The sequence below is a fragment of the Acomys russatus genome, chromosome 29, assembly GCF_903995435.1.
Source record: "Acomys russatus chromosome 29, mAcoRus1.1, whole genome shotgun sequence".
NCBI lineage: Eukaryota > Metazoa > Chordata > Mammalia > Rodentia > Muridae > Acomys > Acomys russatus.
Window position 1 is genome coordinate 10,242,577 of NC_067165.1, and position 72,089 is coordinate 10,314,665.

At 38.1% G+C, this 72,089-nt stretch overlaps 1 protein-coding gene across 1 annotated transcript; it reads left to right on the top strand.

Moving 5' to 3' along the window:
• The first annotated feature begins 911 nt into the window (after positions 1-911).
• Positions 912-51,537, top strand: LOC127211314 (selection and upkeep of intraepithelial T-cells protein 2-like). Its single transcript, XM_051171134.1, has 8 exons — positions 912-1,197; positions 14,617-14,697; positions 31,257-31,604; positions 33,311-33,592; positions 37,319-37,426; positions 43,324-43,431; positions 47,161-47,282; positions 51,065-51,537. The coding sequence occupies exons 2-8, from the start codon at positions 14,622-14,624 to the stop codon at positions 51,191-51,193; spliced, it is 1,173 nt and encodes a 390-aa protein (XP_051027091.1). The 5' UTR covers positions 912-1,197; positions 14,617-14,621; the 3' UTR covers positions 51,194-51,537.
• The last annotated feature ends 20,552 nt before the right edge of the window (positions 51,538-72,089 follow it).

Sequence of the window (72,089 nt, forward strand, 5' to 3'; positions counted from 1 at the left end):
ATGACAGTTGAGTATGTCTTTAAGTGATTCTCTGTCATTCGTGATTCCTCTGTTGAGCATTCTGGTTAGCTCTGCTAGCATTTCTGTCTTCTGAGAGGCCCTATCCAGTAAGGGATTGAAACAGATGCTGAGAATCACGGCCAAACATCGGGCAGAGCACACTGAGCCTTATAGAGTAGTCAGAGGAAAGATAGAAGGATAGAAGACCAACAAAGCCAAGTAACCTGGGCCCAGGGGGGCTTTGTGGAGACTGAAACACCAACGAAGTACCATGCATGGACTGGACCTAGCCCTGCTACATATATGCACTCAATGGACAGCTTGGTCTTCATGTGGGTCTCCTAGTAAGGGGTGTGGGGGCTGTCTCTGACAAAGACTTTCTTTGCAAGCCCCTGGGGGCTGCCTTGCCAGGCTACTGTGGTAGAGGATGTGCTCAGTCCTGATGCAACTTGACATGTGCTGGAATGGATGGGTAGGGGGCTCCCTTTCTGAGGGGTAGATGATGGGGGAGGTGGGGAAGAGGGAGGGGTGGGACACAGGAGGAGAGGAGGAAGGTGGCTACAATTGGGATACAAAGTGAATAAATAAATAAGTACATTTTTGAAGTGCTTCTCCTATTCAGTGACCACCACCTGACTGAATATAGTGGAGCATTCATCAAGGAAACATAACAGATAGCTAGAAGTTTTAAAATGTAGAGGCTGACTGAGAAAAAAAGTAAATGTTACTTATAATGTTAATTTCCAGAGCACATTATTGTTAACAGAGCAAGAAATCCCCTTGGTATTTCCAGAATTAGCATGTTTTAAAGAAACAGTCTGGTGACACTATGAAGAAACTTGCCTTGTCTCAGGTATCACAATGAGCCAAGTGTATCATGTTAGAACAGGCCTCCTGAAAGCGGGAGAGAGCTCCTGAGCGCTAGCTACCGTGTGTGCTGCTAGTAAGCATGACCTCATGGGCTTTTCTACTTGAGCAAATAGTAGTCTTCCTGTTTTCTCTGAAGGATACTGATTTCATATTGACCAGAGAAAATAGCAAATTGGAGAAAATCAGATGAAGCTCTGAGAGAGTGGCAACTTTCTTCTACAGAAGGTATTGGTGACTAATGGTGAAGATGCTTTGCTGAACAACCTGAAGACACTGAGGATTGGTGAAGTGACATAAAAGAAATTCTCTTTGAATTCTGGAGCTCAAGTAAGTGATCTGGGTGTGGAGTATTTGGAGAGAAGTCTAGACTTAGAGTTTCCCAACTTGACAGTCTTTTCATTATAGAGTTAGGACTTAGAAATGTTGGGGCATAGGAATCTGACAGGCAGTGAAGTCCTTCAAGAGAGAGGATTTGTTTTCCTATTCTATTATAAGATTAGGGTCAAACAGTACCCTGAAATTCAGGAACATTATCATGTCCACATGTCCTCACCTCTCTTTTATTTACTAGTTCTTTGAGGATTTAACACAATGATCATATATGACCATATTTACTCCCCTCCCCAACTGCTCCAGGATACAGCTCCTTTCCTGTCTCTACCCAACTTTGTATCATTTTCTTTTAAAATAATATGTAGTACAGTTTGGGCTACCTTGAAACTGAGTGTCTTCCATTGACCACCTAGGGGCAACATACTGAAAGGATTCTCACCCGTTATAAATTGCCTGGGGAACCAAAAGAAAACACTGCGGTATCACTGTTATAGACCTGACAGTCACCAGTGTGGAGGTCTTCAGTGTCTTAAGATTCTACTCCTGAAATTTATGTTATACATATGGATAGCCACTAAAAGATCACAAACAGTACTTTATATTCATTTTATAGTCCTCTTTGTGAAGAGATTTATTGAGGTATGGCTGATGAGAAATAAACTCAGCCTGAAATTTAAGGGAAGTACTTTATAAAGTTTTAAATATTTATAGTCATGAAATTGTCACTGAATTCCATATAACAAATATCTATCCTTGATCTCAAATCTGTTTTTGTGGATTTTGAGAGTCATTCCTTCTTTTTCCTTTCTCCAACTCTAGAAAACGATGAATTTACATTTACAATTACTTGGTTTTTAAGAATCATTTATTTGTAATCATAAGGTGTGTAGCATCTTTGTTGGAACCTTTTAATTCAATCAGATAGTATAGATATCCATATCTGATCTTCATAAAAATGGCTCATTACTTTCTTACTGATGTGTATACTATTGAGTTAGCTATAACTGGTTTGCCCATTATACTGCCAATTATACTTTGAGTTATTTCTAGTCATCATGGTTTAAATCTTCTTGACTTTCATTTTCCTTGTAGTTTGTTTTTAAGACTATTATCTTTAATAACTTCAATTGTTGGCTTCATTGCTCTGAAAGAGTGGGTGGTTATGGAGGGAGATACAAGAACTATAGATTTCTTAATATGTCCTTTGTTAACTGTAAACTGCTTTTCTACATTGTAATCCAGTCAATCACCTGCATACATAATGTGTATAAATCATATTCTAGAATAGTATTATAGAAAAGCATTCATGTTGTTTGTCAATATTTAAGTATTTTCACATTGGCTGCATAGAGACTAAGTAGGCACCAAAAAGCTGGCTCATGTAGAAAAGTACCAAGAAAAAAATGTTTCAAATTGTTTACATTCTAATTGATTGTTTTACAAAAAATATATGCATTTTTTGTAATCTCAAAGAGTTTTTGTTAATCTTCATAAACACATTGCATGTAACTTCAGGAAATGTACAAAAATCTTGGCTAATGTCTTGGCCACTTTAAAATAAGGATAATAGAGTAGCACAAATGAACAGCAGAAATTTCTAGAAAATGGAAAGTCCAAGGTAAAAATGATATCATCTGTCAGTGATGGATAAAGGTCATTCTTATGGTGCTATCCATGACCAAAGATGAAAGGGTAAGAGACAGTCAAACAACATGAGAAGAATTGTATCCTATTAAAGGAATTCTTCCACAATCATAAACCCACTCTCATTATAATTACATTAGTTCATGTGTAAGAGCAGAGTCTCTGTTCTCTAATTACCTGCTTAGGCTCTTTGCATTCTTCCTTAATACTTGCATGAAAATTAAACAGCAACCTGAAAGTGTAGGGAGACATACAGGTCACAGCACCTGGGAACAAAACTTGACCATACCATTTCAAGCTTCTTTTTATTCAACATAAAAAATAGCCACATAATTTGATAGAATTGTACTCAATCATATAATTCTGGTATCATCACTGTTTTAAATTCAAGTTCAAAATCATAACTTATATACAGGGGCATAATTTAATTTTGAATATTGACATATAATTTACAAGTTTGCTAGACACATCCTTTCAGATTTTTCATGAGTATAACCTTTCATACTGGCAGCCACATAGTATGTCAACTCAGATGGCACATTTTATGCTATCAATTATTTACTGAAGAATAATTAATCAGAGTCTCAAATTACACCGAGTACTTTAGATTTGCCATGAGGGAAATCCATCTAGGCTTCCCATCTTAATTCTGTTTGGGATTTCTACTGGAATGTCTACAGAGATTGTCAAGTGATTGTCAGTTGATCCTGAAGGGGAAATTGGTTTTTTTTTTTTTAATTTAAATATGTTTTAAAAAATTTATTCACTTTACATCCCAATCATAGCCTCCTCCCTGGTCTCCTCCCAGTCCAACTCTCCCTCCCTCTTGCTTCCCTACTCCCCTCCCCTAGTCCTCATAGAGGGAAGAGCCCTCTCCTCTTCTAACTGACCCCAGCCCATCAAGTATCATCAGGACTGCCTGCAGCGTTCATTGCTGGCTATGACTGATGATTATTTTTCTCTTCAGTATTGTGGTTGTCACCTTCCCACATTGTGAAAGCTAGACAGTAAGAATGATGTTTTCAGGTCACAGTAGCTTAATATCTTCATGTTTATAGCTCAAGTATCTGATGTTTTCAGCAACAGAGGGTGTTTGTTCGCTTATTTCTTGAGAGGATTTTAACATCAAGGTATGGAGGTTCACTAATACACTGTAATGTCCGAGGATCTATGTGATCTCAATGACTAAGAATTCCAAAAGAAGTAATTCATTACTGGGCCTGGGTCTTTGGTAGCTTGTGATGTCTAGTGGGAGAATGTTGGCCTGTTATAGATTAACTCTATTTTTATTCTCCTGTGTTTATACATATGGATATAAGTCTAAACAGTAGTAAATTTCCATATGGCTTTTTGAAAGTTCTTTAATGTTGTTTATTCTTCCCATTATTGCACTTTGGCCTCCATCCCTAACCCCAATTATTTCTATTAATCATTTATATTAGGCATTCTAGGAGTGCTATTTCTCACAGCCCTCTAGTAATTTTCTGACCTTTATGAATATTTCAAACAAAACACAATATCTAAAAACCCAAAGCTAACATTCACAAATGACAAAAACAAACAAACAAACAAACAAACATGTGACTTTTATTTTCTAGGTTTGTAGTACCTCACTCAGAATATCTGTGTATCTTTCTAGGTCTGGGTTAACTCACTCAGGATGATCATTTCTAGTTCCATTCATTTGCCTGCAAATATCAAGGTTTCCTGGTTTTCAATAGCTGAGTAATATTCCATAGTGTAAATGTACCAGTTTCTTTATCCGTTCTTCAACCGAGGGACATCTAGGTTGTTTCCAGATTCTGGCTATTATGAATAAGGCTGCTTTGAACATAGTTGAGCAACTGTCCTGGTTGTATAGTAGAGCATTTTTGGGTATATGCCAAGGAGTGGAATAGCTGGGTCTTGAGGTAGCCTATTCCCAATTTTCTGAGAAAGCACCACACTGACTCCCAAAGTGGTTGTACAAGTTTGTACTCCCACCAGCAATAGAGTGTTCCACCTTTTCCACAGCCTCACCAATGTCTGCTATCATTTGAGTTTTTGATCTTAGCCATTCTGATGGGTGTACAATGGAATATCAGAGTTGTTTTGATTTGCATTTCTCTAATGATTAAGGATTTTCAGCATTTCTTTAGGTGTTTCTCAGTCATTTGACATACCTCTGTTGAGAATTCTCTGTTTATCTCTGAACTCCATTTCTTAATTGGGTTATTTGGTTTGGTGTTGTTTAATTTCTTGAGTTCTTTATATATTTTGGATGTTAGACCTTTGTCAGATGTAGAGTTGGTGAAGATCTTATCCCAATATGGAGGCTGTCACTTTGTTCTGTTGACAGTGGCTTCTGCCTTATGGATGCTTCTCAGCCTCATGAGGTTTCATTTATCAGTTGTTTAACTTAGTGCTTGGGCTGTTGGTGTTCTGTTCATGAAGTTGTCTCCGGTGCCAATGAGTACCAGGCTCTTCCTCACTTTTTCTTCTAACCGATTTAGTGTCTCTGGTTTCATGTGAAGGTCTTTAATCCACTTGGACTTGAGTTTTGTGCATGGTGATAAATATGGGTTTAATATCATTTTCTATATATAGACATCAGGTTAGACCAGCACCATTTGTTGAAGATGCTATCCTTTTTCCATGGAATAGATTTGGCTTCTTTGTCAAAAATCAAGTGCCCATTGGTCCATGTATTTATTTCTTGGTCTTCAATCTGATTCCAATGATGAACCAGCCTACAGCTATGCCAATACCATGCTCTTTTAATTACTGTTGCTCTCTCTATAGTACAACTTGAGATCAAGGATGGAAATTCTTCCAGAAGATCTTTTATTGTACAGGATTGTTTTACTGTTCTGGGTTTTTTTGTGTGTTTGTTTGTTTTTCCATATGAAGTTGAGAATTTATATTTCAAGGTCTTTAAAAAATTGTGTAAATATTGAATAATTGTGCAATGATTACATTGAATCTGTAAATTGCTTTTGGTAAGATGGCCATCTTTTCTATGTTAATTTTCTGGATCCACAAACAAGGAAATTCTTTCCACCTTCTGAAGTCATCTTCAATTTCACTTCAGAAACTTGAAGTTTTTTTTTCATACAAGTCTTTAACTTGCTTGGTTAGAGTAACTCCTAGATATTTTATATTGTTTGTGGCTAATGTGAAGGGTGTAGTTTTCCTACTTTCTTCCTCTGCATGATTGTCATTTGTGTGTAGGAAAGCTACTGACTTTTTTGAGATAGATTTTTATCCAGCCAGTTTGCTGAAGGTGTTTATCAGCTGTTGGCATTCCCTGGTGGAATTTTGGGCATCACTCACATACACTATCATATCATCTGGGAATAGGAATCCCTTGATATCCTTTTGTTGTTTTATTGCTCTAACTAGAACTTCAAAAATTATATTGAAGATATATGGGCAGCCTTGTCTAATCCCTGATTTTAATGGAATTTCCTTGAGTTTCTCTCCATTTAATTTGAGTTGGTTATTGAATTGCTGCATATAGCCTTTATTATATTTAGGTATGTGCCTGGTATCCTGATCCCTGCTTTCAATGTGTCCCATAAATTTGGGTATATTGTACCTTTATTTTCATTGAATTTTAAGAAGTCGCTAATTTCTGTCTTTATTTCTTCCCTGACCCAGGTGTCATTGAGTAGAGAGTTGTTCAGTTTCCATGTGTGTGTAAGCTTTTTGTTATTTCTGTTGTTGTTGTTCTGATGGGATACAAAGTATTATATCAATTTTTGTATATCTGTTGAGACTTGCTTTGTGACTTAGTATAGTGTCAATTTTGGAGAACATTCTATGAGGAACTGAGAAGAACATACAATATTTTGTGTTTGGGTGAAAATTTCTGTAGATATCTGTTAATCCATTTGATTCATGACATCAGTTAATGTCATTATTTCTCAGATTAGCTTCTATTTCATTGACCTGTCCTTTGGTGAAAGTGGGGTGTTGAAGTCTCCCACTATTAATGTGTGGGAATTGATGTGTTATTTAAGGTTTGTTAATATTTTTTTTTTTTACAAATATGTGTGCCCTTGTATTGAGGGATTCAATGTTCAGAATTGCGATGTCATCTTGGTTGAATTTTCCTTTAATGAGTATGAAGTGTCCTTCCTCATATCTTTTGATTAATTTTGGTTGAAAGTCTATTTTATTAGATATTAGAATGATTATATCAGCTTGCTTCTTGTGTCTGTTTGCTTGGAAGCCCCTTTTCCAGCCTTTTACCCTCAGGTAATGTCTATCATTGTGGCTGAGATGTGTTTCATGAATGCAACAGAATTTTGAGTCTTGTTTATCCATCCATTTTGTTAGTCTATGTCATTTTATTGGAGAGTTGAGACCATTGATGTCAAGAGAGTTTAATGACTAGTGACTGTTACATCCCTTGATTTTGATGTTGATTGCAGTAGAATGTGTGGTTATGTTTTGTAACAATGAAATTATTTCCTGTGTTTTTTTGGTTGTATTTTGTCATTTCGTGTTGGAATTTTCCTTCTAGTAACTTCTGAAGGTCTGGATTTGTGGATAGGTTCTGTTTTAATTTGCTTTTGTCATGGAATATCTTGTTTTCTCTATCAGTGGTTATTGAAAGTTTTCCTGGGTATAGTAGTCTAGACTGACATCTGCAGTCTCTTAGGATTTGCAGGACCTCTACCCAGGCCCTTCTAGCTTTTATGGTCTCTGCTGAGAAGTTGGGTGTAATTGCCGTTATATATTACTTGGCCTTTTTCCCTTGCTGCCTTTAATATTTTTCTTTGTTCTGTATATTTTGTGTTTTGATTATTATTTGGTAGAGGATTTCTTTGTCCAGCCTATTGTATTTGGTGTTCTGTAGGTCTCTTGTATGTTTATATGCATTTCTTTCTTTAACTTGGGGGAAGTATTCTTCTATGATTTTGTTGAAAATATTTTCTAGGACTTGGCGCTAGATGTCTTCTTTTTCCTCAATTCCCGTTATCCATCCCTTTCATCATTTCATGGTGTGCTTGATTTCTTGGATTTTTTGTGTCAGGAATTTTTCAGACTTACCATTTTCTTTGATGGCTGCGTCAAAATTTTCTATTGTATCTTCTACAATCAAGGTACTTTGCTCCATATTTTGATATCTATTATCTCTGCATTTTCTGTTTGCTTCTCTAAGTTCTCTTATTTCCAGCTTTCTTCTGTCTGTGCTTTTGCCCTTATTTCCATTTTTAGCTTCATATCTTGAATCATTTTATTGATTTCCTTCATCTGGTTGTTTGCATTTTCCTGATTTTCTTCCAGTGATTGCTTCATTTCCTCTCTATAGGCTTATGTCATGGCCTCTCTAAGGTTCTCAATGTTTGACTACATTTTCCTGTATTTTTTTTTTACAGATTTTATTCATTTCCACCCTTCATCTTCATTACTAAGGAGTTGATGTAATTTTCTTGTGCTTCTATTGTATTTGAGTTCCCAGGGTTGAGTTCTTTTTGGTATAACTGGGTTCTGGAGATGCCATATTATTCTGACTTTTGTTGTTTGTGGTTTTATGCTGGCCTTTATTCATCTTGCTGTTTCTGACAATGGGATGTAGTTTCTGGTGTCCTTCAGTGGTCATTGAGAATAGTTCATTGGTGAGTGTCCATAGGTCAAGACCTCTCACCTGTGGGGATGAGGGAACCCTTCCCTACATCAGGCAGGGGACCTGGTTTCAGCTATGGGGTACTTTGCTCCATACCCTGGGCTCCTCACTGGGCCCGAAGAGGCTAGTGCTGGTGCTCTGCAGCTGAAGGTTCAGTCCAAGATAGTAGGTACTATCTGCCTTTGGCTAGGCTACAGAGACCCTCCCCATGGCTACTGGGGCCCTGGGACCTCACTTCAGTCCCTCGGACCTTGCTTCAGTCCACCTGAGAGTGCAGGAGCTGCCTGCTGGCTTTGGCTTCTGCTCATTCTCTCTCAGGCAGTGATACCTCGGTTCATTCCACTAGAGAGAACCAGAACCACGTCATAGCCAAGAAAGTGTCTTCAGCCACCTGGGCCACCGTGTCAGCCCTAAGTCCCTCCATGGACTCGCAGGGTAATCTGAAGTCAGAAGTATCCCAGTTACACACTGTACTCCCCCCTGTGCCAGAAGACCCTGACTTTGTTGCTTTGAAACCCACAGTTCAGACGGAGAGAATGCAGGTACTGCCGGATAGGATGTGTTGAGTGTTGGAGACCCAGCTTGCAGCCACAGGACCTTGGGGCTTTGTGTGGACTGGCAGGGTGGTCTGAGGTCAGACCCACCCATTGTCTTAGGTTCTTCCCTGGGCCGGAAGATCCAGATGCTTGCACTTCACAGCCAAGAGTTCAGTCCCAGATACAGATTCTGAGATATAGAACACAGCTGCAGCTCACAGGCAAGTATGTAGCCAGTACCTGGGGACTGAGAACCCATCCTCCGTGGACCAGTTGGATGGCCAGAGGCCAAACCCACGTGTGTGCTGCACCATGTGAACCCCTTTCACCTAAGATTCTCCAGGTCTTGTGGTCTGTAGGTCCCACCTTGATCCCTAGGCTCAGTCCTGCAGTTCAGACACTGTGCTTAGTCAGCACTGCCATCTTAGATCCTCTATGGGAGTATTTTGAATTGTCTACTTTAATTTGTGTCTTGAAGATATTGCTGCTCTGTCAGCCTGGGAAACTACTGTGCTCTTTTGCTCAACTGGTCTCACTGGTCATTTTGTTTTGAGTTTATTGTTATTTATTATTAACTGTGTGAAGCTTCCTAGAATGCCTTATCTGAACTTAAGGTCATTTACTTCTGTTTCTAAAACCCCATTTCCTTTCTATGTACACAAAGGTCCAGCATTCAAAATACATTCATTATAGATTTTCATACAGCACACCATATATGACAGGTATGGTCAGATTTTGATTTGCTTTTTCTTTGGGTGAGCCTTGCTAATACTTGAGTAACACCAGATGCAGTCAGTGAGATAAACAAAGCTTTAGTTTGTGGGTTGCTAAGACCAGCCTTATAGAACCTTCCCTGGAAAACAGGCCTAAGTAACACGCTTGCAGAATCATGTGGGCAGAGTTTCAGTGTAGGAGATGGGTGTTGGTGGTTATTTTCCCTGATCTTCCTTTAACTCTGACATAGTATGGCTTCAGGAAATCTTTTGAAGGATTATCAGAAACTCAGACAACTCAGGTAATGCTTTCATAGGGACAACAGAGACATGGAATCATCAGGTGTAGGTATGCAAGGAGACTCAGTAAGCTTTTAGAGTATGCATCTATCTTCATGGATGATTTTTATTTCTTCTATTTTTTCTTCCTTGTGCCCCCCAGGGAGAAATACTTTCTCCCTAGAAACAAGTTCCAAGAACACAAACAGAAGTATATTTTAAGACTAGTAAATTTTGAGGTTCAGAAAGATAGAGAGTTAGTGCCTTCTGGGGGCAGGGACCTCTCAAGTGTTCTTTAGGGTTCAGTTGGAAATCAGAATGTTCTGTAGTATGGTTTGAATGGAGATAAAGAAAATATATTTCTATTGCTATTATTTCTCAGCCACACAATAGTGAGACTTCTGCCCATTCGTGATTTTCTCAAGAAGAGTAATTTCTCTATTGTGTCTAGTTGTGATAAGTAAAACAGAAGGAGGATATATGAGGTGTCCCTGTGGTGTTTTTAAGATGTGTTCTTACACCTGTGTCCTCACAACCTTAACTTCTAAAATAGGACTGCACAAATAGAAAAATATTTCATCATCTTTAGTCATACACCGAAGTTTAAAAAGCTGATTTTCTAGAAATAGCTTCACAAGCAGGACTGGAACATTGGAATTATTGGACATGTCAATGTAGAAGGGGTAATTTTTCAGGAATTCCACCCTAGACAATGAACTACAGGCAGATAATGACTCTTGGGACAAGGAAATTGCCCTCTCCCAGGAATGAGCCCCCTTTATTCATTGTTCAATGCAGAGTGCTCAACTTACAAAACATACAAACAAGAAAAAAAAGACTCAGTATGATGTGTTTATATATATATATATATTTGTGCATTATATATACATACATACATACATGCACACTCACACATACACACATGTATATATACTATATACATACTAATATATATGTATATACATAAATGCAAGTGTGTGTGTAGCAATAATAAAGAAAAGTGGGCTGTTGGCTTGAGAGGGGGTGATGTGAGAGAAACTGGAGGGAGGAAGGGGAGAAGGCAAGCAATGCAATTTTATTTCATTTTTAAAAACGTTAAAAGTTGATTTAATAGTAAAGAGCAGGATCATAATCACTAGAATCTAGAAGTGGAAAAAGATGGAGAGATGAGAGCTATTTAATATTTTAAAATGGACCAAAATAGCCAGGCACCATAGCACATACCTGTAATTCCAGCACTCGGGGAAGCAGAGGCAGAAGGATCTCCATGAGTTCAAAGACAGCCTAGTTTACAAGTGAGTCCAGGACAGCCAAGGCTACATAAACACTGTCTTGAAAAAACAAACAAACAAACAAAAATGTATGCAAATATAGTTATCCTGAAGAAATGACTCTAGCTGGCCATAGCTGTAGTTTAAAACAATGTAATGGTTTTTGTTGTTTTGTTTTGTTTTTGTTTTTTAAAAACTGGAAGAGATTGGCAGTAGGTACTGATTTGAAAAGTTTATGTATTGAAATATCTCGCATAAAATATATAGTTATATTTAAATTAACAGTATATTAAAATATCACATTTCAACTAAAAGAATATTAAAATAAAAGAAAATTAGACTTCTGAATAAAATATTAAATTCTCCTTCAAAATATTTTAACTCACAACAATTGTGAGGACCTACACAGTATTAGTTCTACCATTTACTATTGTAGAAGTAAGAGAAACTAACAAGACCTCATCACAATCTGAGTTTGTATATGAAAATAACTTCCAGTTGGGGGAAAAGATGCTTTTCAGAACCATAGACATTGGTGAGCCATGTTCTAAAAAACAAACCTTTACCATGGTTCTTTGAAATATCCAACTCAAGCTTAAAGCATTAAAAAAGTTAAAAAGATATGAAAATATAAGGAAAAGTATTTGAAAAGAAGAAGATTAATGGAAATGGGAGGATACAAGAGGGTAATGAAAGTGAACACAAATATATGCATGTATGAAAATGTCATAACAGCTTCCATCACATATAATTAATATATACTAATAAAATGAAAAAGAGAGAGGGATGACTTAGTAGCTAAGAGTACTTGTTGCTCTTGCAGAGGACACAAGTTCAGTTCTTGAATCCATATGGTGGTTCCAACCATCCTTAATTCCAGTTCCAGAAGATCTGACAAACATTTCTGAACAACAAGAGCACCAGGAATGCAAGTGGTTTGCATCCATCGATGTTCTCAACCTGTGGGTCATACACCTTTAGAAATATACCAGCCTTTTCACAGGGAGCACCAAAAACCATCGGAAAACACAGATGTTTACATTATAATTTATAACAGTAGTAAAATTACAATCATGAAGTTTGAACAAAAAAAATTTTGTGTTTGAGGGCCAACTTAACACAAGGAAGTTTATTAAATGATCGCAACATTAGGAAAGTTGAGAACCACTGCCATACATATATGCAAGTAAAACACATACACACACACACACACACATGAATTTTTTTAAAAATTGTAAACCTATTTGATATACATGAAAAATTTTACTTTATTCTTATTAAAGATGGATATATCATAAATATTTTTATTTTTTTCTTAAAATGAAAACAAATCAGTTGAAAGTATAGCTTATGTTTAACTTCTCATTCAATTTTTCCATTTCTTCATAAGCCTAGTATCTAGTGTGCTGTGCGTGTGACAGAAATAAAAAGGCTATCAGATTTAACTGCTGTGTCAAAAGGCCAAAATACTAAGTAATTGAAAAAGCTTTCACATTTGACTAGGCAACTTCTTTTTCATTTTAACTAACTGTATGTTCCCACAAATGTGCCTTTAGTTATGAGTTCTGCAGAAGAATAATCAGAATAATGAGTACAAGAAAGAAGGTCATGTGCCCCTTCTTAAACGCCAGCACGATTACTCTACTAACTGTAACAGTAAATGTGTTTCATAACTTATCATATAATTAAATATAGTTCAATGTGACAAGCACATTACTGGGCCTTTGAGATGTGCATATATTTGGTAATTCTATAAGCTACTCTGGAGAGACAGGATACCTGATAAAGCTTCCGAACCCAGAAGACAATATCAAACCTGTGAGGATGTGATCTTCTGATGAGGAAGAAACATCTGGGATGAGTCTAGTCATTAGATGGAACATTCCTAAAACTAGGACCACCAGATTTAGCAAATAAAAATTTCAGGATAATAAATATCATGAGGTGAAGAACGGTAGGAAAGTTATTCATTGACTGAAAGTGAGGCCTAATTGTAGTTAACTTTGCATGGAAACCAGTAGAAAAGTATGGAGGTGGCACGGCTCTATCTAATGAAAACAGTGAAACCAGAACGGCTGCTAGGTGTTTATCTAGCAAAGCTGAGACACATGATGCAATCATCATCATTCCATCTTTCACTTTCTGTCTTGATCTCCACATGCTTGGGGGTGGTGGTGTTGCTTTCAATATTTGTACAACTTGAAGATATTGTATTGATGGAAAATTTTCTTATGGATTATGGCTTCTCCAGGTGTTCTGCTTCTAAGCTTTCCCAAGAAAGCCCTGACTACACTACCCCACCTGCTTTAGGGAGATATCTTTATTTTGCTGATTTGAAGGTCTTCCTTACATCCTGAAGGTTGTAACACAAATAAAGTCACCAGAGATCTCTTTATGAGGCTCTGACTCCATGGTACTCTTATAATGTCTACCCTTGTACTTATTCAGGAACAAGATAATCAGAACAAAGTAAACTTTAAAAGATAAAGAAAATTTGCTGGGGTAGAGGAGTTGACAGCAAATCAACTTAAAAGCCTCTTCCTCCTATATGCTCAGACAATTAGGTACAATATAATACTGGGGGCTGCATATACTATCTTCTCAAGAAAAAGATATAGCAACAAAATTAGAATGGATAGAGTTATTTATGCCCTACACAGGGACTTATACTGATTGACAAAATTGGTGTGGGTAAATGATAAAGTAATGAAGTTTAAGATGCTCCTTTCCTAGAAAGTGAAGCTGTATAGGGCCACTGTCGTGTAATATGACCAAGCAGTAAAAGAAGACCAAAACAAGATATATAAGTAAGTTCAACAAATATATAAAATATAAATATGGTATTATGCCAGACACTGAATAACTCCAGAATCTCTGGCCTGAATATTTTTCTTGGGCCTAATGGCAATTGGCTGATAATACACTGTTTGGGACATGGCAGTACGCGGAGGCTGGCTGGCCGGGAGATGTTTTTTCTGTCTACTGTCCTTGAAACCATAGGATTCTTAAAAGTTGAGTTATACGGTTCATAAGGAAAATTTATTGAAAAAGACAATTATGTTCTGTCACAGTTTATAAATGATGACCAAACTTATGACATAGAGGAAGTTATAACACACGACAGGGACAGAAATGACATGATTTATGTTTTGGAGCAACATGACCCTGTGAGTGCCTGCTGAGTTCTGTATAAATAAAGAAGCACCCTTGCTGCCAATCAGTCACACTGCAAGATTCCCCCAATCCCCTTGCCTGATTCCTCCTTCTCAGACCCATACTAGACCCTGACATGGAGGTATTTGATTTCTGCAGCTTTTTTGTGTTTTCACTGGTCATTAACTTGTGTCTCATCACAGGTGTAATGGGAGCTACAGGAATATGTCTTGCTGCACACTGCATTGTCTTATGCCTCCTCCAGATGACAGCACTGAGTTCAGGTATGAATCTCTTACTTGCTCTCATGAGCTTTAAAATGTTAAGTACTCCAGAAAAATCAGGGTATGTTAAAAAGGACAGGGTATTTAAACCATCGTTCCTAACATTTGAATGTAGCAATAGAGTGAAGACAGTCACGAAAGTATCAAGCTTAGAAAAACAAGTAATTATGTCTAACCAGCTTATATTCTTTTCTTGGATTTGTGTCAACTTCCATAAAGAAAGTACAATGAAAAAAACCCAAATACTTCCCTTGAGGATTCAATATTCTAACTGAATGCACAAGGCTTATATATAACTTCTTTGGGGGAAGCATTCAAGACAAGGTTTCTCTGTGCAGCCTTGGCTGTCACGGACTCACTTTGGAGAGAATCCTTGCCTTGAACTTATGTCACTCTGCCTTCCTCTGTATCCTGAGTGCATGTTTACACTGAAGAATTGATACATGTCATGACCCCTCCAGTGAAGTCTGTGACAAATGCTGTTGCACAATCAGAGGCGATGACCCCTGCATAGGGAGAGCCTCCAGGAATGGGTCTGATGTTCCTGCTGGGGGTAATTTATTGCAGCCTTCTTTTTTCTCCTTGTGTTGGCATATTCTGTCTCTATTCTTCCTCCTAACCTTACTCCCATACCAGGACCCTTCAAACATGATGACATTTCTATGAAATGCCTTAACATGGGACTGCAGCCAGGGACCATTCAGGCCTGGAGTTCACCACCAAGTTCTGTTCCACTTATTAAAAGAAATATGGCTAAGAATTAATAATTAGTTACTAATTTATATTATGGCTTACAAAGAAATAAAGTGTTTCAGAGAGCTCCAAATAGTGGTACTCAGATATTAGAAAGGAGAATTAAGAAAAAAACTGTCTTGAGACACAGATGTTGGACAGAAAGTTGCATTAATGAGAGAACATTGGCCCTTGACAAAGAGAGAACATGCATGCTGACACCAAGCCAATAATTTAAGAATGATGACATCTTATTTTACATTCTGTACCCTGTATTGTTTCATTTAAAGCTGGTAAATAAAAAATGACACTATTACTTTACATTTTATACTTTGTACTGTGTATGCCTGATTGCCTCCCCGACTCCCTTGAATCTATTCCATGGGAAATGTAGGCTCAAAACATTCCCTGTTTCAAAAAATGTGTATAAAAATGTAGAGTGCTTGCCTACAAAATACACTCAGATTCAAACTATCTCTGGGTTTGTTTCCGTGTGTCACCACAGAACCCTTGTACACTGATGCTTTGAGAACTCCTCTTCCCAAGGTCCTATACCTGACTGAGATAGTCCATGACAGATACAGGCTGCCAACACATATTAAAATTTATCTGAGTTAAGAGTACAGTGAGGGAGAAAGATGAAGGAAGAGGAAAAAGGCTAAAAGAGTGAGAATAGAATTTGACTTTCTAGGGAAATCTAGCCCAAGCATAAATAAATACAGATTACTTGGACACATTCAAAAGAAAGGACTTAGGCAAAAAATGATATAAAAAAGATGTAGAATATTATAGCAAAAGCTGGTGTTCAAGAATAAAATCTCACCGATGCACATTTACTTGGGTTCCACCCATATTATACTCATTCCTGGTACTGGAAGTTTCATTTGTTAATGAGACATCCCCAGTTGTAGCCTTTATCTCCCCAAGTACTTGTTGATTTTATCTGGATTTACACACACACACACACACACACACACACACACACACGCACGCACGCACGCACGCCCGCACGCACGCACGCACACACACACACACACGAAACCAGTTCAGCAATTTTCTACTATATGATATTTTTATATGATCTTTGAAATGGGCCTTAGTTTTAGCCATCTCTGTACTTTCTCCCTTAGCTCCTCTGCACTCCCCCTCCACTTTTGATCTTCCCATTGCATCATGAGTCTAACCATAGCTACATATTTCATTTTCCCTTTCTAGAAAAGTTCATCCTTGCCCCATAATTCCTTACTCTTTACCTAGTATCTGTGGTTATATTAGCTTTTCTATTGAAGATTTAAAATCTAACGCCCACATAGAAGTCGATGCATACCTTAATCATATTTCTGTGTTTGCGATACATCACTCAGAATATTTTTCTAGCTCCATCCATTTAACTGTGAATTTCATGATTTCATGTTTTTACATGGATGACTAATAACATTCTGTCACATAGATATACAATAATTTCTTTATCTTTTGATCCATTGAAAACATCAATGCTGTTTTCAGTTTCTGGATATTATTAATAGAGGTGCAATTAACATGACTGAATAAGTGTCTCTGTATTAGGATAAAGCATTCTTTGGATATGTGCTCAAGAGTAGTGTAGCTAGATCTCGAGGTAGAGCTGTGCTCAGCTTCCTGAGAAACTATCACACTGATTTCTTTAGTGGCTGCGTGAGTGTAAACTTCCACCAGTAATGGATTTTTGTGCATCTTACTTTACATCCACCAAGCATGAGTTGTCTGTTACTTCTTTTATTGACAAGTGTAATCGATGGGTGTAAGATATGATATCAATGTAGTTTTGATTTACATTTCACTTACAACTAAGGATTTTGAACATTTCTTTAAGTGTTTCACAGCCATTTGAGAAGTCTCTGTTTAGATTTTATCCCACTTTAAATTGTGTTATTTGGGTTTTTTTTTGAAGCAGGGTTTCTCTGTGTAGCTTTGGTTGTCCTAGACTAGCTTTGCAGACCAGGTTGGCCTAAAACTCACAGTGATCTGCCTGCCTCTGCCTCCCAAGTCCTGGGATTAAAGGCATGTAAGACCATGTGCCTGTAATTGCATTATTTGTATTTGGCAATCTTGAAGTAAACATCTTTCTTATCTTGGTGAGTCTAAAATTCTGAATGTAAATCAATCTCTAGCATGTCACATCTCTATCAGCTTAAAATATCTATCTAGACCTAAAAACATCTCATCCCCTAAACAATTAAGCTTAATTGTAAAACTAAACTATCTTGGTTTCAACCCTATCAGAGACTTGAGATGGAATACAATTAATTACGCGAGTAAACCGGAAGTATAGGTTAGCGGTTTCCAAAGTGAAAAAAAAATGACAGAGACAATTTGTCAAACCCTTTATACCATTGGAGCGTCATCTTTAGCCTTCTATCCCAGTATATTGAGGAACTATTGAGGATTTATTTACTCTGCCTTGGCAGACTCTGCGTGCATCCAAGCTTGCTCAATTTTAGGCAGAATTCTGTCTGTACCAAAACGGGGACTTTTAGCATTATGCTTCAGTTGGCCTCCCTGTGATGTCATCGCTTACTTGCCATGCAGGCGTGGTCCTGCCCACGGCTATATAAAAGGACAAATCCTCCTCATGGTCCTTCTCTCCTCCCTCTACTCCCGCTCTCTGCCCTCAGTTTCTTACCCCTTTACCCCATTTCTCTCTTCCCCTATCTCTGTCTCTGTCTCTCCCTTGTGTACCCCTCCCCTTTACTTCTCTCCCCGTGATCACTTAATAAACCTCATATAACATAATATCTGCTATTTGATACCTTGTTATCCTATCATCTTATTGTATTATGTCTTTATATCATAAAAAGACATTTTCCCAGTGATTGGTTTGCCACATTTGAAGCAATGCCCAGATTTTTGAAAATTTCATGTATTTTAGGTACTAACCATCTATAAAAAGTATAGTTAATTAAAAAAATCTTTCTGCAAATTATCTTGGCCTTTGTTGTGCAGAACAGTTTCAGTTTCAAAAGGTCTCATTGATTGTTTTTGTTCATGCCCTGTGCTAATGGTGTTCTGCTCGGAAAGTCTTTTCCAGTGCTAATGAATTCAAAACTATTTTTCACTTTCTCCTGTGTCAAACCCTGTGTATCTGGAGTCATATTGGGGTCCTTGATCCATTTGGAGCTAATTTTTGTGATGAGTGATATGTATGGATCTATTTTCATTCTTCTACACATAACCATCCAGTTTGACCAGTACCATTTGTTAAAGATGCTATCTTCTTTCCAGTATGTATTTTTGGCATCTTTATAAAAATTAAAAGGAGTCTATGACTCCTTTGTATGATTACCTGTGTCTGGGTCTTCAGTTTGATTCCAGTGATGAATGTGTTTGTTTTGTTCCAATACCCTGATGCTTTTGTTATCATAGATACATAGAACAAATTGAGATGGTGGAGATGTCTCCAGAAGTTATTTTTTTTTATTCAAGAGTTTCATAGCTATACTGGATTTTTGTGTTTCCATATGTAACTAAAAATTATACTCCAAGATATGTGCAGAAGTGTTTTGGAACTTTGTTGGGTATTGAACTGAATCTGTAGATTTCTTTTGGCAGGTTGGTCATTTTTACTATGTTAATCCTACTATTCTTGAGAACAGAAGATATTTTCATATTCTGATATCATCTTCAGTGTCTTTCTCCAATGTCTTAGACTTTTTATCATACAAGTTTTTCACTTGCGTGGTTAGAGTAACCACAAGATATTTTTTATTTTTTGAGGCTACTAAGAAAGGTGTTGTTTCTGTGATTTCTTTCTCAGTCAGTTTTTAATTTAAATATATAGGGACTGCTAACCTTTGTGACTTAACTTTGTATCTAGCTACTTTACTAAATGTGTTTATCATCTATATGGTGTGTTTTTAGGGTCTATTGTCATATTATCTTCAAAAAGTACTTTGACTTCTTCCACATCTATTTCTATCTTTGCTCTATTCATTTTGTGCTTTAATTATTATGTGCTTTGGGGAATTTCTTTTCTGGTCCAGACTATTAGATGTTCTGATGGTACTTGTGCTGTGATAGACTTCTCTCTCTCCCTCCCTCCCTCTCTCTCTCTCTCTCTCTCTCTCTCTCTCTCTCTCTCTCTCTCTCTCTCTTTCCCTTATGAAAATTTTCTTCTCTGATTTTCTTGAGCATATTTTCTGTGCCTTTGACCTAGGTTTTGTCTCCTTCCTTTATTCCTATTATTCATAGATTTGGGTTTTTGTTTCATAATGTTCAAACTTTCTTGAATATTTTGTGCCTGAATGTTCTTAGAGTCAACCTTTTCTTTGACCAAAATATTCATTTCTTCTATCTTGCCTTCAATGACTGAGATTCTCTCTTCTACCTCTTGTATTCTCCAGGTGTGTCTTACCTATGAAATTTGTGTTCAAGTTCCTAAATTTTTTACTTGTAGTTTTCCCTCAGTTTAGCTATTAACTGTATTTCCACTTTAATGTTTTGAAGTGTTTTCTTTATTTCATTCCACTCTTTGTGTTTTCATAGATTTCAGTAATAGACTTCTTCATTTCTTCTCTAAAGAGCTTGAACATATTCATAATAGCTCTTTTGATGTCTTTGTGTGTTTCAGCTATATTGCTTTTCTCAGTGCCTATAGAGTAGGGTCACTGCCCTCTAGTGGGGACATATTACCTTGACTGTTAATGATTGTGTTTTTATGCTGGTGTGATTGTAATACTAGATGCTGATATATGCTTTTGCTTTTGTTAAGTGGGTGGATGTTCCTTTCTTGGTTTTTGTTGCCCTCTCTTGCCATTAGGGGACTGCAGTGGCTGTGAGTTGTGTGTTGTGAGATCCTTTCATACATGGTCACTGGGAGTCCTGGGTAGAAAGTGTTTCTTGGTATTGAGAAAGTGTTTCTTGGTATTAAGTGGAGGATGAATGGGTCCTAAGGAGGGAGAAAAGTTGGATGTGTTTCCAGAGTATGCATATAACCCATTTCTGTAACAGGTAGTCTGCTACAGAGCTTTGAATAAGACTGGAACTTTGGAATTATCAGGAGGGAAAGTTAATATTGCCTACTTGATTTTCTTGCCATTACCTCCAGTGTGTATTCAGGGAGTGCCTGTGAGAGATGGCAGTTAAGACAAAAAGATGGTATGGTGGAGGTAGGATATAAAAGAAGATATTCATGACCCACTAAGGATGGGGGCAGGGAAGAAGGGGAGGGAACAGCAGGTGGTCTACTACAAGGGTGAGGGTGGGTATGGGGGATTGGAATTAGAGGTAAGGTGTTTGTTGGCCTTCCTGATACTCAGATGGAAAGGTATCCTGGAACTCAGAAGCCCAGGAACCACACAGCTCTAAGATGGGACAGTTTCCCAACAGAAGGGCAACCTGAGGCATGGGATCCTAGAAACCACACAGTTCTGAGGTGGGACTGTGTCTCAAGGGATGAGAATTCTGGGAGGAAACTGCCCCATCAGAGATTTTGCAACTTTCAGAAGGGGGTTACCCCATCCCTGATGCCCCAAGGAGCTTAGGAGCTTGAGCCCTGCTCTTTCTTCAGCCATTGCAACTCCCAGGGGATGGTTACCCCAACCATAGGTGAGTTGAGAGGCTTAGGAACTTAAGCTGTACTCCTTCTTTTCTTCTTCTTATCTTCATTGCTTCATCTGATGATAGAGTCACATCAGGTAGTAAATCTCTTTATGGAGGGAAAGACAGTCTTCCACCTGATTTCCTTGCCAAAGGGAGTTGGTGACTAAAACAAAGGAATTTTTGTTTTTTTCTTAGCTTTCAGGTTTAATATTTAACATTTATTATATTTACTTTTATATTAATGGGTAAGGTTGAATATCTTGCAAAAAATGCCTCCTTACCACCACCCTGAAGTGTTAATGATACCCTAAATTCTTATTTTCTTTTCATTAATAGCCATTTATTACTTGCTTTTTTATTCATTAAGTTTGTTTTATGACAATTTTATACATGTTTATAATGCATTCCGGTTACCCACCTTACCCTATCTTGTCTTCCACCTCCTCTTGTCAATTTCCCCTCTTTACTACAGGTTGCTTTCTCACAATCATGGTTTCTTTTTTGTTTTGTTTTGCTTTGCTTGTTTTGTGGCCTACTGAGTTTAATCAGGGCCATCTGTGTGACCATTTGGAGCTATCCACAGGAATCTGGTGAAATCATCAATGGGAACACATCTGAAGATAATAACTCCTCCACCCCTGAAACCCTTCAATAGGCAACAGTTCAGCAGGGGGTGGGAGAAGGGCTACCTGAGCCCCTTCTGTACCCATAACCAGCTATTTACAGGTCCAGCCTTCTATAGGTCTAGATTAGGCAAACTCAGTTGCTGTGCATCCACAATTTCAGGGACTAGGTTGTACCCAGGTAACATAACATTTCACTACTCTTCTCTTTGTCTTCTAGTTTTTACATTCCTTGTATCTCTTTGTCCACAACATTCCCTGAACTTAGAGAATTATTTTTAGAAAAACTGACTTATGTATTTCTCTAGAGTTATAAACACATCATCAATTTAGGTAGACAGCAGTAGTAAGTTACTTCTTAGAACACATGACCTCCCCAACCAAATACTTTAGAATTTATTATTTGACAATTTTATATATACAAACACTGTATCTTGATCATATCCAACCCAAATCTTCACTTTCATTTCTTTTAGATTACACCACTACATCACCTTCCATCATTATATCCTTTATTTTTTTCTGAATCCAATTAGTGCTGTCTGCATGCACATGAGTGTGATACCATCTACCATCTGTAGCGTGGGCAACCTTTCAGCAGCCACGCCCTCAAGATATATGACTACTCCTTTCCCAACAGCTATCAGTTGCTAATATAAGTTTTTCAGCTACTGATATATCCTTATTAGTTGGAATGTTAACTGGTTTGATCTTGTGAAGCTCTTCTAGTAAAAATAGCTCTTCTAATTCGTTAATGCAACACCCATGTTGTGCCCAAAATATAGCATAGCACTTTATAGCATTTCTCCCCAATCTACCAGATCTTACATCTTCTTTTTCTATTTCAACCATTCCACTATGTTATGTAACTCTTAAGAGTATTGATATAAATGCCTTATTTCTGGTTGATTACTAAGCTGTTGCAGAAAATTCATAGGATTTCTTTTTATTATTAAAAGCCTTTAGTTATTGCAGCTGTATTACTCTCTAACTTGTTACAAATAAATAAATAATGCAGACACCTGACAAATTTTAGGAAAGCCTTATTTTACCTGGAGCTGAGCAGATATTTCCCCCTAAGATACCTTGGTTACCACCAAGGCCCACAATCTATGCCATTGTTCTAATCATTTCCATCTGGGCTACTCCCCCATGCAATATGCCCACAAATAATTGCATATGTTTTCCATCTGGGCTGCTCCTCTCCACAACATTCTCAGAGTTCATTTCCCCTGGTCCACGTGATCTTTATTTAAACCATGGCTGCTCTTCTTCTTTGGTTCCCATCTCTTGCTCTCCTCCTTCTTCCCATGATCCTCTATTTCTTTATCCACGGCCAAACCCTGGCTATGCCTACCTTATTTTTCCCCTGCCCAGGTGTATAGGGGACTTTATTTAGCCAATCATGGATAATTTGTGAACATTCCTTACATCATGTGGATACAGGAGACATTTCAACATTGATAACAATGCTTGTAGCAGGGCAGGAACCAAATCTCAAGGCACTGAAAACAGTGCATGAAACCTTCCTCCAACACTAAGCAGTCACTTATTCTCAGCAGTTTAGTCAGTTATAAACCTCTTTTTATTTTAATTTTTATTCTTATCTAATATATGACATACTGACTACAGTTTCCCTTCTCTCTGATAGCCCAATTTTTCCTTTCTCATGCCCCACCTCTCCCCCAGGTTGACTCTTAACCCTCAGGAAAAAAAAAAACAGGTCTCCCAGTGACATCAACCAAAACAGGGCATAAAAATGTAAATGAGAACAGGCACATACCACCACATTAAGGCTAAAGGAGGCAGCCCAATAGGGAAAATGGTTCCAACAAGCAAGCAAAATAGTCAGAAACAGCCCCTTGCTCCCAAGATTAGGCATCTCAAAATAACACCAAGCTACTCCGCCATAACATATATGCAGAGGACCTAGGTCAGACCCTTACAGACCCTGATCTCTTCAAGCCCTTATGAGTTCCATTCAGTTGATTCTGTGGTCCTTTTTCTTGTGGTGTCCCTGATGCCTATGGTTTTTCCAATCCTCCTCTCTTTCCTCCTCCAATGACTCCCCAAATTCTGTCTAATTTTTGGTTGTGGGACTATGCATCTGCTCCCATCAGTTGCTGGATGAAGTCTTTCTGGTCTCTCAAATTGTCACTTGAGAGAACACTCTGATGTCAGGACACACTGTAGGTTGAAGGTTTTGTGGCTGGGTTAGTGTCCCAATCCCTCCACTTGAGGTCTTCCCTAGATACAGAAGATGGCTTGTTCAGCTTCTCTGTAGGCTCAAATATTTTATCAATTATATTTTATTATGAACTTATTAAATGAGTCTACTTCTTTAACAACATGACTAGTCCAAACAATCAGAAAAGGATATTAAAGAACACTATAGTGAAACCTTAAGGATATCGGTCTCTGGCATAGTCAGCAGGATTTTAGCAGATTATCAGTTCCACCTAAGTTGCTGTTGGAACCAGGAACAGCAGCTGAAGCCCAAAGCTTCAGCTGGAGTCCAAAGACTTGAAACTTTCCCTGGAGCAGTTTCTTTAGAAGCCTCTTGAAGTGCAGGGATGAACAGCCAAAAACAAGATCCCAACCAAAAAACTCCTCTCCTGTTTTGTGTGTGTGTGTGTGTGTGTGTGTGTGTGTGTGTGTGTGTGTGTGTGTGTGTGTGTGTGTATTCAAACAAGTCTTTCATTTGCTTGGTTAGAGTTACTCCTAGATATTTTATGTTGCTGTGGCTAATGGGAAGGGTCTAACTTTCCTAATTTCTTCCTCTGCATGATTTTCATTTGTATAAAGGAAGGCTACTGACTTCTTTGAGTTAATTTTATATTCAGCCAATTTGCTGAAGGTGTTTATCGGCTGTAGGAGTTCTCTAGTGGAATTTTGTGGGTCACTTATGCACACTATCATATCATCCGCAGATAGGGATAATTTGGCTTCCTCTTTTCCATTTGGATCCCTTTGATCTCCTTTTGTTGTCTTATTGATCTGTCTAGAACATCAAGAACTATATTGAAGAGATATGGAGAAAGTGGGCAGCCTTGCCTGGTCCCTATTTTAGAGGAATTTCCTTGAGTATCTCTCCATTTAATTTGATGTTGGCTATTGACTTACTCTGTATAGCCTTTATTATGTTTAGGTACATGCCTTGTATTCCCGATCTCTCCAAAACTTTAAACATGAGTGGGTGCTGGATTTTGTCAAATGCTTTTTCTGCATCTAAGGAGGTGATCATGTGGTTTTTTTCTTCTTGTTTGTTTATGTGGTGGACTACATTGATGGATTTCCACACATTAAACCATCCCTGCATGCCTAGAATGAAGCCTACCTGGTCATGGTGAATGATATCTTTGTTATGTTCTTGAAATTGTTTGCGAGTATTTTATTGAGTGTTTTTGTGTCTATGTTCATAAGACGAATTGGTCTGAAATTCTCTTTTTTGGGTCTTTGTGGGGTTTAGGTATCAAAGTGACTGTAGCCTCATAGAATGAATTTGGTAATGTTTGATCCATTTCTATCTTCTTGAGTAACTTGAAGAGTTTTGGTATTAGCTCTTCTTTGAAAGTCTGGTAGAATTTTGCACAGTAATCATCTGGCCTTGGGCTCTTTTTGGTTGGGGGATTATCAATGTTTGGTTCTATTCCTATAGGAGAAATAGGAGTGTTTTATTCATTTATCTGATCTTGATTCAATTTTGGCAAGTGGAATCGATCAAGAAAATTGTCCTTTTCCCCTAGATTTTCAAATTTTGTGGCATATATGCTTTAAAGTAGGACCTCTGATTCTTGTATTTCTTCAGTGACTATTGTTATGTCTCCCTTTTCATTTCTGATTTTGTTGATTTGCATAGTGTCTCTCTGCCTTTTAGTTAGTTTGGCTAATGTTTTATCTATGTTGTTGATTTTCTTTAAAAAAAAAAACAGCTCCTGGTTTTGTTGAGTCTTTGAATTGTTCCCCTTGTTTCTAATTTGTTGATTTTAGCCCTGAGTTTGATTATTTCCAGATGTCTACTCCTCTTGAGTGTTTCTGATTCTTTTTTCCTAGGTCTTCCAGATGTGTAGTTAAGTTGCTTATATCAGATGTTTTCAATTTTTTAAAAAGGCATTTAGTGCTATGAATTTTTCTCTTAGCACCATTTCAATGTGTCCCACAAATTTGGGTATGTTATTCCTTCATTTTCAGTGAATTTCAGGAGGTCCTTAATTTCTTTCTTTATTTCTTCTCTGACCCAGGTGTCATATAGTAGAGTGATGTACAGATTGGACAGATTTATTTTTTATTGACAGTAGATCAAACTGTCCTCTAGCTGTCAAGATACCATTATCTTAGCAATCAATGTAATTAGAGACCTGAGAAGGATAAATTGTAATCTAGATGAATTTATGTATCAATTAAAATGACAGAGATGATCAATTAAGTCATATCCCAGTAAATAGATTGTGTTCCATTTATCTCCTGTAGCAGCATGGCATGATGGCCAGAGACAGTCTTGTATTAAGCTCAGAGACTGTTTCTGTGGAAGGTGAACATGGAAGAGACTGACCTCACCTTGTGTTCAGGAACATGAAACAGTGACTCTCCAGGTGTCCAGTTTGTCCAAAGTTAGGCTGATCTATAGCAGACATTGGGAGAAGTTTTGCTCTGTGGCCAGAAACCACAATCTAGGATTGTGTCTAAGTTCTCTGAGACCTTGAGAACTACCATCTTGATTTGGGAATCTCTGTTTTTTTTATATAATAAATTTACACTTGTTAGATGTCATATTCAGAAGATCTCTGACAAGCTTGAGGGTCAGCATATCTAAGCTGACAAAGACAAAACAAAACAAACAAACAAACAAAAAACCCAAAGTATGAATCATACTTCCTGGTGTGCACAGGTAGTGAGACGTTGGCATCTTGGCACACTGTGGGAGTGACATGCTTTGTCTCTCAGACAAACTTGAGGTTGAAAGAGGACCATTTTTTTTAACAAAAAGTCATCAGTTTTTTTCCGGATGTCCACTGACAAATTGTATGCTCTGGCTATAACTTTCTTAAAGTGAACTAGAACTAAGTCTAGGGGGCTAGAGGTCGTCTGTCCCATTTTGTCAGTTAAGGTCTCAACAAGGACCAAACACAAAATAGACAGAGTACAAACACACACAGACACATTTAGCTAGTTGCTAAGAGAAAAAATTGGGATAGCTGCCATGAGAAAAACTGGGCTAGGTGCAAAGAGGTATCTGCTAGTAGAATCAGTCAGGTGGCATGGAAATGTGCCTAGAGCCAGATGTAAGCAGAAAGCTGAGCTTCTGCCATGAAAAGAAAAAAAAACCTGAGAGCTGTCTGCCAGGTAAACTAGCTAGGCAGCACAGGTACTCATGGAGCCAGGTTACTGAAAAAATGCTGAGCTGGCTGCCAAGAAATCTAGTCAGGAGGCACAGGAACATGCCCTCTCACAGAGCTGCCTTACCGAGAAAAAGCTGAGAGCTGATTGCCAAGAGAACTGGCTAATTGGCAACTCGCACTCTCATGAGCCAGGTTAGCAACCTCCAGATAGAGACTCTCATCTTTTCCCACAGGGCACTGAACATGTTCTGAGCCTTCCCACAGCTATGATCCTGTAGGCATCTGCTTGTCCACCTCTGGGTATTCAGATACCAGGGCACCTGAAAATGAAAGTAACATGTAACAAGACACAAGGAACACAAACAGAACAAAACAATGACAGGACAGGAGCACTCAGGCACTTACCAGCTGGCCTTGGGCCCTCCAGACCTGGGGGTCCTGAAGGTCTGGGGGTTCCTGGCCAATGCTCCAAATATAATTCTCAAAGTGTGAAACCCTCAAAGAACACCAGGAATAAGTCAGATGCAAATCACACAGGGGCTCATTTATTAGTCAAGCTCAGAGCCTTCAGCCTTCTTGTGAGGAGGGAAGATAGTGGCCCCTAGTGCTTGGGGAATGGGGTTTTTAAGTGAAAAACCTCAGGCGGGAGCGAGGTCAGATTCCAAGCTGTTTCCAAGCCTTGCTGTTACATGATAGGTCAGAGGGGGTACAAAAATGTTTCCCTTTAAGTTGATTGGCTAGGAGACCAGGGCCAGACCACAGAGGTCAGTTTTTGTACGTTCTGGTCATGGTGACCTGTGGCTCTGATTGGGTGGTGCCAGGTGTAAGCTCCTAGGAAAAGTTCCTAGTTGTGTGTTTGTGGCTCTCTGGAAACTCCCCGAGGGGAGGGGGATCAGGTTCTCAGGCCCTGAACACAAAATGGTGTTGGTTTGCTCTCTACAACCTGACTGGTTGACATAAAAACATCATTCTTCTTTTAGAAAGAGACAAAGAACTCCCTTTTCAGTTGCGAGAAGGTCTAGGTCTCATTGATTCTGGAATACTACCATTTCCGAAGGGTCAATGTGGAGTTTATATTGTCTGAACCACTGGCTGGAGGTCCTGAATAAACTGAGAAGAAAACTGATAATACAGAATCAGTGAAGTGGCCAATCCTGCTGTCCTTTATTCCAACACTGGCAGTAATTCCTGCAACAGCCAGAATGGGCAAAATTTGAACTGCTCACTTATGATAAGCAGTTAGTCCAGTCCACAGCTGGGGTTGGTAAAGGTTCTTCTCCATGTATTTTTCCCAAATTGGGAAAGAGAAGCACCAGTGTGCAAATCCTTGACCAACCAGAAGGTAGATGATGACAGAACTGATTATGACAAAGAATTGAAGTGTTGTGAGCAGTAGGAAAATGTGGGCTGAGATGAGGTATCAAGGATTATAGTTTTGCTGCATTCTAGGAAACAACATTCCTAAAGAAGTGTCCTAGATGCCATGAAACAGCTTGCCATGCCAAAGAGGGTTATATGAAAATGGTAGGGGGTTGTGGCAATGCTGGAATTAGGGCAGTTGATGAATGGAGAGGTGAGGTTACTTGACAGGATAATTTGGAATGCTGTCAGTGGCAGTACTGAGCTGGTTTCAGGAGAAACACATAGCCAGCAATCTGCAAACTGGCCAGGCAGGGTGACATTATGGAGCTTGTAGACCAAAGTTAGAGCTTGAAGTAAGATGAAATGACAGATTTGTATTGTGTGTGAAAGTGGATGTCAGAGAGGCAATGCCTTTGAAGGACTGTTTAATCACTTTCTTCACCTGTTCCATGTCGTAAGATTGGGTGATTGGAACATATTTTCTCTGGATATGAATTGTTCAGATGTGTAGAAGTGATACTTGAACATAGAATTGAATTTTTCCAAGACAAGGTTTCTCTGTGTGGCAATGGGACTCACTTTGTAGATGAGGGAATTCCCTCAGTTTGTGTTTTCTTTATTGCTTCTATTTCCATTTTCAGTTTTTGAACAGTTTCCTTCACCCAGTTGTTTCTTTCTTGGTATTCTTGGCATTCTTTAAGGCATTTGTTGATTTCCTCCAATATTTTATTTATCTCTTCCTTGATTTCTCTAAGAGACCTCCCTTTTAAGGATCTCTTATCGCCTTTCTAAAGTTGGTTTTAAGGTTATCTTCTTGTATTTGAGGTGCACTAGAATACTCAATCATTGCTGTTCTAGGAGAGCTGGTCATGTTTGTGCCATATTTACCTGGGTGTTCTTACACTTGCATTTAGATATCTTGGTTTGGGGTAATTACAAATAAACAAAAACATGTCATAATAAAAGAAAACAAACCAAAAAGTCCTCCAAAATACCATTGAATTTCTTTTAGGTTGGTCAAATAGTCCCATACTTGAGACCTGCCCTAGAGTGTAGTTAATATGCCCAGTGAGATTACATTAGAGAAAACTGACTTTCCCTTTGCCAGTGGGTATCAATTGTAGATAAGTTTTGTTATGGGTGGGACACAATGTCCACTTCCTACTCAGTGTTAAGACCATGTCTGGCTTAAACCTATGCAGATTTTGTATGGGCTGCTAGAGTCTCTGTGAGTTCATATGAGAATCAATCCTCTTATGTTCTTACAGTCACCCATTATCTCTGGCTCTTACAATCTTTCTGACTCCTTGTTTGCATTAATATCCTGAACATTACAGGAGAGAGGATTGATGAATATATCTTTTAACATTGAGTGTTGCAAACTCTCTGCATAGTGTCCATGTGTGGGTTTCTCTGTTAATTTATATCTCTACTGCAAGAAGAAACTTCTCTTATAAGGGTTGAGGAAGGCACTGACCTATGGGCATAGCAATATGCCATTAGGAGTAATTTTATTACTATGTTTCTTTAACATAATAGTACTATTGGATTTTTTCCTAGTACTATGGCTTACCTGATATGTTCTTGGCCATTTTAGGAGTGTAAGCATGGCTTTGGTCTCATGGAATAGGCCTTAAATCCCATCGTAATTGGTTTGTTACTGCTCTAACATTTGTGCCACATTGCATCAATTCTTTATTATTAAATTTTATTGTTTGAATGTACAAAAGTTTGTTCCTTCATTCACCTTTTGAGAGACATTTTAACTTCTTCCAATTTTTAGCAACTGTGAAGAAGATGTTATTAACATCTGTGTACATATTTCAATATGGATGTACTCTTAATTCATTTGACTACATCTAGAATCATGACTATGGAAAAAAAGTGTGTTAAACCCATATCTAGAACTGGTGAAGAGTGCCAAACTGTTTTTTAATACTGTCTCAATCATTCTGCATTGTGACAAGCAATAAGTAACAATTGTATTGCTTTCATCTTTTGTCACCATTTTGTGTTGTCAATGTTCAGAATTTCAGCTATCTCATAATAAATAGAAAGCTTATTGTTTTGACTCTCAGTACTTTAATTGCAAAATATTGACCTAATCTTCATCTTTATTTACTGTAAAGTTCAGGCTATGCTCTGTTCCACTTTACATCAAAGTGAAACTGTGGCTTTTAAAACAAGTATTTCACTGAGTCACTCCATTCTAGTTAGAGTAGCTTGCTACAGTTTCAGTGCACATGCTGAGTCTGAATAACTGTATACACTTTTGTAAGTGTGAATCATGAGGGAAAAAGTTACAAATAACTTAATCATAAAAGTAAAGAAAACAACACCTATGAACTTATCAGGGTAGATCAGGAACACATCAGTACATGGCCATATCAAGAAGATAACATAAAACTAGTCCAGTTATTGAGTATATAAGACCAGCCCCCTCATCTGTATTACATAAAGGGTAGAATATTTAACACAAGGGTCCAGCAGTGCCTGCCACTCTCTCATCTATAAGCATATGCATGTATCAGAAGAGCCATGGATTGTGGATTCTCTCCTATACCCAGAGCTTCAGTTCACCAAAATCTCTACTACATGGCATAGCCTATTCATAGTGCCATTTTTCTGATCCATTTTTACACATTTCCTTCAATCCAGCCTTTCTTAAAGTGTCTCACCATCTCTAGTTGTTCCTTAAAATCTTCTCTAACCATTGGTAGTAACACTTTATGCTTCTGTATCAATTCTGTACTTAGTAACTGAAATGCATTCAGAATAAACAAAGTGATCTTAAGCGAAGTGTGTGTGGATATTTGAGTGGGGTGGGGGGTGAAGACCAAAGTGGTATAAACAGAATGATTTCAACAATGGGTGTGAATATGTTTACTAATTCACACTCTTGTCGTATGATTAAATTCCTTCACAGAACGGTTCACAGTGACTGGCTTACAGAGGCCAGTCTTGGCTCCATTGGGTGGAGTCCTAGATCTCAGTTGTCAGTTGTCTCCACCACAACAAGCACAGCACATGGAGATTCGCTGGTTCCGGAACCACTATACACAGCCTGTGCACCTCTACAGGAACGGTAAAGACCTGCATGGAGACACCATCTCCAAGTATGTGGAGCGGACAGAACTTCGGAAGGATGACATTGGAAAAGGGAAAGTGACCCTCAGGATCTTCAAAGTGACTGCTGCTGATGATGGGTCATACCACTGCCTCTTCAAAGATGGGGAATTCTATGAAGAGCACATCACAGAAGTTAAGGTCACAGGTAGGCATGGATTCCCCTGAGACTGCTTTGTATTCATGGTTCAAAGTCCAGGGTTGAGTGGTTGAAAGATTCTTAGCGTTTAACTCTTATTGCATGGTTTGAATAACATTCTCAACACTATTCTTTTAGTTTTACACTAAATGCCATGGAATATAAATAAGAAAAATTACTACAGTGCAGTAATTGGTTTTATCAGTGAATATTTTTGTTATGTCTAAAAGCATTCCTTCATTTCTAACATATCATTAGATTCTAAAAATGTTTTTTCTGTGCTTTCAAATATTTCTGATAATTGTTTAGTAATTTTACAAATGGATTGAATTTATAGGATGTACTTTATATTATGATTTGGGTGTGTAGGGAAGTGTGAAAGATATGTGAGGAGGTGGCAAGGGAAACAGGATAAAAAATATATTGTATGAAAAAAATTTAAAGAAAGAAAAATAGTCTTTTTACTGATAATATTTATTTCCATTTATCGTCAAATCAATTCATTGACTACTTAGTGCACACTTAATTTTCCTAAATCTTTGTCAAAATATTTTTAACTACAATCATCACTATCCTCAGATATGTGGGATCCTATTATATGTGAAGTGTAGATAACTGTATTTATGCAACCTTACTCATTCTGAATTATTCTAAATGAAAAATTAAGTGGAAGGAAAGTAGAGCAAAACTGAACAAATCCATAAATGTGTGCACATGCATGTAGAACTCTAGATCAAGTTGATTAATTTTCATTGGATATCATATAGTAATCAATTCTGTAGTGTAAAGCAAAGCTACAAAATGGAAATCATTGCCATTTTTAGTAGTCTTGTGCAACAAACAGCTACTGTGTTATCACATATATAAAATAGTTTGTTACTCAAGGGACATTTGAGTAGACAGATCAGTTTTGATACATTGTTTTAAATCGCCATACATTTTGTGCCTATATATTAGATAAGTTTTATGTTGCAGCAAATATCCTAAAAGTTTTCAGACATATTCATTTTCTCTAAACTAGTATATACTTTTCACTATTAATGTATTACCTGTTTTATATGAAACATTTATTTTGTAAGACTACCTACTATCAAAATACACAATTTCAACTAAAATCCCTCAATAGTGTTTATAAAGAAATTAATTTTTTGTTGTTTTTTTCAAGACAGGGTTTCTCTGTGTAGCTTTGCCTGTTCTGGACTCACTTTGTAGACCAGGCTGGCTTTGAATTCACAAAGATCTGCCTGCTTCTGCTTCCCCAAGTGCTGGGATTAAAGGTGTCTTCCACCACTTCTGGCTGAAATTAATTTTCATAATCTACTTTCAGTGCCTAAAAAGCAACTAGTGGCAATAAAACTGAAATTTTAAATCATAAATTCTATAGGGTCAAGTCCTTACTTCTGTTCATCATAATCTGAAGTCCTAGGTAAATTTCCCAAACTTAGTAAATTCCAAAGAAAAAATCAAATAAATGAATAAACAAGTGAAACAGCTCTTTCCTCAGCATCCTTAGCTTAGACTTGTTGCTATCTATGTATTACAAAGTTTCCATCTGGCTCTTGCCATTTTTATGAGCTTCTTATGGGAACCAGAGTCTTGCAGACTTTTCACTATTAATGCATTTTGAAACTGTGATTAAAACAGTAGCTTTTTTGTTGCTGTTTCTTCTTTCATTTATACCTAACAATATTGTTTTCACCTTTGTTTTCTACCAGCCACAAGCTCAGACATACAGATTCTTATGCATCCCCCTAATATCAAAGGTGTGATGTTGGAGTGCCATTCAGGAGGTTGGTTCCCACAGCCTCATGTGAAATGGAGAGACAGCAAAGGAGATGTCATTCCAGCCACATCAAAATCACATTCACAGGATGAAAACAAATTGTTCAACATGACAATGGCACTTCTTATTAAAGCAGGCTCCCACCACAATGTGACTTGCTACATTCAAAACCCTCTAACTCACCAAGAAGAAAGCATAAGTATTGTCCTATCAGGTAAAAATGTATGCTTGTTCTTCAGAAACAGCCATTGTTACACATACTTATTATTTGCTTCTTCCTTGACTTGGTTCCTAAGGCCTTATTTTCTCTTGGCCTTATTCATCAATTTGCTGTCTCATACTTTCTTTGATATATTTGTATTATCACTCTATATCCTTGGCAATTATAGTCTGCATTTTTTGTCACTGCGCTAAAACATCATGATCATAAACAAGTTGGGCTGGGGAAAGAATCTTTTGTATAACTCATCATGAAAGGAAGGCAGAACAGGAGCTTAAAGTAGGAATTTGGAGATAGAACCTGGAGTATAGACCACAAACACTGTTCACTGCCTTCTTATGCCTGTCCTTCTCAGCTTGATTTCTTAAATAACTCAGGCACACCTTTCCAAGAACTGTACCACCCATTCCAGTGGTCTAGGTCCTACTCCAGCAATCATCAATTAGGAAAATGCTCCCCTTACATGGCCACAGGCTAATCTGATGAAGGCAACTGTTCAGCTGGGATTTCTTCTTCCTAGTTGACTCTAGTTTGTGTCAAGGCAACAAAACTAACTAGCATATTAACATTAAGGGTTTCAAGGCATAGCTTCTGAAGCCTTATTTTCTTCTGATTTCTTTTGTCTCATGGCTTTAAGCACTACCAGAACTCTAAGGGTTTTTTTTCAGTTATGTTTCCTTTTTCTTCTGCTCTCATCTGAAAACTCATAAAGCAACCCAAAAGTCTAATAAGTATCATAATATAAGCATATCAGGAACTAAACTCATGGTTACTCCCAAACTTGCTTAATTTACTGCTTTTGTATTGGAATTTCATATTTTCAGTTTCTGAGGAACCAAATCATTTATAGTCACCTTTAACTTCTGTTTTCTACCACATTTCCGTATATAGAGAAATATGTTCTTTCTCTGTGTAAGTAAATGTAGAAATAAAGGTCTGTCTTTAAAATATATCTAAAGACTAGTTTTTACTGGAGTCCCAAGAAAGACGTCTGAGTCAGGCTCCCATACTCTGGTGGTAACAATGATTAAGATTTATTAACATATCCTAAAAAGAAAAATAAGTGTGAACATGGTTGATGAGCAAATGTTGTTGTTGTGTGCTGGAGCATCTTCTGGGTATATTCCAAGGAGTGGAATAGCTGGGTCTTGAAGAAGCCCCATTCCCAGTTTTCTGATATTGTGCCAGATAGATTTCCAAAATGGCTGTACTAGTTTGCATCCCCACCAGCAATGGATAGGGAGGCCTGGTGGCACTCAGAGGAAGGATAGCAGGCTACCAAGAAGAGACTTGATACCCTATGTGCACATACAGGAGGAGGAGGTACCCCTCAGTCACAGTCATAGGGGAGGGGAATAAGAGGAAAAATGGGAGGGAGGGAGGAATGGGAGGATACAAGGGATGGGATAACAATTGAGATATAATATGAATAAATTAATAAAATGTATTTTAAAAAAGAAAGAAAATATGTGTAAAACCTGATGATAAAACTAGAAAAGACAATTTAATTTCACTCTGGACACACTGAAGGAACAAGTCTAAGGGTTCCCTCCCCAGTATGGGCCTCAGAGAATGAAAAGAAGCTAGAGTTGAGAGGTTCTGCACATCACACTGAATCGTCTTCACACCATAAAAGTTTCCTGCATATTAGGATTTGGGAGTCACTCCATGCTTGATGTAGACCTACAATCATGGAATTTAAAATGATCTTATGGATCCAACAATTCAGAAAAGATGACACCAGACAGACAATATCATCAGGTTCATTATTGGATCCTCATTCATCACTTTGTATCATCTTTTAATTTGCTATCTATGTCTAAATTATGGTTGATGACTTAGAAATAGCAGTCTAAAATTCTCTTATTGCTAATCTAGTTCATGATAGTATATCCTGAACATAGAGATAGGATGACACACTTGAAATATGATTTGTGTTAAATACCCTGAAAATGATCTTTTAGTTATAATTAAACATCTTCCATTTTTCCTGTTATCTGTACCCTAGTTACCTTCATGGCTTCACCTCCTAATGTTCTCCTCTACTTCATCTACTCACAGATTCCTGTAGATGAGCTCAGTCTTCCTCTAGTTGTTTCTTCTTCCTGCATATTGCGAATTCAACTAACTTTCCATTTATACTTCAATTCCATATTCAAATCTCACTACTTAATAAGTATTATGCTGACAACCACGCTGAAGCATATAATCTATCTGTCCCCATGCATTCGGGAGTTCCTGTTTCCTTACTCTTTTATTTCTGATTCTTCCTTCCTTTACTCTGCTCCTCCTCCTCCCTCTTCCCCCTCCTCCTTGTCATCCTCCTCCTTCCTTCTCCCTCCTCCTCCTTCTCCTCCTCCTTCTTCCTATTACAGAACTTTAATATTATGTTTTTTCGTTACATTTGTGTCCTTTCTAAAAAAAGTAATAGTTTCAAATATTGGATGCCATGTTGTAATTAAGTGAAGAAAAGTTGATACTTTAAAAGGATTAAATAAAGGATTAAATAAATGTGTTGTAAGCATCTCAGGTTCTTTCTAGAAGAGACATAAAAACATTTTTAAAAAGATACTTTAAAAAAGACACTAGGTAAAAAGATTCTGTGTGTGTATGCATGTGTGTGTGTGTACATACACACATGTGTATATATAATCCCTAGCACACATATATGTTGTATACAAATGAGAAAAGGAAATTAAAATATTTGTTAACTTATTTACAACTTTCTTGAGGAACCAAAGGTATACTTTGTGACCTAATATTTTCTTTAAGTATTTATCAACTCTAAACAATATGTTTAAAGTAATTATAATTAACCCAACTTTGGAGATTGTCTTGCAATTTCAGGAAATGGAAACATTTAGACAAATGTTCCATTCACTAAACAAAAAAGAATCAAGTTGGATGACAAAGAAAAGGCTGTGATCAAATTTGGTCATGTAGGAATTTGTTGCTGATTGACTGGCAAGCTGGCCAAATTCCAATTGAGCTCCAGGAGTTACATGGCATGAGGGATTATATACAAAAGAAACTAATTTCTGTGAATTATATGTATGAAAGTAATAACAAAATATAGCTTTATTTCACAGTAAACAAAGATTAAAAGTTATTTAGGAGAATTCTTAGTGGTATCTAAAAAAGCATGCTGTAAGAAATAATGACATTTTTAGATAGTGTAGAATATTTATCTTGGGAGAAAAATATGAAAATGTATGTGAATAAGAGCAAAAGAGAACTTACATAAACTTAAGTCTAGATATATTCAGGACTGAAAGCCTCAGATTTAATGAATGAGTAGTGCAAATATCTTGATACTTCAGACTTGAGTACTATAGCATTGAGTTGGACTGACTTTATAATAATAATTGGAAGTCTAAATCTGAGCATTGGGGAAGATTTAGATCTTGAGAATCTCTTAAAGAGGTGAAAAACTTATTCCTTTTCATCCAGGGAGCTTATGAGGCAAGGTGAATTAGAAGAAATGAGGGAGGTGACCTCCACATGCCTTTATAATATCCTTACTATAAACCTTATGTGACTTACTTTTACTCTGGTTATGTCCTGCCCTTTACCTACCCAATCTAACTATTTTTCCTAGGACTAATATTTCATGATGGTAAGCTCTTAAATTGTAATGTGCATCACATGAATCACCACTGCTACCCAGATATGTCTAAGCCAAGTTTTTTCAGTGTTAAGGCTTGTGACTCACTGTTTCAGGTGAACTGTTTTCATGGAAAATTGTTTGGATAATCATTCTGAGTACAATAGCAGTTGTGCTGGTAACCTTCTGTGTGACTTCCTGCATTCAGCAACATATCATACATGGTAAGCACGTTTGAGTGGTTGGGAGCACACGAGGGAGCAGGGGAATTAGCTAAAGCTATCCAATCATTTGTTCCAAATCCGGTATTCCTAGGAAATCCTAAACTCCTGGGTTACATGTTATAAATGTCCTTACCTGTTGAACAATTATTAATATTTAATATTGAATTATTATCTTAGCGAAATCAGTGGTTATTCCTTAACCAGCTTTATACCTAAATAACCATACAGAGAGACCAGAATCTACTTAATTAGCCTATAGCACAATGCTGCACAATAATTACTCCCTCCAATAAACTTCCATGATAGTATAGTTTCCTCCCATTCATTTTTTTTCACTTTATACTTGCTTTTAAACCATCTCCTAAGCCTGGTTTATTTCTCCTGATATTTCCCAGTCTCTCCTTCTTGCTCCATCCTCTCTTCCTTCTCTTTCTCCTTCTCTCACTGGATTAGATGTCCCACCCTCTTCTCTGTTATTGTACAGCATTGGCTAGTTGGTTTCTATTGGCAATACTGAGATCAAATGGTGACATGTTTACTCAAACTTGAGACAGGAGATACTTAGAATAAACATCACAGTTCAATGTCTGGATTGAAACCACATAGTGGGGTAGAGAAATCAGCGTCTGAATGAACAAGGGTAAATTTCATACAGTCCACAAGAACATTATGTCAATATTTCCCTTTTTTCGCTCCTACAACCTCTGCTTTTGCTGGTGGAGCTTCTAACAAAAGCGGTATTTAATTAAGGTGAAAGCACTTGTACCTGTGGTTATTGATATCTAAGTTGATTCGGGAGCTCTAAGGTGTAACTTATGTATGTCATTCCTCATGCCAGAGTAAGACATTTAGAAACACACCTATCTATCTTTCAATTATTCACGTTCAAGTAAGTAACATCTCAACCAGGATCTTGTAAGTAATCCCAAAGAAACTCATTGGTTTACTTACATGGTCTGTCATGTGTACCCTGTTGTAGTGAATAAACTTTTTTTTTTTTTGGTCTAACCAGGAAAAGATGGGGAGGAGTGGTTACCTATTATGCAAAATGGTCAATGTCAGTGTGATAAATCTGAGGATAAGGCATCTGAGTAAACTCAATATCTATACATTTTCCTATGTAGTGGCAGTCATGTGCTCACTATGATAAACTGTAAATCATGCAAGCAAGGCTGAGATATCTGAGAGTAGAGCATCATTTGGAAAGTATGTTGCTAATGTGGAAATTTTTCTTTACATGGCTTCAGGTAGAATATGGGGTCCGTTTCATCTGAGTATGAAAATACACCTCAAATGCCTCATTGACTAAACATTACAATCTCTGAACATAAATCACAGAAAATCATAAGAAAGCCCTGTCAGCAGTTACATGCCTTTACTGTGGGTGATAAGACATGAAACTGAGGCATGTCTGCCTGCCTAGAAAGAACTTTCCCACATAAGTGAGGAATGATTATATAAAAAGAGAAAGAGGTTGTTATCCTGCACACTACTCTCATATTTGGCAGGAAAAGAGGAAACAAACAGAGGATGGGAAGGAGATGTCAACTTGCAATAGCTAGAAGGAGAGAACAAGTTAAATCTTTGCTAAGGAGTTTTCTCTCAGAATACACAACTTAAAACCCAGTCAAAAAATCCAAGTGATAAGGAGCAAGAACATGAAGTAATTGTGATATAACCTACCCACCAAGAATGATTTTAAACATAAGGGAAGGAAAGACAAGACAATGAAATTATGGTATTTAGGGAATACTCTGAATATCAACTGCTTAAAATTTGGAAGATTTTAAAATAAAAAAATGAGTTCCCCAGGGCCTGCATTGAGAGGCTGTTGGACAAAGGAGATGGGACAATGTGGGTGTCAAAGAACTGTAGAAATAGTAAAGTAATTATCCATCCTGCATAACCTGAGGTAGTGCAAAGATATAAATCTAGATGGACTGTTTCACAGGAGATACTGGGAATACTTAACTATCTCCAGCCAAGATTCCCATAGTTATCAGGGACTGGAAGGAAGACAATAGAGGAAGATTAGACATCGCCGAGAAATTTTGTTGGACAAGAGTTGGTCAGTATGCAGTTTATCAATCTGGCTAGATTCTTTTTACAGAAAATCAATAAGAAAGTTAATTTAGTTCCTGATATGGAATGTTAGTAATGTTGCTGAGCCCCACAGTGGGATGTGATCTTTGTGAGGTAGAAAAGGCTTTGACAGACCTGAATGACTTACACTTTATTCAAATTGGGTTGTGAAAAAGTAATGCAATCAAAATGAGATAAACAGAGGACAAATTAGAAAAAAGGGTCTGCTAGATTCACTCAAAGACAGATTTGACAGCTGGAACATTAGGGGACATTTTTACCAAAATATCAAATGTTATATGTCAGTAATCTTCTAAATGTTAAGACAGAATGTCATTGAGCTTTTTATAGAAACATATAGTTATCCCCTGCCAGAGTACATGGCATATATTTCTTCCATGCCAAGTACCCCACAAGAGAAGATTTTCATCCATCATCTTTCAATAATCAGTTATGGCTGATGAATAAAAGAGGTTGTGGTGCTGACTTGAGCTTGTCAGAACTAGGGAGCCACTTGCAGCAGTAGGCACAGCAGGCTACATATCATCTTGTTCCTCCTTAATATGATCCAGGATGAACAGGACAAAATGGTATAGCCCAAGGAGCTATCAAAGTTAGAAAGATCCTCGGGATTCCTGCAACAGCAGCACTCCAGGATGCAGAGGCCAGATGGCTTAAAGAATATAATTGGATTGTAGGTCACTACACCTACATTTCCACACACTTATACCAACATGGTGTTTTATAATGAAATTATTGATATAATGGATGGAATATTTTCATACAGTATTCATTCTGGCTCATGTTCCTCTATTAGTATTCTTTTAACCCTCCAGAACCAGTTCACTCTTCCTAGAAGTGGACAGTACTGAGCATTCAAAGATCCTGTCTACTCTTTGTAAAAGATATTTTATTGTGTAAGGCTAATTTTTAAATACCTTATAGAGTTGGAAAAGCATTTGTAAAACAATTACTAATGAGTTTTTTATTTTTGCAAGCCAACATGTGTAAGTAAAAACTAACAAAAAGCATACTGCTAGGAACCAAAAGGATATTAGATGAAATTCTCACTGACTGGGAGAACTACCTCTCAGTAAGTCTCTGAGGCCAATGAAGTCCTAAGACTTTACAAACAACAAAGGCTGTTTTTATTTGTGTTGGTTATGCCAAAACTAGATGACAAAAGCCTTTTACTAAAAACAATGCACTCCTTGGCTACATAATATAAAAATAAACAGGACAGGACAAAGCTGGAAGAGCCCTGACTGCTGGCTCTCATCGTGCCGGAAGATACTATGAAACTACTTTGCTTTGATAAATTGTTGTGGAGTACCTTTCAAATTGCATTCAAATCACTAGTGTTTCTGGCCATAGAGTACTTCTGTTACTAGAATGTGGAGGGAAATATCTCTTTTGCAGTCTCTGTAGAGACTTGTAACTGTTCAAACTCTTGCAAGTACACGACTTTTGTTATAACATAGTGACTTAATTCTCAGCCATAAAGAAAAAAGTAATAGACACTGTACAAATCTCTCCAAATACAGAAAATGTCATAAGAATTAACCAAAAGAATATAAGAGCTGGAGAAAGGGGTATATTGTTCATTCCTTTAAATAGGCACATTCCTTCCTAGAGAGTAAAGGATGTCTCATAAAATTTAGGAAGCTAAGGAAACTTAAAGGAGTCAGGAAGTTCACACAGCTTAGAAATCTCAAAATTCTCATTTTCAATCAGTAAACAACTTCTTGGAGAAACATATTTTCAGTGGAAGTTGCCTGTAAGTTGATCACAGAGCTCCAGGGAAGCAATTTTCTTGAGTCACCACTCATACTGCAGAGGAACTTTCAGCTGTACAGTTACCCTTGAGTCACCCATGTTCCTCCAAGTGATCCCAAGAAACTCACTGGTCACCAAACTGGACTTGAGTGGAATAATTTATTTGTTCTGTAATAGATGTTGTATCAGAAACTGCTACTTGTTCACATCTCCCCATGACAAATCATGCATCATGCTACCTCAGAAGCCTAAAAATACAATTTTGATAAGTCCCAGCGTTATCAGTACTGGGTATATATGCCCAAAGACTCCAAGTCACCTTACAACTGAGGCAACTGTACATCCTAATTTATTTAGGCATTCAAAATAGCCAACCAAGTATGACCTCAGGTTTGATGTCTGTGAACAGAGGAGTATATAGAAATACATAAGAATGTCACATTCATGTATGGTAAAGTTTACTGGAGCTACAAAGAATCGAATTGTCTTTTGCAGGGCCTATAGTAAATGTATCAGGAAATTAATAATTTAACTGATACAATTCAGATATAGTTGATACAGTACAGACAGAATGATTCTCCTCAACCATGGAATATAGAGCTTACATAGATACAAGAAACTTTAAAAATATGTGTGATGTTAAATTAAAAACAAGATTGTGAGGTGAAAGGATAATAATGTGAGAGGGAAACAAAAGACTTTGTGAGGGATGGCAATATGGCTAATGATTAATGAATATCTGAATGAAAATATCTTAATGAAATGTATCACTATATGTGATGAATATGTGCCAATAAAAATTAAAATTCTCAAGCTCATGTATATTTTTTTACCATAATTTTGTCTCTCAGAACACATTCAGGCCCTCTAGATTTCCTCTAATGAATGCAGTATGGCCATCACCTAAGGTTTTGGGAAAGAGTGTTTCTACATTTCCCCAAAGCTTCTCAGTTTCCTCTTTTATAATTCTAGCTGCCCTTATGAACACTACTATCTTGCTGAAGCAGCATGCCATTTCTATCTTCTCTTTTGTGGGGCATAGAGAAACCAAGCTCATTTGAAAGCCACAAATTCACAAGTTTCTCTATGCTAGATAATACCCTAGAGAGATAAACTTTCTCAAAAGTTTACTGCTTATTGACATTATCTAAGATTTGTATGTCAGTATTTGCAAATAAAAGGAGGAGATAGAGAGGAAAGAGCAAGAGAATCAGAGAGCAAGAGAACAAGAGAGAGAGAGAGAGAGAGAGAGAGAGAGAGAGAGAGAGAGAGAGAGAGGAGAATATGCAGGAAGTCTTTTGAAACCACAAAACTCTCCTCCAGTGACACACTTCTTAATCCTTCCCCCCAAAATTCCAAATGAATATCACTATATATGAGTCTATAAGGGCCCATTTTTCTTTAAACCACCACAGTGACTAAAACTCTGTAGAGGAAAAATAGAAACTGCGGATGGTACTAAGCTCTCACATTATGGAAACTAGTGTTGGTTAGGCAGTTTACATCCTTCAGAGCTATCCTCCTTTCATGTTTTTTAAACTCAGAAAAATGATCATAAGGAATACATGCCTCTGTTTGTTGCTCTTCATAACGCTCACTCATGACAAATGAGATGGAGTAATCCTGCTCCATGCTAAAAACAGCTACCCCCTTTACTCCTGTTCCCTTATATTCTAATTCTAAATCTTTCTTTCATCTGTGAGTACAAGGAGAGAACATTAAAAAATAGCCCTTACATCTTAATATGACCATGTTCTTTTATGTGTTACCTTTACGAAGTGGTGAGATCACAAATCCTACGAGCCTTAAATATAACGTAAAATAAAAACAAAAAAAACTTTACAATTGTACCATGATATTGCACTACACACACATACACACATTTATACACACATGCACACACACACACACACACACACACACACACACACACACACACACACACAAACACACTATCTCTTGATTTCTTGATGTATTTTTCCAATGTAGAGTGTCACCATACAAAAATCAAGTGACTATAATGTTATTTTTTTCTTCAGGAAGCCACTGTGGGAGAATCTATTATTGGTTAAAGGGTGTAAAAGTACTCCTGATTTCAGTGATTGCAATCGCAGGAATGATGCTCATTTTGCATCTAAAACAAAGAGGTATGTAAGCAAGAAGCTGGTGCCATCCTATATAAATCTTCTCCCAACTGTCCAGTAAGACATTTCACAAAAGAAGACTGAGTGTTGCTTGAACTAGAACACATGCCACAATGTCTATATTCTAGAACCCTGAAGTTAACAGGGAGAATAGTAGATGCATCTGATTATTCTGCAACAAGAGAAACAATTCTTTCAAATTCATAGAGTATTTTTGTTTTTGCAAATATTCAGCAGTCACCATCACATAATAGTTTGTTCTCAAGGTTTTGTACATTTAGTATAAAGGAGATTAATAATTCAGTATCTTGAGCTTGTTAGTTTTAAAAATATTATTTATATGTTATATGTCTTTTGATTTCATGTATGAAAGCCAGAAGATGTGGTGTTAGATTTCTCAAATGGTTATTACCCACCATGTGAGTGCTGGGTCCTCTAAAAAAGCAGTCAGTGCTCTTAACTGCCAAGCCATCTCTTTATCTCAAGATAAGATCATTAAAATCCCAGCATTAAAAGAGCAGGAGTTCCTAAGGCAACAACCTTGACTGAGGAGCTATTAGGAATTAATGGGTACTAGGAGGGTGGGGAAGAGTCAGTTTTTTGTTTTTTGTTTTTTTTTTTTTTTGCAAGTGTCACCATTGGTAGGCTGCCTATGCCTTAATATATGACCCACACCTTGCAAATGGGCAACCACATTAAACTCATTGATTTACCAAAAGCTAAAAGGAGGGCATGAAGTTGGGAGGGGGAAGTGTTGGAGAAGTTGAGGATGCTGGAGTGAGAGTTGGGAGTGAATATTATCAACAATGTGTCAAATATAAACTTGTATAAAGCCAGAGAGTAAAAGAAGGATTGGAGTTGGGTGAGTGGAAAGGCAAAGAGGAGCTGAGAACACAACACATTTTGTATGATTTTATGGTGTTTGTTCATAGACATCTGGTGTCATTCTTTCTTTTCATCATTGAGGGTGCGATCAAAATGGAAATGAAAAACAAAGAGGAACATATTTGAAACATTTTGTCTTCCCATTTATCTTTAAGTTGCTTATGAAAATTATGTATGAAGGCACAGAACGATGAGATAAAGTAATTCTATATACTATATATGTATAAAGGCACAGAATCATGAGATAAAGTGAGCCTATATACTGTATATATACAAAAGCACAGAACCACGAGATAATGTGATCCTATATTCTGTAGTGTTTCTCAACACGTGGGTCTCAATCATTGGAAACATATATTTCATATGGTTTTAGGAAGTGAGACACTACTCAGAAGAAAAATTACAGTTTTGAAGAAGCAACAGAAATAAATTTATGGTTGGGGATTTCTAAAAAATTTGAAAATGTGTTTCTGGATGGTCATGACCCAGAAGTTGAGAACTTCTGCATTATAGTAAGTAAAAAGTATAGCCTCAACCATAATGCAGAATCACAAGGCTGGAATGAAGACACTTAGATGATTTTTTTCATTCATTTTCTCCTGTGAAATGTACATACCAATAACCTTAAAACAAGCAAGAGCAAAGTGTAAATTGGGCAATATGTTATCTACATAAATGAGTTTTAGGCCCGTATACTCAGTAGAAAAATCCAGTTATGAAAAGACATTGTGTGATTCTGCTTTTATAAGGCCCTTAAAAGAGTACAAACCTTATATACAGAAAGTCGAGTAGAGGTTTATAGGAAATAGAGGTAGAAGAAAGTTGTAATTATTGTTTGATGGATACAGATTATAGTTTGGGGAGATAAAAACATTTACAGAGATGAATGGTGATGGAAGTTGTACAATATGGTGCTTAAATGTTACTAAACTATAAAGTAGAAAATGGCTAATGTAGTAAGGTTAATATCAGATAGCTTTCCCATAATAAACCAAAACATAATAAAAATAATGTCTTTCTGCTTTTCATGACAGGCTGTTATACACATTTAAACAGATGTTATGGCTGAAAAAAAGACCTATTAAACACATTAACAGTTGAGCAAAATCTAAAATATTTTATTTCTTATTTCACAAGACAGCTAGAAGCGTCACTTCTTTCTCATACTAATTTGATTTCTATTTGTAGAACTGTAGATTACGATGGTTTAAACCAGGCCTAAAGAATAAAAATGTGGATTGTGCATCTGTTTGTTGGTCATAATACTTCTGTGAACACAGGCATAAAAATACTACTTCCAGAGTGTGTTTTCCATTCTTCTTGGCATATTTCCAAAAAATGGAGATTCTGGATCACATGATTATTTGTTTGCTTATTTACTGAAGAGATAACATAGCATGCCTTCATTTTTTGACATTACCACCAAAAGTGCCCAAGAATGTCCATTTCTTATTGTATTTTCCCACACTTGACATTTTATTGTCTTTTTATCCCCCACCACACTCTAAGCTAAGTAGGGAGCTTTACTTCAGAGTATTTCACCTATCTGGCTTACTGATAACTCCAATGCTGACTGCAGTAGTGGCTGGTGCACAGTAGGTATTGTTGAGATTCTGAACATAAAAATAAAAAATATGGCACCTCAACACATTGCACATTTATAACTGAAGACCACAAGGGCATTAATGGGAGTCCTTTTCATCCTTCAGCTGCCCTCCTTTCTCCTGCTCACATTTCCTCTTCCAGGCAGGACAAAAAATTAGCATTCTTCCTTTCCAAATCGGTCAGAAACCTAGTCCCTATTTCTCCAAAAATATGGAGAGCCCACTCTAACTTCCCCACCTTTGCTAATAAGAGATTGTCAAGTAGGAATTTTCTTGCCTGCCTTTGGCAGTATGCCATTAGAACTTCATTTGAGAAGAGATCTGTTCTACATCACAAAGGAAGATGGAAAAGCCCCAAACCACCCAAAATGGCTTTGTTTGTATCTGTTCTTCAGTCCAATCATATTTCCATATAGATGTCCGTGATTCATCAAATGGAAGCATAAAATTTAGTAAGTTATCCTGAACCTGGGGTCGTTGTTCTAAAGGACGCTTTATCAAAGAGAACATTGCTGAAATCTCTGTTGTTCTCTTTTCCTACAAATCTATCTCTTTCAGTTTCATTTTAGAGTTAGCCACAAACCTGAGGAGAGATTAGGAAACTATTCCTCACCTAAAGTTTTTCAGAAGGGTTCATTGAGTCAATCTTTGTGCCCTATATTGCAGGCACATCTGTGGAATGATAGAAAAGTATCAAACTTTGCTCTTCTCAAGGATCTAGAATGTCAATGAATGGGTATTGAGCAGATTCCCATGATGAGAAAGATAATGATACAGATGGGGATTCAGGAAGCAGTGTAGCAGCTGGAATGTGAAGACAAAGAGGAAAATCGTAATGGGGAGAGGATCCTCTCTGGGGAAAATGCTGCTTGACCATTTCTGAGATCCTGATCATCTAATAATGTTCAGTTTCACTATACTCTTCATGGGCCAGAACTCTTGAATAGCCCCAGCACTAAATAAAACAAATAAAAAAGCATATTGTAGCCATATGATCTCAGACAGACTACCAAGAGCAAGAGCCATGCTGCTGGAGAAGAATGGATACCTTCCTCCTCATAGCTTCTTCAAGACTTGCCACAAACATGCTAATCTTCAGCATAGGTCAAATTTCTTCTTTATTGTTCTTGTACATTAAGGAGGCATGGAGCAACATGAAGCTGAAAAGCAAGCCTAACTTCAATGTGTATACAAACCTTTCTCTGTTGGCTGGAACTGTTCTGATTCTTTTGTCTCTTCCCAGTCTCAGTTTCAGACCCACATTTTGAGTTGGACACTTTGTGGTTGGAAGATATTAGTGTGGTCCTCTGTGTGCTGATAGTGTTCATCATCAAGATCATTTCTTGTATTGCCTTCAGATTAGAAGGTAAATATGATGGGAATGGTGACAAAGAAAAAGATCTGTTTCGTGTGATTAATTCTCAGATGTCCCTTTGTCTTAGTAACTATTAGAAAAACCAAATGAAGAGCTGTGTGTTGTACAAAAGCTGGACGATTATAGCTTCCTTCTTGGGACTCCTGGGGCTTTCACTGGAAAGAGTGTTGGTGCCTCTCAGGTTAATGACTGTCCCTGATCTTTCTGTACAATTATAATAACACTTCCCAGTACACACAAGTAGGCAGACATTTTATCCACAGTGCAAAGTCTCTGTATATTGAGCTGTCTGCAACAACTTTGATTTCTGACTATTTGGACTGAAAATTTAAAGAATACAGTTTTCTCCTTAAAACCATGAAAATACCACTAATGAGCTGTACCAGCACCATGTATACACTTGTATTCATGAAGACTACATCTATTTTTTTTCCTGTAATCAGGTATAGTCATTGATTGCAGTGATTAGGATATAGGCAACTTTGAGCTATACAAGTCTCTCTAGGACATAAACAACTGCACAGAAAGGGCATGAAAATTTGGAATGGCCATGTGATTTACTTAATCCATGTGAAAGGTGCATGAAAGTGACAATTCTTGCTTTTAACAGAAATGTAAATGAAACTTACTGTTCTTCCTTGTGGTTACAATAATCACAGAGCATTTGCTGATGAAGTCTTACTTTTCTAAGCAACTATGACGAGCCCAGACTTTTAGCCAACATACAATAGACAATATTTCCTTTGGGATTAAGGGTATTTATTTTTACCACATATAAACAGGCTGTTAGTAACTTTTGCCCTCCTTTAGCCAAATGCTGTGAAAATCAACACCACGGACGAAAGATTTATTTAGTTCTTCACCTGGTGGGTCGATTGCTTTTAAGCCTAGGGAAAATAAAAGTCATCGTGGTAATTGGGGTTGAAAGTGAGGTTTGGTGCTAGGGAAGCTGATTAACTCATGGTAGCCAGAGAGACAGAGAGAAGGTCACACCCTTTAAACATGTCCAAATGGCCTAGTTACTCCAGGTAGGCTGCCCTCCTAAAGTTTCCACTGCCTCTCAACAATGTCCTCAAATTATATATCTAGCAATGCATTCCTGCATTGATTGGGCACAGCCTTCATGACCCACTCACTTCTCAAGAGTTCTTAAGCTTGCGACAGCTTGCACCCATGGATTGAACCCATAACTCTTGTAGGTATACTTCATATGCAGTTTTTTCTCTTAATAACACTAAACCGCTACCTCACTGTACTTTTATTTGCATTTCCTTAACAAGCTTATCAGTTGAGCATATTTATCTGTGTTCCATGTACTTACTGTTCATTTGTACTGCTTCTTTAGAACAGTGTTCATGGAGTCCTTTCCATATATTTTGTGTATTGCTCATGGTTTGACTGGGATTTAATAGCTCTTTACACATTTGGATACTTAGCCTAACTTCAGACTAACTTTTTCCATACTGAGGATTGAACCTACCACTTCACATGCTCTGCCATTGACCTATACTCCAAACAATGATGGTTCTCCTTGCCAGACCAGGCTCCCTGCAACTAATATGACTCCTCAAGGACATTACATTGTGATACTTGATTTAAAGACTGCCTTTTCTCTATTTCTTTACATCCTGATTATAAGAAATGTTTTCCATTCTCTGTTCCCACTTTAAACAATCAACAGCCAATGACCTGATATCAGTGGAACGTTTTACCACAGAGAAAGGAAAATAGCCCCACTATATGTCAATATTATATAATAAAGCATTTAAGTGAATGCTGATTGACTTTCCTGAGGTATTGTTCATTCATTATATGGATGACATCTCCTTTCCTTGTTGTCCAATCAATACTTAAATAACTAATTAACTTTTAGGGTAAATAAACTAAAAGAGCAACTTTAAACATAGCTTTTCATAAAATACAAAAGTTGTTAAATATGAAATATGCACCATACAACATGGTATAAGATTTATTGTAGAAGCATGGGAAGAGAAGGAAGGAAGGCCCACAGGGGGACAGAGAGAAAGACAGACAGAGAGAGAGAGAGAGAGAGAGAGAGAGAGAGAGAGAGAGAGAGAGAGAGAGAGAGAGAGAACAAGAGAACAAGAGAAAGGAAGAGAGAGCAACAAGGTGGGTTTTCTCTTTTTATATCTTAGGCAGTTAGTCCATATAGTTGCAGGCAAATCATGATATCATAGGTTGCTAGGCAGACAGAGAGCAGTATGCTAAGAAAATAAATCACCTTATAATTATTTTGGGTATACTATTACTTAGCACCAAATTCTCCATCCTCTGAGCTTAAAACTTTTCACGAGTAATGTACCATCAATTTATTTACAAAAAAAATCTTGTTCCATATCAATTGGGTAGGTTCTTATCTGACTGTCATTACTAAGGATTTAGCTCTTCTCTTGCCTTCTCCCTCCCTCCCTCCCTCCCTCCCTCCCTTCTCTCTCTCTCTCTCTCTCTCTCTCTCTCTCTCTCTCTCTCTCTCTCTCTCTCTCTCTCTCTCTCTCTTTCTCTTGGTTTTTGTGAGACAATGTTTCTCTGTGTGTATCCCTGGCTATCCTGGACTCACTGTGTAGACCAGGCTGGCCTCCAACTCACAGAGATCCACCTGCTTCTGCTTTTTCAAGTACTAAGATAGTAGGCATGTGCCACTACTCTCAGTTTTGGCTCCACTCTTTAAGTTGCTTTCTGAAAATTCCCAATTAAACTTCACCAAAACAACTCTAAAAGCAGAGTAGCTTATCAGCTTATTAAGTAATGCATTAATGAAAGTTGAAAAGCATGGATTTACATTATGAGCTGGGTAGGTACTATCATGTTTGCATGAAAAAAAATGCCTCCTTCAGGATTTTCTGTGCTTATTTCCCAGGTACTTCTCAACATCCTTTTACCTAGTAAGAGTCTTCTTGAGGTTAAAATTAAAATTGCCCTATTTTTACAAACCTTAAATATTATATAAAAGCTTTGACTTATAGATATTTAGCAATCAATGATCACCGTTAATTAAGTAGATTTCGTTTATTTCTTAGTTGTGTGCTTTCCCTTGATTTGACATGAACAATCAGACTCTGACAAGGGAGGAAGTTAGAAGAGGCTCATGAGAGCCTCTCCTGTAATGAAAGCATATTTACCCAGGATTCTATGCTTCTAGTACATAGTTAGTCGGTGGTTCTCACATAGTATCTGGAACTTGGGTGTTCCAGATTCTCTACTGTCGGGTGCATAGACACCTGTACTTTGAGTGCACTAGATGATCAGCTGCAGAGCATTGCTTTAAGCACAACATAGGGCATTGGGGGCTCCAGGAAAATACCGTCATGTCACATGTGAAACTTGGATTTATCAAATAAGTTTTTTAAATATACATTTATTTTCTCTTGTTCCAATTACAACTAAACACTGATAGTGGCTCTGCTTTTAGTAACAAATGCTCTAAAACAGTTTACAATTTACAAAATACTAATCATGTTATTGAAACCCTTAAATTCTGTAGGATCGAGCTATTGCAGAATGAGACCATCAAATACTTAAACATCAGACTTTAAAAATAAAACAAGGGTATATACACCCACCTGATCCCTGCATGCTATGCTACATTTAGGCATATTCACTTTATTTTTTTCACTTTAAAGGATAATTATTTCTGCTGCCCAAACCATTTTGCCCTAGAGGAGCCACACCCTAACGTATGTGTTAAATGAAAAGAGCTAAAGGATCTGATATTCTTGTAACATCAGAGTAATGTTATGTTGTGTCTTTCCAGGAAAATGAACAAAGTCCTAACTGTCCTGTTCAATCTATCCAACCAGAAAAGCATCCCAGACAAACGAAGCATCAGAATGTAGTAATAAACACATCTAGTGGAAATGACTCAAGAAGAGAAAGTGGATAACTTGGGTGACATCAAGACATTAACTCTTTAAGCTAAGACTTTGGAGAAATAATAAAATGGCTTTTCCTTTTCATTGTTCCTATGTTAACCATACTTATAATCTCTTATGCATGCCTTGCAAGTGAGCATTCCATATTGGCTTCTATTACAGCTACTATTTTCTTTTAAACAATTTTGAAGAGGGAAGACATAAAAGACATGTAGATATTTGTGTCCACAGATAAGCATTAAGGAAGCCAGGATATTAAATACACAAGGTTATCTCCTCAAAGGGAGTTATGCATTACTGTTTTCCACCCAGAAGGCTGGGAGGGGAGTTGACCAACAGCATGATGATCTCTGTGCTGTCTGTATGGCTAGGCTGCACCAGCTTCCCTAGACTCTTATCCTGAACTTTCTCTACCTTGAACACACTTCCTTAGTTAATGCATAGAAACTATCTTTATGGAAGATGTCATTTGTACTTTATAAGAGTTTTGATCTAATCATGTCTTAAGCTTTGTTGCACACATAGGATTAAGTTAATTATCACCAGAAACCTGTTTTTCCAAATTGTAATGTCCTTAAACATGCCAGAAACATGCTATCCCATGTCAATCAATGTCTCAAAGTTTAGACCATTATGGACAACCCAGTCTCATAGAAACAAACTGCCTTAGTTTATGCAGATTGTCATTTTTCTGAAAGTGGTGATTGCATAACTTTCCTTGCCCCCCTCCCCACACACATAATTTCCTTCTATCCTTCTCCTCATTCTAATTTCTTTCTCCCCCATCCCATTTCCTGTCCATTTCCTGGCCTCTTGCTCTTTAAAAAGACTTGAGCTCTTTGGTTTCCAGGCCCTATATGGTAGTCCATAACCACCTATAACTACAGTTGTAGAGTCTCACCTACAATTCTTCTGGCCTCTGTGGGCATTGGCCACAAATAGATGGTGTCCATATAAGCATACACACATATACATATACTAAAAATAAATAATTTTTGTCTGAAATTTTATTGAAAAGCCAAAGTAAGATATAAAGTTATTATTATTCTCTTCATGTGTGTGTGTTTTATTGAAAATAGGTTTTTCTTTCATACAAAATATTCTGACCACAGCTTCCCCTTTCTTCACTCCTCCCCTTCCCTCATATTCATTCCACTGTGTTTCCTCATCAAAAAAGAGCAGGCCTCCAAGAGACATCTGCTAAATACAACAGAGCAAGATACAATAAAACAAAGCAAAGGACCTCACTTTGAGGCTGGACAAGGTGAACAAAAAGAAAAGAGTCCTGCAAGCAGGCAAAAGAATGAGAGACACACCCACTCCGACTGTTAGGATTCTCATAAAACCAAGCTAGTAGCCATGACCTATACTTAGTGGACATGGTACAAATCCATGTAGGCCCCATGCTTGCTACTTCAGATTCTGTGAACCCATATGATCCCTGCTTACTATTTATTGGACATTTTCTCTTGGTGTTCTCAATCCCCTTGGATTGCTAAGATTTTTCCTCCCCATCATTTGTGGGAATCCCAGATCTCTGTGTGTAGAGACCCAATTTAGACCTTCAATTTAGACTATATCTCCATAAAGACTGAATGTGGGTCTCTGCATGCACCTGCTTCCATCTGCTGACAGAAAAAGCTTTGCTGATGACAACTAGACAAAGTACAATCTACAAATGTAGCACAATATTGTTAGAACTTATTTATTTATTTATTTATTTGGGTTATTTGGCCAGTTGTGATTGGTTCTACTCAATATCCAGTCTTTACTAACCTGGCCTTCCAGAAAGTGTAGGGAATAGGCCACCTCTCATGGCTTAGGCCTGAAGGTAAACCAATCATTGGCTGCCTACTTCTGCATGTTATATGCCATCATTGTCTCAACACATATTGCAGGCAGGGTAGATTGTAGTACAAAGGTTTTATGGCTGAATTAGTCTTTAGAACAAAGGTGTGAAGGTTCCATGCAGGCAGCAGCTCAACCTCTCTACGTTCAATAGTTGTCTGGATGTTGTGCTTGGCAAGGAGGCTCAGCTGTCAGTTTTCAGAGAATGTCCTTCTGTCCTAGCATCAACATGGGTTGTTTAGTGATCTCCACAAAACCTCCTTGGCCAACAACTCAATTGAAGTCAATTCAGTCCCACAAGTGGAAGCCCTGCCTGGCTAAAGCAATGACAAGTTCGGACTCTGTATTATCCACTATGCTGAGAGCCTTCACTAGGGTCACCTTCATAAATTCTAGGAAGGTTCCACTCTACAAGTTTCCCACAGCACCTCTCAAACATCACCTGCCTCCAGTTCACCCACAAAATCTATTCTATTTCACCTTCACAAGGAGATCCATGCTTCTCCTCTAGAGCCTTCTGGTTTACCTAAACTTTCTGTGTCTGTGGATTGTAGCGTCACTATTTTACTTAACAGATAACTTAACAGATAATATGCACTTATAAGTAAATACATACTGTATGTGTCTTTCTGTGTGTGGGTTACCTCGCTCAGGATGATTTTTTTCTATAATTGCATCCATTATGCTACAAATTTCATGAGGTCACAGACAGTTGCACTATTAGGCATTGTGACCTTTTTAGAGGAAATATGTCACTGGGGACAGGCTTTGAGGTCTCAGAAGATTAAGCCAGGCCTCCGATCTCATTGTCCCTTCCTGTCACCTACAGATCTAGATATATAATTCCCAGTTGCTCTCCAATACTGTCTGTCTGCATACCACCATGCTTTACATCACGACTACAATGGATAAAACCGCTAAAGTATAACCCAACTCCAATTAAATGTTTTTCTTTACAAGAGTTGCCATGCTTATAGTTTCTGTTTACAGCAATAGAAAACCTACCACAACGGATGAGCAATTATCTTTTTAGTAGGTCCTATGGGTATATGCATGAAAGTTGTACTGATGCATCTTGTGGAAAATCTACTTCCAACTTCTTGAGCGACCTCCACATTGGTTTCTAAATGGTTGTACTATTTTGCATTCCTATGAGCAGGGAATATGTGTTTCCCTTTTTACTACATTCACACTAATGTTTATTACTATTTATTTTGATACACTAAAGCCACCACTTATTGCCTATAGCAATTCCTCTAAAATTGATTCCCTTTGATTTTTTTGTATCCTCAATAGTATGTTATGTTGCTCTTGTTTACACAGGTCTATTGTTATTATATGGGTGGAGCCTCATGATTATCATGTATAGAAAACATCCTCACTATGGATGCCATGGTCCCTTGGCTCCTATTATCTTTCTTGGCACCTCACAGTCATCTATTTTCTGAATTTTGACTAGTTTTGGATCTTTAAGATAGTTATCTGCTGCAAAAAGATGCTTCTTCGATTAGCAGTTATTGCAGGATATCTGATCACAGTGTGAACCATGAGTTTATGAACTGGAAAAACTTGTTTCTTGTGGTGTGGCTCAGACCTAGCACAAACCTTTTATCCAATAGCTTTCTGTAAAGAGGATTAAATAAAATTAAATCTAGGTCAAGAGGTACAAGAACCCAATTGACAGGAAATGAACATGGGAAAAAGCCCATAGAGAGTGCAAAGTCCAGAGGACACATAGAGATGCACATGAAGCAGAAAGGAGGAACATTTCAGTTTCGAGAGTATTTAAGACAATGTAGGGAAGGAGATTGTTCCTTCTAGGAGACTGGTGGACTAGGAAGGTCAACTATATATTTACCTTTCCCGGCTAGAAAGTTTTTGCCATAGTATCAGATGAAATCAAAACCAAAAGGTAAGAATTTTATTTTTAATAGTTATTTTGGCACTCCAATTTTTTGCACTACCCCAGACACAGAGAGATCACTCAATCTGCAGACAAACTGAGAAGGCATCAGATATGGTAAGTCATCTGGTAGGTCCTCAAGGAGACACTTAAGGATGGGAAGTAGCATAATATAAGGTTTTATGACCCTGTATGGTGTTACTTCAGCTGGCTTGAAGATAGAAGCAGAAAATGAAAAGCTAAGTAACTTAACACCAATTATGATTGTTATAGTTTTTGTGTTCATACTTTATTTTTAATAGCCATAATGGCTTTATGTCCCCACTCAAAGAAAAAGTAAATTGATAAGATACGTACTTTAAAAGGAAAAATAGAGATACTTATAGAAGAGAAGAGGAAAAAATACTCAAGCACATACAGAGAAATTTACACAAGTCTTAAAAAGACCTAAGAAAATTAGTTAGATAGACAGAGGAATTTTGACAACCCTTTGAAAATCCTAAGAAAAATACTCAGACAAAGGCAGAGTAATTTATACTAACCTTATGAATATCTCTGAAATACACTCAGACACAGGCAAGAATTTAGATAAATGCCTAGCACACCACCTCATAATGAATCTGAAAGGGGGTATCCCAATGTTGTTAGAAAACCAACCTTAGTTTATCCAGTTACTATAAAATACATAGCAGGAGATCATAGGCATCCCCAAAGTTATAATGAACTTAAATGGAATCCTATAGATACATTAGATTTGAGAATATTTAAGTACATTGACATTTTCTGTGGTGTGCATTTATCCTATGTCAAACACATAAAATAGAAATAAATAAATGGGGGGATCCAAGATGGCGGCGAGCAGTGTGGACTGTGTTTGGAGGCTCCAGTGAAATATTCAGGGAATTCCACAGATTTCTGAGCCAGGAACACCAAGGTCCCCACACCACGGCAGTGGGAGTGCTCGACGGTTTGGAGGTACCAGGGTGCGGAGGACCTGCATGCCCCTGCACATGGGAGGAGCGCGGATTTTCTTGGATCGGAGCAGCAGCAGCAGAGGCAGCAGCAACAGCGGCGGCACCAGTGTCAGCAGTGTCAGTGGCTGAGGTTTGCAGCTCTGAGCCTTCCGGAGGAGGCGATTAGTGTGGTGGCTGGTGGGAGTTGCTGCAGGAGAGGGGACTCTGGATAGGATTTGAGTCGCGTGGTGCCTTGTGACCCAAACTGGACTCGGTGGACAGTTCAGCCCCAGAGTCCTGGGTTCAGCTCAGTGCGTAGTGCCATGGAGACACTGTCTCAGCACAGCAAGCAATTCTGCCCTAGGCACTAGCTCAACTCAGCCACAGCTCCCCTGCTGTGACACAGGCTGGGCGGAGTGCTCAATTCCACCCTAGGCACCAGCTCAGTGCAGCTGCAGTTCTCCGGCTGTGACACAGAATGGGCGGAGCACTCAGCTCCACCAGAGGCACTAGTTCACATCAATGATCAGTTCTGCCCAAGACACTAGCACAGCTCAGTGGGCAGTTCTGGGGCACTAACACTGGCTGAGGTCAGCATGCAGATTCAGCCCAGAGGCCCTAGCTGGACTTACCAGGCAGATTGGGCCCAGAGACTCTAGTTGAGCTGTGCGCACAGGCTTGGCCGCTCCAAGACTCTGGCTGGACTCTCCATGCAGTATAGGCCCAGAGTCCTGGGCTGAATTCAGCGTGCAGTGTGAGTCCAGATTCCCTGGCTGAGCTTGGTGCACAATTCCGCCCTGGAGACTCGGGTGGAGCTCAGCGTGCAGTTTGAGTCCTGAGTCCCTAACTGTGCTTGCAGACAGATTAGGCCCAGAGACTCTAGCGGAGCTTTTGGCACAGTCCTGGCTCTAAGACTCTGGTTAGACACAGTGTGCAGTTTGAATCCAGAATTCCTGGCTGAGCTTGGCAGACAATTCAGGCCCTGAGTCAATAACTGACCACAGCACACACTTTGGGCCAAAAGCCCCTAGCTGAGCTTGGTGCGCAGTCCCAGCCCCCCAAAATTCTGGATGGACCCTGTGTGCATTTTGTGTCCAGGATCCCTAGCTGAGCTCAGCAGAGAGTTCAGGCCCTGAGAATCTAGCTGAGCTCAGTATGTGGTTTGGGCCCAGTGTCCCTGGCTGGACTTGGCAGGGAACCCAGAAGGCTGTGGATACCTTGGCATGACCCAATGCTCATTCAGAGACCCAGAACGATTGCAGGACCCACAGCACAGGGGAGCTGAGGATCACTGGCTGTGAGAGACCAAAACAACAGGGTTAACCTCCTGCCATCCACACAAGTGAATATCAGAGGGTCTAGCCTACTGAAATCGTGAAAAAACAATTGAATCTATCATCAGACTCCCTTCATCCAACTCTGGAAGCTACCCAACAAAAACAAAGGCACCAAGATGTCTAAAGGACCGCGTAAAAGCATACACAAAAAACCCCAAAGCAACATGGCATCTCCAGTTTCCAGCTATCCCAAGGAAAACAACACAGAGAACTCAAATACAACATAAATACAAGAAAATGACCTCAAATCCTTAGTAATGAGGATATTAATGGAGGAAACAAATAAAATTCATAATCGAATGCAGGAGGACGCAGCCAAACAGGTGAGAGACCTAAAAGAAGCACATAGAGTGGAACTGAAAAAATTTCAGGAAAATGCAAACAACCAGATGAAAGAAATCAAAAAATCAGTTCAAGATCTGAAGACGAAAATGGATTCAATGATAAACACACAGACAGAAGAAAAACGAGAATGTGAGACCTCAGAGAAGAAGGCGAGCAACACAGAGGTGAGCTTTTCTAACAGAATCCAAGAGATGGAAGAACGAACCTCAGGTCTAGAAGATACAATCACAGATCTTGAAGCAACCATTAAGGAAAATGTGAAATCTGTAAAACTCATGACACAAAACATCCAAGAAATTAAGGACACCATGAAAAGAAGAAATCTGAGGATAATAGGCATTGAAGAAAAAAAAGATATCAGTCTCCGGGGCCCAGAAAATATTCCCAATAAAATCATAGAAGAAAATTTCCCCAATCTAAAGAAAGAGATGCCATTGATGGAGAAAACAAAATATTCCATGACAAAAACAAATTCAAACAGTACCTATCCACAAATCCAGCTTTACAGAAGGTACTAGAAGGAAAACTCCATCCCAAATGGTCAAGCTACAACCAAAACGACTCAGGAAATAGATAACTATACCATGGCAAAAACACAACTACACAAACGCTGGACTGGAAACAACATCAAAATTAAGACTCTTAACAGTCACTGGTCATTAATATCTCTCAACATCAATGGTCTCAATTCTCCAATAAAAAGACACAGACTAACTGAATGGGTGCATAAACAAGATCCAACATTCTTCTGCATTCAAGAAACACATCTCACCCATTATGATAGGAATTAGCTCAGGGTAAAAGGTTGGAAAAAATATTCCAAGCAAATGGTCACAAGAAGCAAGCAAGCATAGCCATTTTAGTATTGAACAAAATAGATTTTCAACCAAAATTAATCTAAAGGGATGCAGAAGGACACTTCATACTCATCAAAGGTAAAGTCAACCAAGATGACATCACAATTCTGAACATCTATGCTCCCAATACAAGGGCACCCACATTTGTAAAAGATCTGCTAAAAAAGCTTAAACCACACATCGATCCCCACACAATAATAGTGGGGGACTTCAACACCCCACACTCACTGAAGGATAAGTCATTGAAACAGAAACTAAACCGAGAAATAGCATCATTAACCAATGCCATGGCTCAAATGGATCTAACAGATATCTATAGAACCTTTCACCCAAACAAGAAAGAATATACCTCCTTCTCTGCACCCCATGGAACCTTCTCCAAAATTGATCACATTGTAGGTCACAAAGCAAGCCTCAAAAGATACAAAAGGATTGAAATAATACATGGTATCCTATCAGATCACCATGCTCTTAGGCTGCAATTCAACAACAACAACAGAAATTTTAAAAAGCCTACACGTACGTGGAAACTAAACAACTCTCTGCTAATGACACCTGGGTCAGGGAAGAAATAAAGAAAGAAATCAAGGAGTTTCTGAAATTCAATGAAGATGATGGAACAACGTACCCAAATTTGTGGGATACATTGAAAGCAGTGCTAAGAGGAAAATTCATAGCACTAAGTGCCTTTAAAAAGAAATTGGAAACATTGCACATAAGCATCTTAACGACACAATTGGAAGCCCTAAAAAAAAAAAAAAAAAGAAGCAGAAACACCCAAGAGGAGTAGACGTCTGGAAATAATCAAACCCAGGGCTGAAATTAACAAATTAGAAACTAAGAAAACAGTCCAAAGAATCAACAAAACCAAAAGCTGGTTCTATGAGAAAATCAACAAGATTAACAGACCATTTAGCCAAACTAACTAAAAGGCAGAGAGATAGTATTGAAATCAACAAAATCAGAAACGAAAAGGGAGACCTAACAACAGACACTGAAGAAATTCAAAGAATCAAAGATCCTACTTTGAACGCATATGCACCACAAAATTTGAAAATCTAAGGGAAATGGACGATTTTCTTGATAAATTTCACTTGACAAAGTTGAGCGAAGAACAGATAAACAAGCTAAATAGTCCCATTTCCCCTAAAGAAATAGAAGCAATCATCGATGGTCTCCCAACCAAAAAAAGCCCAGGGCCAGAGGGTTTCAGTGCAGAATTCTACCAGACCTTCAAGGGCAAGCTAATACCAATACTCTTCAAGCTACTCCAAAAGATAGAAATGATGGAAAATTACCAAATTCATTCTATGAGGCCATAGTCTCATTGATACCTAAACCTCACAAAGACTCAACAAAGAAAGAGAATTTCGACCAAATTCTCTTATGAACATCGATGCAAAAATACTAAATAAAATACTTGCAGAACGAATACAGGAACACATCAAAGATATCATTCATCATGACCAAGTAGGCTTCATTCCAGGCATGCAGGGATGGTTTAATATACGGAAATCCATCAATGTAATCCACCATATAAACAAACTGAAAGTAAAAAACCACATGATCATCTCTTTGGGTGCAGAGAAAGCATTTGATAAAATTCAGCACCCATTCATGTTTAAAGTTTTAGAGAGATCGGGGATACAAGGCACTTTCCTCAACATAATCAAGGCTATATACAGCAAGCCAATAGCCAAAATCAAAGTAAATGGTGAGATACTCAAGGAAATTCCTCTAAAATTGGGAACAAGGCAAGGCTGCCCACTCTTTCCATAGCTCTTCAATATAGTACTCGAAGTTCTAGCCAGAGCAATAAGACAACAAAAGGAGATCAAGGGTATCCAAATGGGAAAGGAGGAAGTCAAATTATCCCTATTTGCAGATGATATGATAGTGTACATAAGTGACCCTCAAAATTCCACCAGAGAACTCCTAAAGCTGATAAACACCTTCAGCAAATTGGCTGGATACAAAATTAACTCAAAAAAGTCTGTAGCCTTCCTATACACAAATGACATGCTTGCAGAGGAAGAAATTAGGAAAATGACACCCTTCACATTAGCCACAAGCAATATAAAATATCTGGGGGTTGCCCTAACTAAGCAAGTGAAGGATTTATTGGAAAAAAATTTCAAAACTCTTAAGAAAGAGATTGAAGATGACCTGAGAAGATGGAATGATCTCCCTTGCTCATGGATCAGGAGAATTAACATAGTAAAAATGGCCATCCTACCAAAAGTAATCTACAGATTCAATGCAATCCCTATCAAAATACCTACACAAGTTTTTAAAAATATTGAAAGTTCAATTCTGAACTTCATATGGAAAAACAAAAAACCCAGAATAGCTAAAACAATCTTGTACAATAAAAAGGTGCTCTGGAGGAATCTCCATACCTGATCTCAAACTGTACTATAAAGCAATAGTAATTCAAACAGCATGGTACTGGCACAGCAACAGGCTGGTTGATCAGAGGAATTGAATCGAAGACCCAGATATGAATCCACATACATATGGTCACTTGATTTTTGACAAAGAAGCCAAATCCATTCAATGGAAAAAGGATAGCATCTTCAACAAATTTTGTTGGTGTAACTGGAGGTCTATGTGTAAAAAAATGCAACTGGACCCATATGTGTCACCTTGCACAAAACTCAAATCCAAGTGGATTAAAGACCTCAACGTAAAACCAGAGACACTAAGTCACTTAGAGGAAAAAGTGGGGAAGAGCCTGGAACATATTGGCACAGGAGACAACTTCCTGAACAGAACACCAATGGCCCAGGCCCTAATGTCAACCATTAATAAATGGGGCCTCATGAAGCTGAGAAGCTTCTGTAAGGCTGAAGACACTGTCAAGAGAACAAAGTGACAGCCTACAGACTGGGAAAAGATCTTCTCCAACCCTACATCTGACAAAGGTCTAATATCCAAAATATATAAAGAACTCAAGAAATTAAACACCTCCAAACCAAATAACCCAATTGAGAAATGGGGCTTAGAACTAAACAGAATTCTCAACAGAGGAATATCAAATGTCTGAGAAACACTTACGGAAATGCTCAACTTCCTTAGTCATCAGGGAAATGCAAATCAAAACAACTCTGAGATTCCATCTTACACCCATCAGAATGGCTAAGATCAAAAATTCAAGTGACACCACATGTTGGTGAGGATGTGGGGAGAGAGGAACACTCCTTCAGTGCTGGTGGGAATGCAAACTAGTACAGCCACTTTGGAAATCTATCTGGTGCTATCTCAAAAAGATGGGAATAGGGCTTCCTCAAGACCCAGCTATTCCACTCCTAGGAATATACCCAGAAGATGCTCCAGCACACAACAAGAAAATTTGCACAACCATGTTCATAGCAGCCTTATTCATAATAGCCAGAACATGGAAACAGCCTAAGTGTCCCTCAGTAGAAGAGTAGTTAAAGAAACCGTGGTACATATACACTATGGAATACTACTCAGCTATTAAAAACAAGGAATTCCCGAAATTTGTGGATAAATGGATTGAGCTAGAAATGATCATAATGAGTGAGTTAACCCAGAAGCAGAAAGAATCAAATGGTATATACTCACTGATATCTGCATACTAGCCCAAGGGGCATGTCCCATGAAAGCCTTCACTTACCAGGAAACTGGGACAGAGGGGAGGACATTCTATTGGGATTCAAAATGAGAGACGCATGGGAGAATAGCATAATAAAATGATCTAGAGGGTCCTAGAAACCTACAAGTAGAACATTATGATAGGCAGAATTGGGCCCAGGGGTCCCACTCAAACTAAGGCACCAGCCGAGGACAATACAGGCGGTAAACTTTAATCCCCTATCCAGATCTAGCCAATGGTCAGAACATTTTCCACAGTTGAGTGGAGAGGGTGATATGACTTTTTCAAGTACTCTGGTGCCTCACATTTGACCATATCCCCTGGAGGGGGAGACCTGGTGGCACTCAGAGGAAGGACAGCTGGTTGTCAAGAAGAGACTTGATACTCTATGAGCATATACAGGGGGAGGTAATCCCCCTCAGGAACAGTCATAGGGGAGGGTAATAATGGGTAATGGGGGGAGGTAAGAATGGGAGGATACAAGGGATGGGATAACCATTGAGATGTAACAAGAATAAATTAATAATAAAAATATATAAAAAATAAAAAAGTTGCAAAAATGACAGGAAAAAAGTAAAAAGTTGTAATACAAATAAATAATAAGAAAAGAAAAAAATAAAATGGCTATGCCTGCTTGCTTCTTGAGACCATTTGCTTGGAATATTTTTCCAACCTTTTACCCTGAGGTAATGCCGAACTTTATGGGTGAGATGTGTGTCTTGAAAGCAGAAGAATGTTGAATCTTGTTTATGCACCCATTCAGTTAGTCTGTGTCTTTTTATTGGAGAATTGAGACCATTGATGTTGAGAGATATTAATGACCAGTGACTGTTAAGAGTCTTAATTTTGATGTTGTTTCCAGTCCAGCGTTTGTGTAGTTGTGTTTTTGCCATGGTATAGTTATCTATTTCTTGAGTAGTTTTGGTTGTAGCTTGACCATTTGGGATGGAGTTTTCCTTCTAGTACCTTCTGTAAAGCTGGATTTGTGGATAGGTACTGTTTGAATTTGTTTTTGTCATGGAATATTTTGTTTTCTCCATCAATGGTTACTGATAGTTTTGCTGGGTAAAGTAGTCTGGCATGGCATCTGTGGTCTCTTAGGGTTTGCAGAATCTCTGTCCAGGCCCTTCTGGCTTTTATGGTCTCTGCTGAGAAGTTGGGTGTAATTCTGATAGGTTTGCCATTAAATGTTATTTGTCCCTTTTCCCTTGCAGCTTTTAATATTTTTTCTTTCTTCTGTATGTTTTCTGTTTTGATTATTATGTGATGGGCAGTTTTTCTTTTCTGGTCCATTCTATTTGGTGTTCTGTAGGCCTCTTGTATGCTTATAGGCATCTCTTTCTTTTGATTGGGGAAATTCATCTATGATTTTGTTGAGAATAGTTTCTGGCCCTTGGAGTCTGATATCTTCTCTTTCTTCAATGCCTATTATCCTCACATTTCTTATTTTCATGGTGTCCTTAATATCTTGGATATTTTGTGTCAGGAGTTTTCCAGATTTGGCATTTTCTTTAATGGTTGCTTCAAGATCTGAGATTCTATCTTCTAGACCCGAGATTCATTCTTCCATCTCTTGGATTCTGTTAGAAAAGCTCACCTGTGTGTTGCTTGCCTTCTTCTCTGAGGTCTCATGTTCTCGTTTTTCTTCCGTTTGTGTTTTTATCATTGAATCCATTTTCATCTTCAGATCTTGAACTGATATTTTTTATTTCTTTCTTCTGATTGGTTGTATATTCCTGAGTTTCTTCCATTGCCTCTTTATAGGTCTTCAGATCTTGAACCGTGTCATTTATTTCTTTCATTTGGTTGGTTGCATTTTCCTGAAATTTTTCCAGTTCCACTCTATGTGCTTCTTTTATGTCTCTCACCTGTTTGGCTGCATCTTCCTGTATTTGATATACGAATTTTATTTGTTTCCTCCATTATCATCCTCATTACTGAGGATTTGAGGTCATTTTCTTGCATTTCCGTTGTATTTGAGTTCTCTGGGTTCTTTTCTTTGGGATAGCTGGCAACTGGAGATGCCATGTTGTTTTGTTTTGTTTTGTTTTGTTTGCATATGCTTTTACGCTGTCTTTTAGACATCTTGCCATCTCTGTTTTTGTTGGGTAGCTTCCAGAGTTGGATGGAGGGAGTCTGATGATAGACTCACTTGTTTTCTCACAATTTCCATAGGCTGTAAGCTCTGATCTTCACTGGTGTGGATGGCAGGAGGTTAGCCCTGTTGTTTTGGACTCTCACAGCCAGTGATCCTCTGCTCCCCTGTGCTGTGGGTCCTGCAATCGTTCTGGGTCTCTGAATGAGCGTTGGGTCACGCCAAGATTACCACAGCCTTCTGGGTCCTCTGCCACGTCCAGCCAGGGACGCTTGGCCCGATCCACTTGCCAAGCCCAGCTAGATTCTTAGGACTTGAACCATCTGCCGAGCTCTGCTACGGATTCTGGGGCCAAAATGCACACAGGGTCCAGCTGAATTTTTAGGCTGGGACTGCGCACCAAGCTCAGCTAGGGGCTTTTGGCCCAAAGTGCATGTTGTGGTCAGTTATTGACTCAGGGCCCGAACCATCTGCCAAGCTCAGCCAGGAATTCTGGATTCAAACTGCACACTGTGTCCAACCAGAGTCTTAGAGCTGGGACTGTGCCAAAAGCTCAGCTAGAGGCTCTGGGCCCAACTGTCTGCCAAGCACAGTTAGGGACTCTGGCCCCAAATGCACACTGAGCTCCACCCAAGTTTCTGGGGTAGATTTGTGCACCAAGCTCAGCCAGGGACTCTGGACTCACACTGCATGCTGAGGTCAGCCCTGGACTCCGGGCCTAAACTGCGTGGATAGTCTAGCCAGAGTCTTAGGGCTGCTGTGCCTGTGCACACAGCTCAGCTAGAGTCTCTGGGCCCAATCTGCCTGGCAAGTTTAGCCAGGGCCTCTGGGCTGAATGTACGTGCTGACCTCAGCCTGCGGCAGCACCCCAGAACTGCCCACTGAGCTGAGCTGGTGTCTCAGGCAGAACTGCTTGCTGAGCTGAGCCAGTGCCTCCAGTGGAACTGAATTCCCCGCCCCACCTGTGTCATAGCAGGACAACTGCAGCTGCGCTGTGCTAGCACCTATGGTGGAACTGAGCCCTCCGCCCAGCCTGTGTCATAGCAGGAGATCTGCGGCTGCGCTGAGCTAGTGCCTAGGGTGGAACTGAGTGCTCTGCCCAGCCCGCATCATAACAGGAGAACTGCGGCTGCGCTGAGCTGGTGTCTAGGGTGGAACTGAGCGCTCTGCCCAGCCTTCATCACAGCAGGGGAGCTGTGGCTGAGCTGAATTAGTGCCTTGGGCAGAATTGCTTGCTGAGCTGAGCCAGCGTCTCCATGGCACTGCACACTGAGATGTACCTGGGACTCTGGGGCTGAACTGTCCGCCGAATCCAGTCTGGGTCTCAAGGCACACGCGACCCAAATCCTTTCCAGAGTCCCCTCTCCCACGGCAACTCCCATGGGCCACACCAATCGCCTCCACTGGAAGGCTCTGAGCTGCAAACCTCAGCCACCGCCGCTGGTGCCTCTGGTGCCGCTGCTAGCGCTGCTGCTGCTGCTGCCTCTGCCGCTGCTGCTCCAATCCGAGAAAATCTGTGTTCCTCCCATGTCTGGGGCACACAGGTCCTCTGCACCCTGGTCCCTCTGAACCATGGAGCACTCCTGCTGCCGTCGTGTGGAGACCTCAGTGTTCCTGGTTCAGAAATCTGTGCAAGTTCCTGATTTGTTCACTGGAGCTTCCAAACACAGTCCACACTGCTCGCCACCATCTTGGATCCATCTTTTCATTTCTTTCCATGAATGTGTTTACAGACAAGATTCCCAAATCAAAATGAGAATAGGATGATAAAAATCCACAAAACTATTGCATTGAGTTACTTTTCTCAACATTGTGACTAAATGCCTATTAGAAAGAAGTGAAGAGTGGAGTGTTTGTTGACTTGCATCTTCAGTGTGTTCTTTTTCTGGTTGTTTGACCCCATGAATCACTAAAAGAATATCATGCTTCCACAACTATGTACCATAGGGAGTTTGTTAACATCATGGTGGAGAATAGAAAGAGAAACGGGAAGAGCTTTACGAAAGATATGCCCTTTTATAATATGCCCACAGTGGCCCATTTTCCCTTTCATGCCAGTGCCAAGTCAAACTTCTACCACTCACCAAAATATAGACATTAACTGGGAATCAAGTCCAAAGAATTTCACATATATTTTTAACTACTACTAGCACACACATTCTCTGAAACACAACATTGCCTCATATTATCCTACATCAGAATTTATCTTAAAAAGTATACAACAATGACAAAATAAACAAGAACCTAAGGTGAGACAAAGAAAAGTTACTACATAGGGCTCATTCACATTTATTAGTGTGAAATTATATAAAACAAAATTGCAGTGGTTGCATTAACCATAAAAATAAATAGACTTTCTGGTATACCTTCTACCCTAGATGGTTCCATTAAAAACTAGAACCTAAAGGTTAAAAGTTTATAGCTTGCTTTCATGAATTTCAATTCTGAATTGTCCCTGGTTATATATGGAGTCATTTAGAACTTCAGATTGGGACCACAGTGTTGCCTCAGTAGGTAAAAACAATTACTATTTTTCTGGGGGTAAAAGTTTAATTCCTAGCACACCTATCAGGTCTTTTACAAATGTCTGTAACTCTAGCTCCATATATCTGTATACTATACATATATAGAAATAAATACATTATTTTATCAAAAGAAATTACAAAATTAGGAACACAAGCATACGTATGACAGAGCTGTATCTTTCAGGTATTTTAGCAAAATTGACAAAGTTATTTGGAATTTCTCCCTGCACATAGATATAGTAAAGGATGTGGTCTGAATCCCAGTTGTGGCTTAGAGAATCTGTAATAACAGAGAGTAACACTTCTACACTAGTGAGCTTGGCATTATCTAATGTCATAAACTAGATGGTTTTATTAAGAAAGGGGTTTATTTTGTTTCAGTTTTAAAGAATGAGTCATGGCTATTTGGACACATTGCTTTCATGTCTGTTGGCAAAGCAGCACATGCCAGTAGGATGCTTTGACAAAGCCTTCATGGAGGCAAGAAGCAAAGAAGAAACAGGAAGAGACAGAATTTACACAATTCTGTGAGGATTTGTAACATCCAAAATTAACCTGCAAGCCCCACTTGCCCAAGACCCAAGTAACATCCTGGAATGCTGGGAGTTGTAGTTCTTGAAAATAACAAAGCCTCATAGGAAGGTATGGTGGCCTATAGCTTTGTCCATATATGTACCTGTAACATGTGGCTCTGGGCCATTGCAGGAGGGAAATTCCAAGGAATGGTTCTGACCAACCTCCATATCTCAGTCAGTATTTAATATTTAATAAAGCTTACTTTAAATTTGGCCAAAAATGATGGAATTGGCTTTCTCAGGCCAATCTCAAGGTTAACAGATCCATCTATGACACTAACTTTCTTTCATTGTGATGCATCTTCCAAAGGTTTGTCTCCCAATAATGCTAATAATCATGCTTTTATACATGTACTTTTATGGGACACTTACCAAAACCCATAGAAACTTAAACAGCAAATTACTTAACTCAGGGTTAAATCACCATACTTTCGATTTAGTTATCAGAGATATACACTAAAATAATTCTGAATGTGTGAACTCATCACTATGTTACACACACTGCTGCCTGGATACAGCTCTCTGAATGTTTGAGATTTGTATTTAGAATACATTGAATTTTGCTTTCAATTAAAGGTTATGTGACTAAACTTCAAGATAGCACACAGTGAACAATCATAATGTGGTAGAAAACCAACTGGAATTCCTAAGCAGAGAATTTATCTTAGGGCAGGCCTGAAACCTTTTGCCAAAACTTTTTTATAGTATTAGAGATTTACAATGATGTGTTATTTGAGGGAATGAGCAACATCCATTATGAAAATGAATTACAGGTTTGTTAGCATTAGAATCTAGAGTAATTATTAACAGGTCTTTTCAAAGTTAAATTCAAATAAGAGTTCTATAATGTAAATATTAAAGGAAACAACAGGTTTAAAATGTTACTATTAAAAATTATCTGAGCTCTGGAGAGGTGACTTAATTGTGAGGAGCACTTGCTGTTGTTCCAAACAATCTAAGTCTGAATCCTAGCCACTACCTTGTGTGGCTTACAACTACCTATGACACTTAAAATTCATGTGATCCCTCTTCTGTCTGTAGTTAGTATTCAAACACATGTGACATCCCATACAAATAGTCATAGACAAATACAAATACAAATCATGAAAATTGAAATATTTTGGAAGCTATTCTGAAAGCAAACAAAAGATTCATCCGGTAAAGTTATTTGTTACCAAATCTGACCAGCTGAGTTCAGTCCCTTACATCCACATGATACAAGGAAATAACAGACTCCCAAATTTGTCTTTTCAACCCAATGCCTGTGACATGTACATTGGCACCCACACACATATATATATACACACATGCACACAAAATTATGCATGTGTAATATAGTTTTTAATTTTTTCATAGAATAATTTTCTGAGTTTTAACAGATTGATAACATATTTTATCTTTAAGATACATGTAAGTGACCAGTGTAGCTAGATCAAAAACAGACTTAAACCTACATTCATTGAAGCCACATATTTTGTAACATCCCCTAAATAATTCCCAAAGCTAAAAGCCATGGCTTTATTGTTCAAATACATTTTTCCAGAGAAAGTGGTAGGGGTTATAGAATTAGTAAGCCAAAAAAGACTAATTTAATGTGTGATTCTTCAACCCATAACCCTTGTGATATCTGTTAAAAAATATAGATCACTTCTAATGGAGACTCTGAGTTTCAGGTAAGTTTTTATTCTCAAACACAAGAGTAAATTGTTGTGAGAATTATGGTCAATACAAGGAAATTATTTCTTATTTAAGATCACTTGCTTCATAGCCCAAGAATTCTGTAATGGGTCTTGGCTTTCTCTCTTCTTTCTTCTGAAAACTGTCTCGCATTGAGATGTTAAATTAAGCAAAGGCTAAATGAGAGTGCCGGTATAGCCTTTATACATTTAGTGTAGTCAAGTTGGCTTAGGAAGTATTGTGTTGACATGCTGCTGTGCCATTGTTGAGAAACATCCAATCAAATACTAGTACAATGTGTGTGCTGGTATATTTATTTACAATAAATACTGAATTACAACTACCAACAGAAGCAACCCAGTCATTATCCTTGCACTCACTGGGTGAATTGATAAGGGAAGTAATAAAGAATTAATATCAAGCATCTTTCTGTATGAGTCAGATTTTCCCCTTGGCTAACTGAGATTGCCAGCTGGAACTGTGTCAAAGAAATTCATTGTTGTCACATGCAAGGCAGGAGAGCAGAGGTGGTAAGATCCTTTATTTCAGCCACAAGAGGATCTCCAATGTCTGTTATTGCAGCTAATTCTCTGAATCCCACTAATAGCAGAAGCACAGTGGTTTACCAATCAAATTTGTTATCTATTTATTCTGTTTTCCACATAATTCTACTACATAACATTGAAACAATACACTGATTTTCATTTGAACTAGATGGTTTTCAGTTCAAACAACTGAGGACAAGTCATTCTATTACCATTTAGCCCATTATTATATCTCAAATGCATCTCAAATTGGTAACATATGTTTGCAGAAGACAAACTTTGTGATATAAAATTTGAAAAATATTAGTTATTGAAACTCCTTCTTTTGTCTACTAAGTTTCAAATTTTAAAACAGTAGAAGCATTAATGAAATTAATTTTAATTAAGAAGTAGAGGTGATGTGATGGAGATGGTCTGCAAGGAGTTGGAGAGGAAATAGGCCTTAAAAGATCAAGCCACATTACAGAAACATACAAAATTAAAAAGAATGAATTTAAAAACCAGTTAATACTCTCAAATACATATACCCGTATGTAATGTCTTCCTAAAGTAAAAAAGAAACAGGGATGTGACATATAACATTATAGAGGTCTAGCTCTCACTGTGTATTAGCCTATGGTGCCTTTGAATTATACAATCTCAGTCTACCTACCTCAGTATTGCAAGTGTTGAGGCTACAACCCTAACCTGCTACACTGGCCTCAATTATCCTTAATATTTTCATCATTCCTACACAGTTTGTGTTGGATGAGTCCTACTATTGGTGAGTAACTGCAAACTCTGTACTATTTTCCTGAATGAGTTTGTCTCTTTTCAGATACTTAGAAACCTTAACAATTTCACATGTCTTCTAACCAAATCTTCCAATGATCAAGAATATGCATAAAGCTAGGAAGAAAATGTAAACACAATTCAGAGATCCAGAGTAGTTTCTGGGTGTTATACATAAGCATTTACTTTAGTTTACAATAACCCTTTTTAAGTTAAAGATAGCACATGGTGATTTACAGCTATGTGAGTTACGAAGTTAAAGGAGACAGCGAGAAAGAGAGAGAGGAAAAAAGACAGGAAGAGAGAGAGGAGCAAGCAAGAGAGTGAGAGAAGGAGAGAAACAGAGAGAAAAAATCTAAGTGTGAAGGAATTTTAAAACAGTAACTTCACTACTCTGGAAATGCTTCACACCCAGATGTCTAGTCTGTGTGATCCATCTGGAATACAGACATGCCCTTAATATACAGCTTTCATCTTTTAGTTGAAATTAACACTTTTAATCTCTTTGGTTCGGAGTTTAGAGATGACACACTTTTAATCCCTCTGTCTAGAATATAGACATGCCTTTTTTTTTTTACACACCTTTAATCCCAAACAATGACATCTACTGGAGAGACAAAGTGATGAATAGAAGAAAGATCTGACACAAGGAGTCAACGATTATATACTCAACTCACATGAGAACAGACAGGAAATATAAGCAACTTAAGAACATCACAGAGATAATATAAGGGAATAGGATGTAGTATGGAAATACAAGATAGTTTGTGGAGACAGTAGTTAAAGAATACAGTACAGTTTCATGACTTCGATGCAGTTCAGTAAAATGCAGTTGAGTTCCTTCAATTCATTTTATGCAGGTCAGAGGCAGGTTTTTCCAAGCAGAGCAAATCAGTGAGATGAGGAGAGAAACCAGTTTTAATCAGTCAGCTTGGAGAGGAGTTTTGATCCAGAATGTTGAGTTCAACCTGCCAGTCGGAGTTCAAAAATAACTAGAATGTGTGAGCTTATTCAGCATTAAGTCTTGGAGGCTGAAAACACTCTGGGCCTAGATTAGCAGACAGAGGCTGAAAGCTTAATCCTTCAAGATCTGGTCATGCAGAAGCTTGGGTTGTGTGAAGACTAGAAGGTTCCAGGCCTACACCTAGGGATAGTTGAATAGAAATATTCTGGGCTTAGTCCAAGTCACGTTTTAGTAAATCTTGGGTACAGCTCTAGTCAGATCCTCTTACCTGAGGAAATAAAACAACATTTACAGCTACAGAATCCACAGAGGGCTGGCAGTTTCTTGTTTTTGTTTTTTTTTTTTTTTTTTTTCATTTTTCTAAACTTTGAAAGAATGTTTTATGTATTTTTTCAGTTGTTTGTTGATGTGATGGCCTTTGTTACTTAATTGTTTTTTGGAATCAGGATATTTTATTTGTTGATATCTCATAGCAAGCAAATTGCGAGTGAGGAAGTTGTAAGTTTTTAGGAGTGAGTTGTATTTATGATAGGAGGAAGTAGAGAAATCATGTTACACAATGGAAAAAAGAGCAAATTGTATTTGTTTGTGGCACGGGCTTATTTCATATGACAGGAATTCATTGATGAAGAATTTCTCCAGAGCTTTTGACTCTAAAAAAGTGGTATAGAATACCCAAACTAAAGACCCTACCTGATTCAGAGCAATATGCATGTACCAGTCTATTTGTATTGCTTAAACACTGGACGTGGATTGGGAGTTTTCCCTTGACTTCAGTAGAACTCTGGAGTGAGCAGTGGCAGAATTTAAAGGTTGAGTCTGGTTGTATGGTAGAGTAGACTTATTTAGGCATTTTTGTGCGTTGCCTTAACCATGAGCATATCTGTGCTTTT

Bases quoted from the DNA above. Each gene is read 5' to 3' on its own strand.
- LOC127211314 (XM_051171134.1), top strand. From the start codon at position 14,622: ATGGGAGCTACAGGAATATGTCTTGCTGCACACTGCATTGTCTTATGC. The intron at 37,427-43,323 runs GTAAGCACGTTT...TTTTTTCTTCAG, and splicing joins TCAGCAACATATCATACATG to GAAGCCACTGTGGGAGAATC. The intron at 47,283-51,064 runs GGTAAATATGAT...GTGTCTTTCCAG, and splicing joins GTATTGCCTTCAGATTAGAA to GAAAATGAACAAAGTCCTAA.